Genomic DNA, 72,089 nt, shown 5'->3' with positions numbered 1-72,089 from the left:
ACCTCCTTTTTCTCCTTCTTTGCATCTATCACAAATGCCAAATGTGATGTACATCCTTTGGCCAAACACTTTCTGGCTTTGATTAGCGAAATGATTCCAGAATTTACTCCATGTTTGTCCCCTTACACCATAAATGACTCCTTCCCTAGTGGGTTTACTTTTACTATCTTCTTCTTGCACAATATCTCGGCGTCATTGGCGCTTAGCCAATCCATTCCCAGCATGGTGTCAAAACCATTTAGTTCTATAGGCAATAATTTCTCGTGGAAATTATTCCCATTCAAGTCTATGAAGATGTTTTTCATGCAATATCTAACAGGTACAAACTTGCCACTAGCAACTTCGACTAATAAAGCATTATCTAGTCTATCAACAGGCAAAGCTATCTTTCTACCAAATTAATGCGAAATAAAGGAGTAATTGGCTCCTGAGTCAAACAAAATTTGGGCAGGCAATTCGTTTACGAGAAAGGTACTTGAAGCGACATCAACTTCTTCTTTGGCAGCTTCCAGTGACATCTGGAAGGCTCTCACCTTCGGCTTTGGTTGAATGTTGGGTTTTGCTGCCTCCTTCTTTTTCGGACAATCCCTCGAGATGTGCCCCTCCTCACCACACCCATAACATACTTTCATGGTAAGGGTGTATTTGTTGGCATAGTGCCCTGGCTTTCGACATTTGAAGCATGTGACTTCCCCATCACATTTGTGATAACGCTTCTTCTTGCATTTGTCACACCATTTTCCTTCACCTCCTCCACCTGCTCTCGAACTAGACTTCGAGAATTTACCCTTTTTTCTGGACCCCGAGGGTCCATCGGACTTCCTCTTCTCACCAACCTCTGACCTCTCCAGACCCTTCTTCCTGATCTGGTTCTCAACATTTCTAGCAGCCCAGATGGCTACTTTCAATGTGGTTGCTTGCTTAACCATTAGGCCATAGTCCACTGGTAATCCATGAGCAAACTTGTTGACCTTATAGAGTTAAGTTGGAACTAAATATGGGATAAGCTTCATCTTTTCTGTGAAGCTAGTAGCATATTCAGTAACGCTCATTTTTCCCATCTTCAAATTCTAAAATTCATTATTGATTTCCAGAAGGTCCTGCTCGGAGCAGTATTGCAATTTGAGTTGCACCACAAAGTCTTCCCAAGACATCTTTCTTGCTTCTCCCTTGAGCATCGAGTCAGTTAACAACTTCCACCAACTCAACACTCCAGATTTTAACAGAGGGATCGCAAGAGCGGTCTTATGTTTGTTGCTGCATTCACAACTTTTAAACATTGTCTCCATTTCGGAGAACCAGTTTATCACTTCCACTGGCGTCAGGCTTCCGGATAGACATAGTGGTTTGGATGTCATGAAATCCTTGTACTCACACTAAGGCCCATCTTCCTCCATCCTAGTTGTTTTGTCTAACAATCGGTGGGTTGGCTTGACCAATAATCCCACTGAAGTTTCCCCCATCCGACTGCCCTTTATTCACTTCGGGCTGTTCAATTGTAATTGAAGGTTCTTCATGATTCTGTTGAAGCAGACGTCTAGTTTCTTCCATCTGATGATCCAACATCATCTGCATCATCGCTTGTACCCCAGCCATTGTCATTGGCCTAGGTGCTGCTGCTACAACATGTGCTTGCTCAATCACTGGTGGTTGATTCCTGTTTTCGTTCGTGTTTCCAACTCCGCTTCTTGTTCTTTGCATTTTCGATCTATACACCAAATAAGTTGAATTTAGATCCTTATTCAAGATAGATAATTAAATCATCCATATCACTCCAAAACATTTACATGCTAGTTCTAATATCATATTCATACGCTTAGAATCCTACACACATAAGGTTTCCAGATCCGGTCGGCAACAAATCATAGATTCGAACAAATAATATCATATATGGAAAACATATAACATTTAACACATAAAATCATTTTAGGCATTTTCCTAAAATAAACTAGTGCTCGTGTCTAAAATATAACAGACACTTATCTCACAATCTTCACTTAGCATTCTAAGTTTAAGTCTAGAAATCCTACAAATTCCTAGTTCGCTTAAACTAATTCTCTGATACCAACTATGACATCTCCAAAATCATGGCCAGAAAAGACCGATTTAGTTTATGCTTTTAAAATGATTTTCAGAGTAATCCTTTGATTTAAAAGAGTTGCGGAATTTGTTCCTTAAACAAAATATGATAAATAAAAGTTATCAAACCATTCATTAAAGAAATGTATTTTCATATATAACAAAACTCGGGATGTCATGTTCGGATACATACCAAAATTATAAACGACACATTATAAGCCTTACAATAGTTATATACAACTACTATCCTATAAACAAAATATCTTCACAAGTTGTCCAACTTATGCTCTCGCGCCACTACCTGTAATACAAATAAAATTGAGTGGGTCAAGCTTGGGAACCTGGTGAGCATATAGCGTTTTCAACCCACAATAAATAATTATATTTAATTTTCACCAACCAACAATAACCCAATTACCCATTCCCGTTATCCACACTTTACGTTCCTAAAACAACAACTATCACAAGGGACCTAATCTAGGATTTTCATCGGGACAAACATTACTGCAAAGGGGTTATCTCAATAATAGATGTCCTAAAGGCAACCATGAGGGGGATAGAGTACACCGGTGAACACATCATTCAAAACACCTACAGGTTATGAACCTGCCAGCGTTCCACTTGACTGTCTAGAAAGAGTCTGTGGTCGTCATCCATACTCCACTAGATGACTAGATCAACAACAACATCGAGGCCTTTCATCATTTTATTTCATCACACAACAACTGCTTACCCATGTTCTATCCAACATATTAGTAGATAAAAATATATACATTTATATATAGCTTAAAAATCTGTACAAATCATTCATTCAACAATTATTTCAAATAAGCAAGTAATATTCAAACACATAAAACGTACTTTGTAGAGAATACTTTGTATCTATGTGTTAGAAGAAAAAGAATATGCACTCACTTGATAAGATGATTATTAGATAGCACTACGGCTCTAAAAGTAGTATTCTTTGGTGAAACTGGGAGATCTTCACAAAAACCGGGCTTCTCACGGGCAGAGTTTCGGCTCGGGAATTTTGTTTCTCGGGATCTTCCGGACTTCGGGACTCACTTCGGGTCTCGGGATGATATTGGGGCTTCGGGGTTATAATTTGCATGTAAAACGAGGTAATATGGGGAGAGAGAAGAAATTGAGCAACCAAATTTGGTTAGAGTTGTTCTCAAATGCAGGGCATTCCCTGAACACTGGGAGTTCCCTTCGAATGCGGCGTATAGGAGCGGGGTTCCGATCCTATCCCTTATCCATTGGGTTAGCATTGACGTGGCAAATCTGGAGCCAAGCACTGAACGCGGGGCGTTCCCCAATTGAACGCGGGGTGTTCCCTCTTTGGGATGCGTGCCTCGAACTTTAGAAAATCATAACTCTTGCATACGATCTCCGTTTTTGACATTCTTTATATCTACGCGTAGGTGAGATTATGCTCTACAACTCTCGTTTAGACTTCGCTGGCTAATTTTGGCTTTATTTTTATTATATTATTTTTAGTAGGTCGGGAAAGGAAAACTCCGTTAGAAATTCATAACTTCTTCATCTGATGTCTGTTTTCATCTGTTTTTTTACTGTTGGACTACTATGTACGAGATCTTCGATTCTCGTTTAGATTGTTCCGGCTAGAAACCACTCGATCTTATATTTGAACTTTGGGCTGCATACTACTAAGTCGAAACTTCGAAAAATCATAACTTCCTCATACGAAGTCAAATTTCGACATTCTGTCTATGCATGCTCGCTGTTTAACGTATTCTACGAATTTCGTTTAGATCACTAAAGCTAAATATCGCTCTAACGTAATTCACTATTTACGTTGCGAAGTCTCGTACCGGTTCGGTCGCAAAACTTCGATAGATCATAACTTCTTCGTTATAACTCTGATTTCGGCATTTTTTATATATTCGGAATCCTTGTCATGACCACTACGTCTTCATGTATCGATATTGGTTTTATCTAACAATTTATTTTTACGCTTATTTTTTTTTCTTAATTCAATTGAGCCACACAATTAAGCATAAAACACATAATACTCAAATAATACATTCTTATTCTTTCAAAATGAGTTACAAAGGTTAACTTAGACTATTACATCGTCATTAATGCCTAGCCTAGAAACACGGACGTTACATATATTTTTGTAATAAACAAATATTAATAAATCAACGAGCATATATCATATTCATATATCAATAACTTATTCAAATATTATATGTTTCATTTCCCAGATAAAAAAAAAAACAAAAACACCAAAGAAAACAAAGCATCAAAGAAAAAAAAAGTCTATAAAAAAGGAAAACTCCTGAAAAACAACAACTACAAGACTCAAACTCTGATTTTGAAAGTAGTCGTCCATCAAAGAATGCAAAAAAGGAGTCACCAATCAAGAAAGAGAATTTTACCAGTGGTAAAGGAATTTTACTCTATGAAAGATGTCCACCAGAGTCATTACTATCTATAATCATTGGGTTGAGCAAAAAACAAAAAGAAAGTGTAAGATGTATGGGTTTTGGAAGTTTGCTAAAAATGAAAATCACAGATATACCACTGAAGCTGGGATTTTATATTCTTCAAAAAAATTGATTATGAGAGAATGGTGATAGATGTTGAAGGAAAAGAACTAAAAGTAACAGCACAGTCTGTTCATGACATGTTGGACATTCCAAAAGGTGGAACCATACTTACACAACTGGTTCAATGGCCTAAAGTGTAATGACCAAAAATTTCAACAAATTTTAACTTTTCAAAAACAATCCATTTTAATCATGTTATTACAAAAAGGTGTTCAATACATTCATTATCAGAGTATTCCCATAACCATATCATAAATCACAAACACAAGGAGCGGTACGATCACGCCTTTGCCTTGCCACGGTCTCCTGAAGAACCTGAAAAAAACTTAAACCACAACTGTAAGCCCGAAATCTTAGTGAGATACCCCCAGAATACCAACCACATATACCATACACATAACATGCTATATCATATCGAATCACAGAACAACCATGCATATCGGGTCTACTATGTGACTGGTCCGCCGTGTCGAGCCTTCAGTCCACCTAGTCCACCCTCCGAGTCTAGTCATGTCCCTCGAGTCTACAGTGTGGTTGGTCCACCCGCGCAGGGACTTCAACCCACCTGGTCCACTCTCTCAGTCTACAGTATGACTGGTCCGCCTGCATCGGGCCTTCAGTCGGCCTGGTCCACTCTCCGAGCCTTGGCACGTCTGGTCTGCCCTCGTGGGCCTATAGCCTATCCGGACCGCTCACTGGGCCTTCGAAATAACCGGTCCGCCCTGGGTATGTTGGCCTACAACACAAAGCAGGTCCCGCCTCAACCCAACCCCAGTCAAACAACCATGTGCACATAAACATACAATCATATAACAATTCACATTTAATCAAACCGATCTAGCAGATCACGTAACACAACATACTCTAAGCAAGATACCGAACTAACCAGTCACTAGCATAGCATCACCCTATATACCAGGATATCGACCTTAACCAGGTCTCTAACGAATACCATCCTAACTACCAGGATGCAAACATAGTAAAACAGCAACATAACAACAATACCCAGATTACAATCCGATAAAGGGTCGGCCTTGGTGCCTTAGACCCTGTTGATATAGTGAGGATAACTCACCTCGCAACTGCTAACTGGAAAGATAAGATCGAGATGATCCGACCACTGACACGATCTCCACCACTGTCTAGTACCAACACTGAACTCAAAGCAAAAGCCAACAATTATCAAAATGCCCTTAGAAGTCAACTGGTCAACTTTTGGTCAATGTCAAAGTCAAAGTCAACCTCCTGACTGACTCTACTCACCGAGTCAACCCAATGACTCGTCGAGTCCCCATGCCTACAGCTTCCCCAATCCGCGACTCAACTCGCCGAGTCACCCCGAGACTCGCCGAGTCTCGAAACTCTGAGTCCCCTCGCACTCAACTCACCGAGTCCTCCCTTGACTCGCTGATTCATGACTCAACCAGAAGAATATTAGGACCTCATGACCAGACTCGCCGAGTCCAAGAACAGACTCGCTGAGTCCGATGCTATCTTTAACCTACTCACTGAGTTGTTCTTCCAACTCGCTGAGTTCCAGTCCATCTTCAAGCAACTCGCCGAGTACACCTTTGTGACTCGCCAAGTGCCTCTAGATCTTAACCCATACAGAAGCCTTCCAGGACATGTAATTGATCCAAAACGTAGATCTACCCTTCTACAATCCTTCCATCACGTAAAGTGGCAAACTTTACGTGTATCCAAAGAGATCTAGGCATTTTACACTCTAGGGCTAGGGTTTGGGACAAGATGGCTTCACCAAACACTCAATAACAGGGATTTTAATGCACTCTAAACCTTCTCCATTCCAGATCCAAGGTAACAACCTCAGATCTAACCTTTAAACTCTAATTACCACAAGCTAAACTTCCCACACATCCCAAAAATGATGAATCTAGATGAATAGCAGCCAAAAACGAGATAATACCTCAAAAGGAACCCCCAATCAGCAAGGAAATCTGAATCTAAGCAAAGCCCCTTGCTCCAAGCCTCCTAACTCTCCAAGATCTTCCTCCAATTTTCTTCTCCAAGGCTCAAATGCACTCAAATCCTTCACAATCACGCTTCTAGGGTTTTCTGGACTTCAAGGGAAGGGAAGGAGGCTAGGGAGAGGGTATACTGTCCTTTATATAAGGCTCCTCCCCCGAAATTCGGGTTTTATTCACTCAGCGCCTACTCACTGAGTCCAGCCTTGGACTCGCCGAGTTGGCCACTTAACACGCGGCCTGAGTCGCGACCCTACTCGCCGAGTCCACCCATGGACTCGCCGAGTTGCCCTTCAAATTTACACTTTGAACCCCGAACTTGCACTCCTGGACTCTGGATGTTATAATTCTCCCCCACTTAAATTTGGCTTCATCCTCGAATCCTGCGGCAACACAACTCCAGAACTTCTCTCGCAATGCACCTCCTGGCATTAACCAGACCAGATTCCTCAAAACAAAGCCATCGAAACCCAAAACCCAACTTTCCCTCTTGCGGTGTCCTGACCACCGCTTCAAGCCGGCCACTGGCTTCATCCTTTGATAGCCACACCTAACCACCGAGTACCACTCCTTGATACCTAGCTCGCTCCAAGTCACAACACTCACTTGACTCATGCGAGCTAGAGATAATCCCTGAACCACCAGAATCCCGGTCTGAATTCAACTTTACCCACTCCATGCTGACTGGATGATACATCCCTTAATCTCATAGCAACTCTCATGAATTCCCCTCCGCAATCTCATACCCATGCTGAACTGGCTCTAGCACCCCCGGGTTGGAAAACCCAATACACTGACAATACCTCCAAACATCCCCCAGGATGAATTACCACTACATACACAGTTTTTCTTAGCCGAAATCGAGCTGGAAATCCAAGACTCCATCTCTGTATCCCTTACGAGCCTCCTGACTTTACACCCTCGGAATTTCCTTCCGTGACCTCGGCAGACATCCAAACCGGATGTGATTCCATAACACCGCCGCACACACTGCGCAATAACCATAATTGAAACACTTCAATCATAACTTTGCACTATTGATTTCACTTCCTTGACTTACATTCCCTCTCGGAGCTACATTCCCTTCCTTTTTCCTTACCAAGGAGATTCACTTGGCTGCCTTGACACTACCACCAGTACCACGGTGCTCACCTAATACTACACCATTTCCTTTTGGCATAACCGCTATCCCATGCACCACAGATACTCTGAATCCACTTGCGAAGACTCTCAAGTCCATGCTCGACTTCCCACCATGATCAATACCCGGGGCCAGACCTTCCAACGCTAACGTATCGCGACATACTCAAACCATTTCCTCGCACCGATCTAAAGACACATGCAGAGTCTTCAGCATGACTGGACCGCCTTACCAGGGCTTCAGCCAAACTGGACCACTCTCAAAACCATCAGCAGACCTAGACCGTCCTCCAGGGCCTTCAGTCTGGCTGGACTGTTTTCCGAGCCTTCGGCCTGACTGGTACACCGACCGACCATCAGTCTATCCAGACCACTCAACTAGCACTTCAACAATCCGAGTTATTCCTTCGGGAAACTCCTCCCATGCATACTGTTCTAGCCCTCTAGGGTTCCGAACTCTACCTCCATCCCATATACTCAGTCTCGGCCCGATCCTAGGCCTTCCACAATCAATCGCCCTTGGTCTGTATCCCGCCTCGCACGCCTGCCACTCACTCATACCAGCCTACACTTTTGACTAACCGAAACACTATCGAATCCCATGCAGCTAAACGACCTCCCAAACTCGTCGATCCTACGAAGAATTCTCCAATTCTCCCCCACTTAGAACACTGACTATCAACCACCGGTCGCCATCACCGACCTCCCTAAACAACCCTTCACGACACATACTCTTACACGCGAACCGATTCCCAATAACATGAGTAACCTTCACCAATCGCATAACAATACTGATCATACCGGCATGAAAGAAACTCGATCTTCAGCTAACCACTCCTCAGACTATAAATGCTACTCAATATATAGACTAAACACCCGATTCCTACTAATAACCCTCATGAATGATAATAAACGAAACTTCCAACACTAAACCCATAACCATGCCATAACCCTCAAAATCAATGAATACAATACCGAAATCCATGCAACGAGACTAGCAGATAAACAATACTCCACAATAATCATAACATAATAAGACATCAAGAAGAAACATACCCGCAGCTGCATCCGGCACTGCCCTGACCTCCTCCGATGTAAGTTGAAAAGAACGACCCTGAGCCCTTGGGGGCTCCGCTCCACCCTGACCTCCACCCGTGATCCTCAACGTGGCCGGTGCTGGAGCATGCACCGGTCCTGCAGCAAGCTGTGGACAGTTGACCCTCAAGTACCCAACCTGATGAAAATGATAACAGATCCTCAAATCCCGACCCGGGACTGCCTGCCGATAATCCCTCTCATAGTGCCACTCCTTTCCGCACTTGCGGCATGCACTACCGGACCGACAAACTCCGTTGTGACCCTTCCCACACTTCCCACAAGTGTGGCTGCTCTGATCTCCCAATCTAGAATCGACGGTCTTAGACCGTTTCGGCACCGGCTGCGACTGCACCGGAGCCTGCCTCTGCTTTCGTAACTGCAACTCAAGCTCCAACTCACGCCGCTTGGCGGCCTCCTGCAACTCTAGCAAGGTATCACAACTATGTGTAGACACGAAATATCTGATATCCCTCTTGAGCATACTCAGAAATCGGGACATCTAAGCCTGCTCCGAAGCAAACTCGGGGCAAAACATCGCCCTCTCAGTGAACATCCTGGTGACCTCCGTCACCGACTTTGAATCCTACTTCAGTTCAAGGAACTCCTGATCCAATCTCTCCCTCTCAACCTGCGGAGCATAACGAGTGCTAAACATCTCTCAGAACTGATCCCATGAAACCGCAGCCCTCTGAGCATACGAATATGACCTCGTGGTCAATCTCCACCAATCCTTCATCCCAAGCCTCAACAGGTTCAGAGCACACCTCACCCTCTGATAAGCAGGGCATGAACACGTGAAGAAACACCCTTCCACATCTGACAACCATCTCATAGCAACAATCGGGTCATAAACTCCATCAAAGGTAGTGGGATTCGTATTATCGAAGTCCCGATACTGGAAACCCCTACCAACTCCTCCCCCTACCGCTGCTACAGCCGTTGTAGCCGCCGCACCAGCCATCTCTGTGAGAGCCGCATAACGCTCATCAAAATACTCCACCATGGCGGTCTTGATCGACCCAAACAGTTCCGGCAGCTCGGCCTGGAACAACGCAGCAACTTCATCATGAAGGATCTCACGTATCCTAGCATCCAACTCGCCTGTGCTCATCTGACCAGCAACCTCGGGCGGTACAGACCCGCCCTGACCTCCCTCTCCTGCTCCCGATCCCGACCCGGATCCGCTCCCAGCATGCCTCGTGACCACCATACTGAAAAACATCACAAAATCTCAGATACTTCCCACTAACCCGGGAACCAACTCCCAACCCAACCCTAGAGGTCATGGTTTCCCAGATACGCATATGGGTCCTATGCATTAAGTAGTATGGGCCCATACTACCTTCCACACCTACCCATATTTGTATGAAGTACTACCACAACACCCTAGTGACAAATATACATAGCATGCGCTAAATCCTCACTCCTAGAGGAACACTGAAAATCCCATATAGAAGGAAACCCTAGGCTAACAGGCATCATAGAACAGGCAACATTATCATGAAATCATGAAGATCCCTAGCCTATTACTAGCATGTTGTTCTATCAAAGCTCGAAAACAAATATCATGCATGGTATTTTGGGGTTACTTACTAGCTCCGGCCGATCGTACCTCCGCGTCCTACTTTTACTTATTTTGAAAACCATCATAAATTCCCTTTTAAAAACTCTCCTTGATTTGAGACTGGATTCACACGAATGTTCCTCCAATTCACTCAAACCAAGACTCTGATACCAACTTATAACGACCAAAAAATTCAACAAATTTTAACTTTTAAAAAACAACCCATTTTAATCATGTTATTAAAAAAAGGTTTTCAGTACATTCATTATCAGAGTATTCCCATAAGCATATGATAAATCACAAACACGAGGAGCAGTACGATCACGCCTTTGCCTTGCCACGGTCTCCTGAAGAACCTGCAAAACATTAAACCACAACTGTAAGCCCGAAAGCTTAGTGAGATACCCCCAAAATACCAACCACATATACCATACACATAACATGCTATATCATATCGAATCACAGAACAGCCATGCATATCAGGTCTACTGTGTGACTGGTCCGCCGTGTCGGGCCTTCAGTCCACCTGGTCCATCCTCCGAGTCTAGTCATGTCCCTCGAGTTTGCAGTGTGGTTGGTCCGCCCGTGCAAGGACTTCAACCCACCTGGTCCACTCTCTCAGTCTACAGTATGACTGGTCCGCTTGCATCGGGCCTTCAATCGGCCTGGTCCACTCTCCAAGCCTCGGCACGTCTGGTCCGCCCTCGTGGGGCCTATAGCCTATCCGGACCGCTCGTTGGACCTTCGGAATAACCGGTCCACCCTGGGTATGTTGGCCTATAGCACAAAGCAAGTCTCGCCTCAACCCAACCCCAGTCAAACAACCATGTGCATATAAACATACAATCATATAACAATTCACATTCAATCAAACCGACCTAGCAGATCACGTAACACAACATACTCTAAGCAGGATACCGACCTAACCGGTCACTAGCATAGCATCACCCTATATACCAGGATACCGTCCTTAACCAGGTCTCTAATGAATACCATCCTAACTACCAGGATGCAAACATAGTAAAACAACAACATAACAACAATACCCGGATTACAATCCGATAAAGGGTCGGCCTTGGTGCCTTAGACCCTGTTGATATAGTGAGGATAACTCACCTCGCAACTGCTGACTGGAAAGATAAGATTGAGATGCTCCGACCACTGACACAATCTCCACCACTGGCTAGTACCAACATTGAACTCAAAGCAAAAGCCAACAATTACCAAAATGCCCTTAGAAGTCAACTGGTCAACTCTTGGTCAAAGTCAAAGTCAAAGTCAACCTCTTGACTGACTCTACTCGCCGAGTCAACCCAATGACTCGTCAAGTCCCCATGCCTAGAACTTCCCCAATCCGCGACTCAACTCGCCGAGTCACCCCGAGACTCGCCGAGTCTCGCAACTCTGAGTCCCCTCGCACTCAACTCACCGAGTCCTCCCTTGCCTCGCCGATTCATGACTCAACCAGAAGAATATTAGGACCTCACGACCAGACTCGCCGAGTCCAAGAACAGACTCGCCGAGTCCAAGAACAGACTCGCTGAGTCCGATGTTATCTTTAACCTACTCGCCGAGTTGTTCTTCCAACTCGCCGAGTTCCAGTCCATCTTCAAGCAACTCGTCGAGTACACCTTTGTGACTCGCCAAGTGCCTCTAGATCTTAACCCATACAAAAGCCTTCCAGGCCATGCAATCGATCCAAAACGTAGATCTACCCTTCTACAATCCTTCCATCACGTAAAGTGGTACACCGACCGGCCTTCAGTCTATCCGGACCACTCAACTAGCACTTCAACAATCTAAGTTATTCCTTCGGGAAAATCCTCCCATGCATACTATTCTAGCCCTCTAGGGTTCCGAACTCTACCTCCATCCCATATACTCAGTCCCGGCCCGATCCTAGGCCTTCCACAATCAATCGCCCTTGGTCTGTATCCCGCCCTGCACGCCTGCCACTCACTCATACCAGCCTACGCTTTTGACTGACCGAAACACTACTGAATCCAATGCAGCTAAAAGACCTCCCAAACTCGTCGATCCTACGAAGAATTCTCCAATTCTCCCCCACTTAGAACACTGACTATCAACCACCGGTCGCCATCACCGACCTCCCTAAACAACCCTTCACGACACATACTCTTACACGCGAACCGATTCCCACTAACATGAGTAACCTTCACCAATCGCATAACAATACTGATCATCCAGGCATGAAAGAAACTCGATCTTCAGCTAACCACTCCTCAGACTATAAATGCTACTTAATATACAGACCAAACACCCGATTCCTACTAATAACCCTCATGAATGATAACAAACGAAACTTCCAACACTAAACCCATAACCATGCCATAACCCTCAAAATCAATGAATACAATACCGAAATCCACGCAACGAGACTAGCAGATAAACAATACTCCACAATAATCATAACATAATAAGACATCAAGAAGAAACATACCCGCAGCTGCATCCAGCACTGCCCTGACCTCCTCCGCTGTAAGCTGAAAAGAACGACCCTGAGCCCTTGGGGGCTCCACTCCACCCTGACCTCCACCCGTGATCCTCAACGTGGCCGGTGTTGGAGCATGTGACCCTCAAGTGCCCAACCTGATGACAATGATAACAGATCCTCAAATCCCGACCCGGGACTGCCTGTCGATAATCCCTCGCATAGTGCCACTCCTTTCCGCACTTGCGGCATGCACCACCGGACCGACAAACTCCGGTGTGACCCTTCCCACACTTCCCACAAGTGTGGCTGCTCTGATCTCCCAATCTAGAATCGACGGTCTTAGACCGTTTCGGTACCGGCTGCGATTGCACCGGAGCCTGCCTCTGCTCTCGTAACTGCAACTCAAGCTCCAACTCACGCCGCCTGGCAGCCTCCTGCAACTCTAACAAGGTATCACACCTCTGTGTAGACACGAAATATCTGATATCCCTCTTGAGCATACTCAGATATCGGGACATCTAAGTCTGCTCCGAAGCAAACTCGGGGCAAAACATCGCCTTCTCAGTGAACATCCTGGTGATCTCCGTCACCGTCTTCGAATCCTGCTTCAGCTCAAGGAACTCCTGACCCAATCTCTCCCTCTCAACCCGCGGAGCATAACGAGTGCTAAACATCTCTCGGAACTGATCCCATGAAACCGCAGCCCTATGAGCATACGAATATGACCCCGTGGTAAATCTCCACCAATCCTTCACCCCAAGCCTCAACAGGTTCAGAGCACACCTCACCCTCTGATAAGCAGGCCATGAACACGTGAAGAAACACCCTTCCACGTCTGACAACAATCTCATAGCAACAATCGGGTCCTGAACTCCATCAAAGTTAGGGGGCTTCGTATTATCGAAGTCCCAATACTGGAAACCTCTACCAACTCCTCCCCCTACCGCTGCTACAGCCGCTGTAGCTGCCGCGCCAGCCATCTCTATGAGAGCCGCATAACGCTCATCAAAATACTCCATCATGGCGGTATTGATCGAGCCAAACAGTTCCGGCAGCTGGGCCTGAAACAATGTAGCAACCTCATCATGCAGGATCTCACGTATCCTAGCATCCAACTCGCCTGTGCTCATCTGACCAGCAAACTCGGGCGGTACAGACCCACCCTGACCTCCCTCTCCTGCTCCCGATCCCGACCCGGATCCGCTCCCAGCATGCCTCGTGACCACCATACTGTAAAACATCACAAAATCTTAGATACTTCCCACTAACCCGGGAATCAACTCCCAACCCAACCCTAGAGGTCATGGTTTCCCTGATACGCGTATGGGTCCTATGCTTTTAGTAGTATGAGCCCATACTACCTTCCACACCTACCCGTATTTGTATAAAGTACTACCACAACACCCTAGTGACAAATATACATAAAATGCGCTCAATCCTCACTCCTAGAGGAACACTGAAAATCCCATATAGAAGGAAACCCTAGGCTAGCAGGCATCATAAAACATGCAACATTATCATGAAATCCTGAAGATCCCTAGCCTAGTACTAGCATGTTGTTCTATCAAAGCTCGAAAACAAATATCATGCATCGTATTTTGGGGTAACTTATTGCCTCCGGCTGATCGTACCTCCGCGTCCTACTTTTACTTATTTTGAAAACCATCATAAATCCCCTTTTAAAAACTCTCCTTGATTTGAGACTGGATTCACACGAATGTTCCTCCAATTCACTCAAACCAAGAGTCTGATACCAACTTGTAACGACCAAAAATTTCAACAAATTTTAACTTTTCAAAATCAACCCATTTTAATCATGTTATTACAAAAAGGTTTTCAGTACATTCATTATCAGAGTATTCCCATAACCATATCATAAATCACAAACATGATCTAGATTGACCAAGAACTATTTCTTGGACCTTCAAGTTTCTTGGTGGTAAGTTATTATAATGTTTATACTCAATTTTTAATAATATTAATTATTCATAACTGAATAGCACAAATTTATATATGAATAAGTAAAATGCAGTTGTTCACATGTAATGCATTACATTACTTATTCATATATGAATAAGTAAAAGATAATATTACTTGCTCAAATATATATATATATATATATATATATATATATATATATATATATATATATATATATATATATATATATATATATATATATATATATATATGAATAAGTAATGGTTTGAACTACTTATTCATATATGAATAATAATTAGCTGTCATTTATGAAGGAATAAAGAATGTTGGAGTTAATAATAAAAAAGAAGGTGAAATTGAAGTAAAAGAGAAAGATGGAAAGAACAATGAAAATGATAATGATGAAGAGAGAAAAGACAATGATGTTGAAGAAAAAAATAAGCATAAAGAGACTATTCAACAAATTGAAAATGAAAATGTTTTGGATAAAGTTGTTGACAACATTGTGGATAATGTCATTGGAATTGGATTTTCAAGTTTAAATAGTAAAGAAGATGAAATCTGGAATGACCCTGAAATGAAAACTATTTTGGATAATATTGATATATGTAAATTTTGACTTAGTTTTATTTTATAAAAATATTAATACACAATAGCAATTTTGTTTATGAAATTTTGACGAGGGTCACCTATGACGACAAGTAAAACTAATATTGTGATCAATCAAGTTAGTCAAGGTATGTTACTATCAACATATTATTTATTCACTAATTCATTAATTAATTATATTTAATATATAATATTAAATGGATCTTGCAAAAAAATGGAAAATCAGAAGTTGTACATAAACAAGGAAAGGAAGTTGAAAAAACAAATGAAGATGTACATGTAAATGAATGATTTAATATATATATATATATATATATATATATATATATATATATATATATATATATATATATTACAATACTTATATTGATTTTTTTTAATAACATTGTTTATTCATAAGTGAGTAATACACTATATAAATGAGTAAAAGTTTATAAAATATTCATATATGATGTATATGTTTCAGGCAAAGAAAACTTTGAACATGGAAATAAAGGAGGAGCAGAATCTATGAACATGAAAGATGGAGGTGCAGATAAACAAACATAAATTGAGAAAGGAAATGCAGGAGATAGAGGGAAATGGACAAATAGTTGATCCACTAATAAATGAATATAATAAGTTTGATTATTCACAAACGAATAACAAAATATACGAATAAATAAAATATATAGTATTGTTTATTCATAAATAATGATATGCATTACTTATTCATAACTGAATACATTACTTATTCACAAATGAATTACTTAATCAAAGATTAACATATTTATATATGTTCTTTATCTTTCAGGAAAGAAAAAAGTCTGAAAATGAAAACAAAAAAGGAGAAGAAGATGACAAGACAAAAGGAAATGAAGTAGGTAACAGTTTGAAAAACATTATTATAATTAACATACAACTATTTATATGATAAATCTTCTGGCATGCAGATACTCATCCAAGCTTTAGTCTAGGTCTCAGCCAAAATTCAGATCAAACTTCAAGTAAAAAAATCTAACAGATCTTCACCAAAAAAAACCACTTACAAAGAAACAAATCAAAAATGACCATCAGAGGGTTGTGATCATATTAGCAAACAAAAATCTTTTTAATCCAAATCCAATCTCTGTAGCAATTCCTACTGAAGTAGGACCATCAAAGCATGATCTAGATGGACCAAGAGAGAAAAAGCTTGTCAATGCTTTAAAATCACCTTTCAAATGTAGAATAATAAACACAAAACCTAAGTTGACACATCATGAGAGCATTGTCTGTGAGTGGTTGTTCAACTTGTAAGGGAATACATCATAAGTAACTTTATTTTATATACATTCATATATGATTATTATATAGAAAATAATGTATGACATTTTTATTATTTATTTGCAAAGATGTGGTTGGCCAGATATAATATGGTCTAACAGAAAGAGCAATCATGGAAAGTCTATATGCAAGCACATAGATTTTTGGAGAAGTTTTAGATACTTGGGCTGATTTACTTAACCACCAAGAACCAGAAAGTGTGACATCCCCATTTTTCTCGGCCAGAAAAGACCGATTAATTTATGCTTTTTAAAATAAAATCAGAGAAATCTTTTTGAAAGATGTTGTGGAATTGGTCCCCAAACAAAATATGATAAAAGTTTATCAAAACCTTCTTTAAGAAATATATAGTTTCATTTCATCTCAAAACCTCGGGATGTCATGTTCTGATACAGATCAAAAGCATAAACAAGACATTATAAGCCTTTCAACAGTTATTTACAACTACTGGCCTATAATCCAAAAAAATCTCTCATCGTCCTCCAACTATGCTCGGGGTCCACTACCTGTAATCATAAAACTGAGTGGGTCAGGCTTGGGAGCCTGGTGAGCATATAGGGTTTTCAACCCACAATAATAATATACTTATTAAGTTCACCAATTAACAATAACCCTGATTACCCATTCCCATTGTCCTCACTTTACGTCCCTAAACACCTATCACAAGGGACTTAGCCTAAGGAATATCATCGGGATGGACACTACTGCTAAGGGGTTTCCTCAGCCATACATGTCCTTAAGGCAACCATGAGGGGGATGAAGTACGCCAATGAACATTTAATTCATCAACACCTACAAGTTGCGAACCTGCTAGTGTTCCACTGGACTATCTAGAAAGCCCGTGGTCGTCATCTATACTTCACTAGATGACTACAACAACAACAACAACAACATCGAGGCCTCTCACCATTTTAACACACATCAACTATTTCATCTACCCTTGTTCTACCCAACATATTTTGTAGATCAAAAGCATATACAGTTTAAAACTTGTATAAAACATCAATTCAACATTTACCTCAAATAAACAATTAGCATATTTACACATAGCACGTACTTCGAGGTAAATACTTCATATCTATGTGTAAATTGAAAGTAACTACACACTCGCGTATTTTGGTGAAAATCGGGCAGCAATTCGTTTCCTAAAACGATCGTTTCTAATAAAACCAGGAGTTTTATTGAGAAACCGGGCTCTACGAAAGGTCAGGCTTCGAAACCGAAAAGATAAATTTTTCGGGCTTCTCGGGCACTTCGTAGGGTATTCTGGGCTTTACAATCGATACCGGGGATTTGCGGGATGTTAAAATGAAGAAAATATGGGTTTAGGGGTTAAAAGTGACAAAATTCCAAAATTACCCAGGAGGTCTCGCACCCTTCTATTTATAGGGGCGAGGCTTCTGGTCGGATGGTCAGGAGGGAGACACGCATCGCAGATCCGAAGGGCTCGCAGCACCTGCTCGCACGTGTGCTCGCACGTGGGCTCGCACATGGCTGCGCATGCGAAGGGCTCGCTGGAGGCTCCTGATTGGACCGCAGCTTACTGGTGCACCTGCGAGGCTCGGAGTTAGGTGCGAGGCTTGGAGCTAGGCTGTGCGAGGCTCGGACGTAGAGCTGGCAGCTTCGGATTGGGCCTTCTTCTCGGTCGAATCAGAAGAGGACACGCAGGTACTGTTCACGCGAGGAGTCATCGGCTTGGTCTCCGAATCGGACACGTGGCTCGCATGACTCACCAGAATTTCGGACACGTGGCTCGTTCTCAGCGAAGGTGACGTGGCCGAAGCGACATATGCGAATTTTCACGATTTTTGTGCAAAAACTTCTAAAATCTATAACTTTCGAATACGAGCTCCGTTTTTGACGTTCTTTATATGTACGCGTAGCTAAAATTATGCTCTACAACTTCCATTTAGACTTCGTCGGCTAATTTTGACTTTAAATTTTATATTATTATTTTTAACAGATCGGGACAGGAAATCCGTTAAAAATTCATAAATTCTTCATACGACGTCCGTTTTCGTCAGACTTTTTACCGTTGTGCTCCTAATGACGAGGCCTTCAATTCTACTTTAGGTTGTGTCGGCTAAAAATCGCTCGATCTAAAATTCGAGTTTTTAGTAATCTACTGCTACGCTGAAACTTCGAAAAATCATAACTTCCTCATACGAAGTCAGATTTGGGCGTTCTTTTGATCGAACTTCTCGGTTTAACGAATACTACGACTTTCGTTTAGATTACTAAGGCTAAGAAGTAGTTTATCAAAAACTAACTTTTTACGACATTCAGCACCGTGCCGGTTTTGTCACAAAACTTCGACATGTCATAACTTCTTCGTTATAACTCAGATTTTGGTATTCTTTATATCCCCGAAATCCTTTTTTTGACCACTACAACGTTATGTAAAGATATCGAGCTTCTCTCACACTTTAATTTTGATGCTTATTTTTATTCTTAATTAATTAAGCCCTAATAATTAAACATAAAACACATAATTCACAAAATATTCACATAATTCGTTTTCAATGCTTCAAAAGGAGTTACAAAGGTTAACCTAGACTGTCAACTCAATATAAATGCCTAGGCTAGAAACACGAGTGTTACAATTCTCTCCCCCTTAGGATGATTCCGTCCCCGGAATCACATATCACCAAACAACTACGGGTAGCGATTCATCATGTCACTCTCCGTTTCCCAAGTGAGATTTGGTCCATTCGTATGTTTCCAATGCACAAGCACTAAATCGACCATCTTGCGTCGCAACTTCATAGTCTTACGGTCAACGATTGCCTTAGGTTCTTCGATCAACCTCTTGTTTTCATCCAGCCTTAACTCAGAAATCGGAATTATGTCGGGCACATCTCCCGTGAACTTTCTCAAGTAACACACATGAAAGGTGTTATGAATACCCTCCAGTTCTTTCGGTAACTCTAGCTTGTAAGCTTGATTCCCGATCTTCTGAAGAACTTTGAACGGTCCAATAAACCTTGGACTCAACTTTCCTCGTTTCCCAAATCTTAAAAGTCCCTTCCACGGCGAGACTTTAAGTAAAACTAAATCTCCAACTTCAAAGGTTATCAGTTGTCTTTTCTTGTCAGCATAACTCTTTTGTCGATCTTGAGCAGCTAACATCATTTCCCTTATCACTTTCAACTTTTCGGTAGTCTGATGGACTATTTCAGGTCCCATAAACTGCATTTCCCCAGCTTCCAGCCAACATGATGGCGTTCGACACGTTTCCCCATACAAAGCGTGATAAGGTGCCATCTTAATGCTTGAGTGGAAACTATTATTATAGGAGAATTCTACTAGAGGTAAGTGTTCATCCCAGTTACCTTGGAATTCTAGGGTACATCCTCTCAGCATATCCTCCAATGTTTGAATCGTTCGTTCGCTCTGACCATTGGTTTGCGGATGGTAAGCTGTACTCAAACACAACTTAGTACCCAATTCCTCTTGTAGACTCCTCCAAAACCTTGAGGTAAAACGACTATCACGATCGGATACAATCATTAGCGGAACGCCGTGAAGCCTCACAATTTCCTTCACATAAGAATTCGCAAGTTTATCCATAGACCATTTCTCTTTGGCTGCTATGAAATGCGCACTATTAGTGAAGCGATCAACGACCACCCAAATCATGTCGTGACCGTTCCTTGTTCTGGGCAGTTTAGTCACAAAATCCATGGTGACGTCTTCCCATTTACCCATGGGTATGGGTAAAGGTTCTAAACTCCCATACAGTTTCTGATGTTGTGCCTTAACCCTAGCACAAGTTACACACTCGGCCACATACTTAGCAACATCGAGCTTCATCGTCGGCCACCAATAATGGGGTTTTAAATCCCTATACATTTTTGTACTGCCGGGATGAATCGAGTACATGGTCTTGTGAGCTTCTTCCATCAGAAGATCTCTTACTCCGCCCGTCTTAGGTACCCAAATTCTATCTTCAAATACCTTCAACCCTTGGGTGTTTGTACCGAACACTAACGTTTTGCCCAAACGTTCTTCCTTTCGGTCATTTTTCTCTAAAGCTTCCTCTTGAGCTTTCTTTATACTTTCCACAATTGTCGAGACAACTTCAATTCTCAACGCTCTTGGCCTTTTCTTTTCAAGGTTTACCTTCCGACTGAGAGCATCAGCAACCACATTTGCTTTACCAGGGTGGTAAAGTATTTCACAGTCGTAGTCCTTGAGTAACTATAGCCAGCATCGTTGCCTCATGTTCAATTCCTTCTAATTAAAGAGATATTGAAGACTCTTATGATCAGTGAAAAGTTTACACTTAGTCCCATAAAGATAATGCCTCTATATCTTCAAGGCAAATACTACCGCTGCCAACTCCAGATCATCAGTGGGGTAGTTCTTTTCATGTTCCTTCAGTTGCCTCGATGCATACGCGATCACTTTATCCCTTTGGGTCAGAACATAGCCTAACCCGACTCCAGATGCATCGCTATAAACTGCAAAGTCATCAACTCCTTCAGGCAACGAAAGAATCGGTGCTTCACACAATCTCTTCTTCAACTTCTCAAAGGCTTCCTTATGCTTCTCATTCCAAGCATAAGTAGCTCCTTTGTGGGTCAAAGCTGTTAATGGAGTAGCATTCGAAGAAAAGCCTTGGATAAACCTTCGGTAATATCCAGCTAATCCTAAAAAGCTTCGAATCTCCGTAGGACTTTTTGGTTGTTCCCACTTCATTACAGCTTCAATCTTTGCTAGGTCAACCATTATTCCTTCTTGGTTAACCACATGACCTAAAAATTGGACTTCTTGAATCCAAAATTCACACTTGGAGAACTTTGCATACAACTTCTCCTTTTTCAGGACTTCTAGCACTTCACGCAGATGCTTTTCATGCTCTTGCTTTCTTTTCGAATAAATCAAGATATCGTCTATGAACACTATCACGGATTTATCTAGGAATGGTTTACAAACCCTATTCATCAAATCCATGAAAGCTATTGGGGCATTGGTTAGTACGAACGACATAACCAAAAATTCATAGTGTCCATATCTCGTTCTAAATGCAGTCTTTTCGATATCCTGCTCTCTCACCTTTAGTTGATGGTATCCTGACCTAAGATCGATCTTTGAGAAATAGCTCGAACCCTGCAACTGGTCGAACAAGTCATCGATCCTTGGAAACGGGTACTTATTCTTTATCGTCACTTTGTTCAGCTCTCTGTAATCGATGCACATTCTCATGCTTCCGTCTTTCTTCTTTACAAATAACATAGGGGCTCCCCACGGTGATGAACTAGGTCGAATGAAACCTTTGTCCAATAACTCCTAGAGTTGTGTCATAAGTTCTTTCAATTCGGTTGGTGCTAATCGATAAGGCGCTTTTGCTATCGGCTTCGTTCCTGGTAACAAGTCGATACGAAATTGTACTTGTCGATCAGGGGGCAATCTGGGAAGATCTTCGGGAAAGACTTCCGGATACTCACACACCACCGGAATATTCTGTACCTCCTTCTTTTCCATCTTTGCATTGATCACAAACACTAGATATGATGTACATCCCTTGGCTAAACACTTTCTAGCTTTCATTAGGGAAATGATTCCAGAATTTACTCTGCGTTTGTCTCCATACACCATAAACGACTCTTTCCCTGGCGGGTTTACTTTTACTATCTTCTTTCTACACAATATTTCTGCATCGTTGGCGCTAAGCCAATCCATTCCTAAAACTATGTCGAATCCATTTAACTCGATAGGCAATAATTCCTCTTGGAATTTATTCCCATCCAAGTCAATGAGGATGTTTTTCATACGATGGCTAACAGGTACAAACTTTCCACTAGCAATCTCGACTATTATAGCATTAACTAGCATATCTACAGGCAAAGCTAGCTTTCTATCAAATTCATGGGATATAAAGGAGTAGTTGGCTCCAGAATCAAACAAAATTTGGGCAGGTAATTCGTTTACGAGAAAGGTACCTGAAGCAACATCGACTTCTTCTTTTGCAGCTTCGATTATCATCTGAAAGGCTCTCGCCTTCGGCTTTGGTGGTAGATTGGGTTTTGCTGCGTCCTTCTTCTTCGGGCAGTCCCTCAAAATATGCCCTTCTTCATTTCACCCAAAACATACGTTCTTATTGAAGGTGCATTCATTGGCATAATGCCCTGGCTTTCCACATTTGTAACAAGTGACTTCCACGCTACACTTCCCAGCATGTTTCTTCTTACACTTGTCACACCACTTGGCTTCGCTTCCTCCTCCAAACTTTCTCGAACCAGTCTTCGAGAACTTGTTCTTTTTATTGGAACCTGAAGTTCCTTCAAACTTTCTCTTTTCGCCAACTTCAACCTTGCTGGCGGCTCTCCGTTTTATCATATCTTCAACAGACTTGGCAGCCCAGATAACTGCCTCCAAAGTAAGTGCCTGATGTACTGGCACCACGTACTCCCATGGAAGTCCCTTTGCGTACCTATCTATCTTTGCCAACTCATCTGGGACAATACGTAAAGCAAACTTCATTTTGTCTGTGAAGTTATTCGTTTATTCGTCAACGGCCATACTCCCCTTCTGCAACGTTAGAAATTGGTTTTCTAACTCAAGTACGTTTTGGGCCGAGCAGTACTTGCGCTTGAAGTGCACTAAGAACTTTGCCCATGTTAATTGCAGTGGCACATTAGGGCTTAGGGTTTTCCCCAAAGTGCTCCACCAACGAGCAGCACTACCCCTAAACTGATGTACTGCAAAGGTAGTTTGTAACTTGCCTTGGCAATCACAAGTCATGAAAGCCAACTCCATTTCCGAGATCCAGTCCATTACTCCGACAGGATCTTCTTTTCCATTGAAGGTTGATGGCTTGCAAGTCACAAAGTCCTTATACATGCACCCATTTCTCTCCACTCTACCCTCGTGGTTATTTCTCCCAACCGCAAGTGGTTCAGTATGACTAACCGATCTGCTATTGTTCCCTTCTTCGGATCGATCGTCATTTAGTTCACGTTGTTCAATAGGAACTGAAGGTTCATCCCTATCGTTCAGAAATATTTGCCTCAATTCCTCCCTCTGTTCAGCCAACATGGTCTAAATCATAGTTCGTACTCCAGCCATGGTGATGGGTTCGGGTGCAGCTCCAACTATAGGCACCTGTTCCACCACTTGAGGTTGAGGTTGTTGGTTTCTGTTTGCATTTCCAGCTCCACTTTGAGTTCTTGCCATTACAATCTATATACCGAATAAGGTGAATTTAGGTCTTTATTCTTGTTAGACATGTCAATTCCCTTATCACTCCGAAACGTTTACATGTTAGTTCTATTCTCGTAATCATACGCTTAGAATCCTACACACATAAAGTTTCCAGATCCGGTCGGCAACAGACCATAGATCCGAACAAATAATGGCACACATGGCAAACACATAGCATTTAGCACATAAGGGCATTTTAGGTGTCTTCCCTTAAATAAACTAGTGCTCGTGTCTAAAATATGGTAGACACTCATCTCACAATCATCACTTAGCATTCTAAGTTCAAGTCTAGAAATTTTACAATTTCTTAGCTTGCTTAAACTAATGCTCTGATACCAACTGTGACATCCCCATTTTTCTCGGCCAGAAAAGACTGATTTAATTTATGCTTTTTAAAATAAAATCAGAGAAATCTTTTTAAAAGATGTTGCGGAATTGGTCCCCAAACAAAATATGATAAAAGTTTATCAAAACCTTCTTTAAGAAATGTATAGCTTCATTTCATATCAAAACCTCGGGATGTCATGTTCCGATACAAATCAAAAGCATAAACAAGACATTATAAGCCTTTCAACAATTATTTACAACTACTGGCTTATAATCCAAAAAAATCTCTCATCGTCCTCCAACTATGCTCGGGGTCCACTACCTGTAATCATAAAACTAAGTGGGTCAGGCTTGGGAGCCTGGTGAGCATATAGGGTTTTCAACCCACAATAATAATATACTTATTAAGTTCACGAATCAACAATAACCCTAATTACCCATTCCCGTTGTCCTCAGTTTACGTCCCTAAACACCAATCACAAGGGACCTAGCCTAAGGAATATCATCGGGATGGACACTACTGCTAAGGGGTTTCCTCAGCCATACATGTCCTTAAGGCAACCATGAGGGGGATGAAGTACGCCAATGAACATTTAATTCATCAACACCTACAAGTTGCGAACTTGCTAGTGTTCCACTGGACTATCTAGAAAGTTCGTGGTCGTCATCTATACTTCGCTAGATGAGTACAACAACAACAACAACAACATCGAGGCCTCTCACCATTTTAAAACACATCAACTATTTCATCTACACATGTTTTACCCAACATATTTTGTAGATCAAAAGCATATACAGTTTAAAACTTGTAAAAACATCAATTCAACAGTTACCTCAAATAAACAATTAGCATATTTACACATAACACGTATTTCGAGATAAATACTTCATATCTATGTGTAAATTGAAAGTAACTACACACTCATGTATTTTGGTGAAAATCGGGCAGCAATTCGTTTCCTAAAACGATCGTTTCTAATAAAACCGGGAGCTTTATTGAGAAACCGGGCTCTGCGAAAGGTCGGGCTTCGAAACGGAAAGGATAAATTTTTCGGGCTTCTCGGGCACTTCGTAGGGTATTCCGGGCTTTACAATCGATACCGGGGCTTTGCAGGATGTTAAAATGAAGAAAATATGGGTTTAGGGGTTAAAAGTGACAAAATTCCAAAATTACCCGGGAGGTCTCGCACCCTTATATTTATAGGGGCGAGGCTTCTGATCAGATGGTCAGGAGGGAGACACGCGTCGCAGATCCGAAGGTCTCGCAGCACCTGCTCGCACGTGGGCTCGCACATGGCTGCGCATGCGAAGGGCTCGCTGGAGGCTCCTGATTGGACCGCGGCTTAGTGGTGCACCTACGAGGTTCGGAGTTAGGTGCGAGGCTTGGAGCTAGTCTGTGCGAGGCTCGGACGGAGAGCTAGCAGCTTCGGATTGGGCCTCCTTCTCGGTCGAATCAGAAGAGGACACGCAGGTACTGTTCACGCGAGGAGTCATCGGCTTGGTCTCCGGCTCGGACACGTGGCTCGCATGACTCACCAAAATTTCAGACACGTGGCTCATTCTCAGCGAAGGTGACGTGGCCGAAGCCACATATGCGAATTTTCTCGGTTTTTGTGCAAAAACTTCTAAAATCCATAACTTTCGCATACGAGCTCTGTTTTTGACGTTCTTTATATGTACGTGTAGCTAAAATTACGCTCTACAACTTCCGTTTAGACTTCGTCGGCTAATTTTGACTTTAAATTTTATATTATTATTTTTAACAGATCGGGACAGGAAATCCGTTAAAAATTCATAACTTCTTCATACGACATCCGTTTTCATCAGACTTTTTACCGTTGTGCTCCTAATGACGAGACCTTCAATTCTCGTTTAGGTTGTGTCGGCTAAAAATCGCTCGATCTAAAATTTGAGTTTTTAGTTGTCTACTGCTACGCTGAAACTTCGAAAAATCATAACTTCCTTATACAAAGTCAGATTTTGGCGTTCTTTTTATCGAACTTCTCGGTTTAATGAATACTACGACTTTCGTTTAGATTACTAAGGCTAAAAAGTAGTTTATCGAAAACTCACTTTTTACGACATTCAGCACCGTGCCGGTTTTGTCGCGAAACTTCGACAGGTCATAACTTCTTCGTTATAACTCGGATTTTGGTATTCTTTATATCCCCGAAATCCTTGTTTTGACCACAACAGCTTTATGTAAAGATATCGAGCTTATATCACACTTTAATTTTGATGCTTATTTTTATTCTTAATTAATTAAGCCCTAATAATTAAACATAAAACGCATAATTCACAAAATATTCACATAATTCCTTTTCATTGCTTCAAAATGAGTTACAAAGATTAACCTAGACTATCAACTCAATATAAATGCCTAGGCTAGAAACATGAGTGTTACAATTGGGATTTTGGAAATTCACTATACAGATTCTTTTTGAAAGTTGGAGTTTCTATAAGTTTATGTTCTAACCTTAATTTCTTATTTATTGATAAATGACTACACCAATATGATGTGTTCATTTATGAATATTATATTTTTTACAACTGAAATTCACATATGATTATACCAATATGATGTATTCTTTAAGATAATTATGTATATTCAACTGAAATTCACATATGATTATGTATTCATCTTTGAATATAAAAATAAAAAATAAATATCTTTAGTATATACTTATGATTATTATACCAATATGATGTATTGATCATTTATGATTAACAACTTACTAATCTTTTAAAATTATATTTGTTACAAACTGCTTATGTATCTTCAATATTGTCTGATGAAAAAAAGTACGAAAAATTTAAGGAGAACTTTCATGACAATACCGACGGGTACAAAAAAATCTTGAACATAAAAGATATTGACATGGTATGTTAATTAAACTTGTTTTTTATATATATTTTATCAACAAAATACTTACCATTATATACATAAAAACAGGTATTCTTTCCAGTTGTTAGAAGTGCTCCCACTTATGTGATTTTCTTCAACTTAAAGAAACCATCAAATGAAATTCTGGACAAAAGTGTAGTTGAGGGGGATTATGAAGGAAAATACAGAGTACTATTGAAACCTTTGGTATGTACCCAATTCACAACAACATATAAGAATCAATTTATTACATATCTAACTTTTATTTTATTTAATGATTAGTGAGATACTTTAAAGAAATAAACCATCCAAGAGCTAATGTCATCTCAAAAGAAAGTATTGTTGGATTAGATGTCTAATCCCATAACTATTATTGGTATGTACTCAACCCGAGAGTAGCATGGTCCATTTGGGTTGTATATCATCAGGACAATTTGTTAGGATTGACTTTTGAGAAGAGGTTATATATGATTTATTAATATATTATAAGTTCTAATATATTAATATGAAATTATATGATTTAATTAGTTTTGATCAAGAATTAGTTTGGAATTAATGTAGTGATCAAAAGAGACTAATTAAATCTATGAGGAATAATTATGGTAATTGGTTATATTTATATGTGTTGGGCTTATGATCCATATTGGACTAAGTTTATGTATGGATACATAAAGAGTTGGGCCACATGAACCATGGATCATAAACCCATGGGTATGGATTTGGGTTATACCCATGACCCTTGGAATCCTGCATATAAATATATGCTCAATAACCTAAAAACGCTGACTTCCAGTTCTTGGAGTTCATGGAGGTGTTTTAGTGCATGGAAATTCTCTCTCTCAAGAGTCACCTTTGTCCTAGGTGTGTTGTGAGCCATTTGAGGCATTTATACTTTTGGTGTTAAGCTCTTAAGGCCAAATACTAAAAGGTTTCAAGCTACAACAAAAGGTATGTCATCCTAACTAGTATTTTATATTGTTTATGTCAATTGCATGCTAGTTATAGGCCTAATGCTTTGGATAAACTATTACATGTATAATTAGAGAAAACATAGATCCAAGGCATTTAGGTTTATATGTGCACCATGAGATGTTGTAGTATACAAAACCCAACAAGTATGACACCCCAACGATTTGAAATGCCATGGAGAACAGTTAAAAACAAATTTGATTGTGGGGTCTTTACAATAAGACACATGGAAACCTATATGGGACAACCAATCTCAAAGTGGAAACCATGTCTTCATAAAGAAAGTGCAATTCAACAAACTACTTTAGAAAAGCTCAGGCAAAGGTATGCACACCAAATGCTAACTTCTGAAATTAACATGTTGAAGGCTAAGGTGTTGGATCTTGTTGAAAAATATCAAAAGGTTGAATTTAAAGTGTGTACTACTCATGCATACAAGGCTATGCAAACAATTTAAAAATGTTAAAAGAATATTGATGATTGCTTGTGATGAAGTGTGATGGTATAGAACAGTTTGTGTTGAAGATGAATGAATTTAAAGTAAATGTAAGATGATTATGTGAAACAAGTTGTAGATGGTTTGTTAAGTGTTATTGAACATTGTTTAAATAGTTTGTGAAATGCTTATGAACAGGTTTTTTAATCTTGTGTTGAATGATTATGTAATAGAAACTAGTTTGCTTATTTCTGTCAGTTTTTTATATTCAAATATTTTCAAAGTTTATTTTTGTTTATTCATAAATGAATGTGAATATGATATATTCATTTATGATTAAGTTAGGAGTAATATGTCAGTATAACAAAGTTCAGATATGAATATAGCAAAATTTCAGATATGAATATAACTTATTAGTAGAAACAAGTTTGCTTATTTCTAGCATTTTTTTATATTCAAATATTTTCAAAGTTTATTTTTGTTTATTCATAAATGAATATAAATATGTATATTCATTTATGATTATGTTAGGAGTAATATGTTAGTATAAAAACGTTCATATATGAATATAACAAAGTCCAGATATAAATATAACCTATTTATTAGTATAACAAAGTTCACATATTTGTATTCATTTATGGTAGTTCTCAATTTTTTTTAAGTTTATTCATAATTAAATACCAACATTATATATTCATTTACCTTTAATATGTAAATAATAACATCTTTAATGATAAATGAATCCACATATTATGTATTCATTTATGAATAATTTACAAATAATATGTGTATTTCACATATAAATTTACCATATCAATATAACTTATTTAATAGTAAAATAAAAAGCATGCATGATATATTCATTTAAAATAAAATATATTTCACATATCAATTTACCATATCAATATAAGTGTGTATTATTCATAAATGAATAAAACCAAAAAACATGAAAAAAACCCTAAATGTCTTTTGTTGATTGAGCAGCTGCGATTCTTACTGGACATGTACGTAAATTGTGAGGAACTCATTTTCCACATTCTAAACACATTCTATGTTTTTTTTAGAATTTTCATATACTACTTCACCTGCACTTGGAATTCTTTTCTTGATTCTAGAACCTTTATTCATTTGAACTTGAGGAACATGAATATTAATCTCTTTTGGAATAGGAATAGAAACACCCATAAACTTGCATACGATTTCACCATCCGTCTTGCTTTTCAATCTAGTAGATGTATAATCACTCTCACTCTCAAATTCATACAACAACATCTATTGTTTCTCAACAAACACAACCAATTTCTTTTTGTCATCTCTTACAATATCCAAACATGATTCAAAATTATAATATGAATCATTTACTATCTTCACATTCTCACAATCTCCTGAATCAGATTGAAGATAACTAAATCAATAATTTCTTGATATCACATCCTTTCTCCATCTTTTTAGAATGTACCTTTCAGAAATTTCTTTAACACCACATCTCATCATTATTGTAAGCATGTCTGCATAAAACACCCATACGCTTGAAATGTTCACAACCGCAATTTATTTATTTCTCTTCAGCTTTTATTTCAACCTGATACAAAAACATAATTAAAAAAATTAAAAAAACAATTTAAACAAATATTACACATTTACATTCATATATGAATGCTTATATATGAACAATCATATATAAGTATTCATATATTAATATTACATTCTAACCATATACAATAATACATATTCATATATGAATAATAATAAATAAATATTCTTATATGAACATGTTCTAATTTTAAAATGATAAGAATATTCATTTATATGAATATTCTCATATTCATATATAAACATTACATTTTTCATAAAAAAAAATAAATAAATAAAAAAATAAAAACTATTAAATTACCTTAAATTCATTTTTAAATTCGTTTTTACTGTTGTTGTGTTGCACAATGTAAAATTTTCATGCATCTTCAATACCAACATACGAGTATGTGTAGAAAAAACTTGATTTATATATTTCTTTTTGGACCTCAAAAAATAATGTACTTGTATAAACCTTTGATGCTTGTAGTTCTATTTATAGGTGTTTGCATTTTATATGATGCTTTCTTTAATGCCTTATCAAGCTCTCGTTGAGTAAGCCTTTTCTTTTAAATGGCAGTGTCGTAATTCATCATGAAATGCAAAAGTAAATTACCACTTTCTGAGTAGGTGTTAAAGAATGAATTCATACTCTTTGACCTGGACGTAGTCTTCATCAACCCACACATTGCAATATCATTAATATCCAGGTATCCATGAATCACGTTTTGTAAACATTTCTTTAAACCATCTCGTGTCTTCCAGATTGAACTCCTTCATAAGCAAACCCCACTTCATCTCAAATACATCAGGTTTCATATTAATGTCCCAAACAAGCTTCGAGAATCTTTTTCTAAAGTCTGTGTTCGTAAATAAATAATCTAACATCTGTACTAAAACAAAAATAAAATAAACTTCTATATTTATTCATGAATGAATAAATATTATTAAGTAAAATAATAATAAATATTCATAAATGAATATACTAATATTTGCAAAAATTACTATATTCATCTATGAATAACTAAATACTATCATACATATTTGAAATATATTAAAATAATACCTTTTTTTACTATCATACATATTTGAAATATATTAAAATAATACCTTGTTTTTTAACTTTTTCATTATATGCCATATACATAATCAGTGCTTTGAATTAGGAAAAAACATTCTCAATGGCTTGTTTTATTGCAACATATTGATCGGTTAAAACAAGTGTTGGTTCTTTCCCATGAGTTTTAAGAAACGCTTTAAGCAACCAAGAGTAGGACTCAATGCTTTCATTGGTTAGCAAACCGGCTCCAACAGTAACTAATTTTTTATGATGGTTAATAGCAGTGAATGGAACAAAAACCATTCGATACCTAACACACACACACACACAAAAAAGTGTTCATTCAAGTCAATTTTTTATGTAATCATAAGTAAATATAAATATATTCATGTATGAATACAGTTACAATATATTATTAGAATAATTTCAACAATAAAAACTGAACATTAAACATAAAAGTTAAAATATTCATTGATGAATAAGCAATAAAAAAGTAGATAGAATAACTTACTTGTTTGTTCGGAAAGTCGCATCAAACGAGATAACATCACCAAATTCAGCATAATATGCCTTCTCCATTTCATACCCAAAACATAGAGTCCAAAACATCATATTGACAATTAAACTCAAATGAGTAATTTGGATAGTGAGCTCGACGACCATTCATTGTGTTTATTATCATTTGGACATCTATATAACTTATAACCTTGTTGATATCTCTCCTTAAATTTTTATAGTCAACTACTTTGGGCATTACAAACTCATACCCACCTCTCTGACTTGCCCTTAACTTATGAGCCATACTTGTGCCTATTTTTGATGTGGAAGCATGCACTATAAACTCTTTTTCTGAGTATGACATTTTCCTTGCTTTTTTTAAATCACTTATCTTCTCAAGTGGATGGTTGTGAAGTTCATTAAACTAAAAAACTTTATAATCTGGAGTTCCATACACAGATTCAAATATAATCTTTGCTTGACAACCAATAACTCTTGAATTTGAATTTCTTTTCCTCCTAACACCACTTGTACCCAATGTGTCACAATATTTCTTTTTCTGTTTGCCACCACGATTACATATAACATGTTTCTTCTTTATAATCTTGTTATCAAACCTTGACTACGTGCTCAGTCTCACATCAAAACCACCAATTTCAGCATACTCATAATACATTTTGATGGCCAACTTTAATGATTTGAATATTAAACATTTAAATGGAATGAGTTGAACATGTACATCTGGTTTATAGACATGTTCTCCAATTATATCACCATAATATTGCGCATCATCTACTAAACTCGAATATTCAATAGCTAAAAAATTATGAATATAAATCAATATAATAATGCATGAATAAAACAATCATATATGACTACATGAAATTCATATGAATAAAACAAAAAACAATGTTTATTAATGGATTAATAAAATAATCATATATGAATACATAAAATTTATGAGGATTCAAAATATATAAAATAAACATAACTTATTCATATATGAATAAAACGAAAATAATAATAAATTCGAAATTACAATTATCACACGTTTATTCATATATGAATAAGACAACAATTTATTCATATAAACATATTCATATGTCAATAAATGATAATCAACAAAATTAAACACAACAAAATAATTCAATAACTGATACCTTCAAAAAATGAATTCTCAACATCTTATTCTTCACTTTCACACATAGAAGAATACAAATCACCATCAATAAAACTAGAATTTGATATAATAAACCAAAATGCTCTGTATAAATAAACAAAAAAATCTTAATATCGAATATATCTCACAAAAAAAGTCGTAAATATGAAAATCTGGTTAATTTCGAATATATCTCACCTCAACGTACAAAATATCTGAAAGAAACTTAAATCTACTCAATCAGATGATGCAATTAAGCAATTTCTCTCAGTTTAGAACGTAAAAACTACCGTGATATATCCGATTGAAAATTAAATCAACTCCGATTTGAAATGGAGATCTCAAACTACATAACAAAAATTCGATGAAACAACTCCAATACATATTCGAAACCTCAGGATAACCGGAAACAATACATGTAATTCCTAACAAATTATATAAAACAATAATCTTGATAATGAACTTCGATATATCTTATTCAAATGATATACATACCTGATCAAATCGGAAACTGAATACGAAGAAGAAAACTAAAATGCATATGCAAAACTTCACGATTAATGGAAAAAATACGTATATTGCGATGAGTTATATAAAGAAAAGAATCTTAATAATGAATTCCTCATATCCGATTCAAACGAGCTAAAAATATCATCAAATCGGAAATTGATTACAACGAACAGGTAAATTCAATATAAAAAAATGGCTAATTTACAAAGATACCTTTAATGAAAAATGACACGCATATTTTTTTAAGGTCTACATGTTAGATAAATGATTGGTTGAGAACGGTTCCCCCATTCTTAACCTTTTTTATTTTCTTAATTGAACTTACATTTCTCTCTCTCTCTCTCTCTCTCTCTCTGTATATATATATATATATATATATATATATATATATATATATATATATATATATATATATATGTTCATTTGAGACCATTCTAATTATATGAGACCGTGAGACCAAATCTAAAAATAATTTTAAAATGCAAAATAAATGGAAAAATCCAAAAATTCTTTTTTTAAATATTATTTTCGGAACTTGAATTAACTAAAAAAAATAATAAAAAAAAATCCCGTTTTTTTTTTTTTTTTTGAAAAATACGTGAAATATTCTAATGGAATATTACACTAACATATTCTAAAAAATAATTTTAATATGCAAAATAAATGGAAAAATCTAAAAATTCTTTTTTAAATATTATTTTCGGAACTTGAATTAACTAAAAAAAATTAAAAAATAAAAAAAAATCCATTTTTTTTGAAAAATACGTGAAATATTCTAATAAAATATTACATTGTACATATTCTAAAAAATAATTTTAAAATGCAAAATAAATGGAAAAATCCAAAAATTCTTTTTTTAAGTATTATTTTTGGAACTTTAAATTAACTAAGAAAAATAAAAAAAAATGCGTCTCACGGTCTCACAAAATTAGGCCGTCTCACATGAACCTAACCCCATATATATATATATATATATATATATATATATATATATATATATATATATATATATATATATATATATATATATATATAATTGACATATGTAATTCAGTTACTTGGAATATTTTTATTTCATCACGATTAAAAATATTTAAATTTATCACAATGAATAACTATAAATAAGTAAATTGTAAAGAAGTGGAAGAATATCCAAAGAGGAAGGGAAAATTATGAACTTACGTAGACACGAGGCAAGTTTAACGTGCAAAAGAGAAGCAATGTGCAAAGATTCCTTGCCTTCCTTTCCCTACAAGTAATTTGAGTTCATAATTACAATCCATTTTTTTTTTAAATCTATTGATGTTTTAGAAAGTTTTAGACTACAAAACCATTGGGTGCCGTGCACTTGATTTATATTTTTAAACTTTCATGTTTTTCAAATGATTTTTTTTTGCAAATTTGGTATACCTTATTTTATTTAAACTTTGATTTACAAATTTTATTAAAAAAAAATTATAGTTTCCACGATTTTTTATAACTTGATTTTTTGAAAAAGAAAAAGTTTGATTTTTAAATTTTGTTTTACTATTTCTATTAATAATATTTTCAGTTTTGATTGTATATTTTTTAACATGTGTAATTCTTTTACGAACTTTACAGATACTGTTTGCAATATTTTCTTAATTTTTTTTATTATTTTATTTTTTATATTTTTAAAATTAGTTTTTTTCTAGAATAAAATTGATAGCTTCTTTTACATTGTTTAGATTTTTTAGATATTTTATACTTTTGTTTTTCAACATATTCTTTTTAGTATTTTTTTCAATGTTTTAAGACTAGAATTAATAAAATTTTGCTGTTGAAAACTATTTTCAGTTTATAAAATTAGTTTATTTAAATTTTAGTTTACTGCAGGAGTCTGCACATGTTAAAAAACAAATATGCTTCTTATTACAGGCTGCAACCGTTTGGTCCACATTTTCTACTATAGAGGGTTGGAAAGGTGATCCACAGACTTCATAAATTTTCAATTCGAAAAAACAAACAACACCTTATTGTACTATATAAAGTTTATTTGATTTTTTAAGAGGTACAAATAAATAAACATTACTATTTCATGTATTAAAGAGAAATAGATGATAACCCGTCACCTACCACTTATAGGCGAACGTAGAAATTCATACCAGGTGTTGCCGAGTTGAAGTAGGTGTTGTTTTGGTGCATGAAAAAAAGGTAAAAAAAAATTGAAAATTTGAAATTTTTTCCACTAAATACAGGAAAAATAGGTGTTGTCGATGCAACACCTGACACTACTATAGATCCGCTAATGTTACCACTATTCATGACCACCCACTCTTATAACCTCCTATTTTTGATAAACCACCCATCCCTTACCTTTTACTTTCTTGGTGTTAGTGTAACCACCCACTTCCCTAACCTTCCATTTTCAGTAAACCACTCCCCCCCCCCCCCCCAACCTGGCCACCTGCCACGATCAATCACCACCCTCCCTCACTTCCCACTTTCAATATTCATGGTTACTGTATGTGAACACTTGATCGGTAATGGCTCATATTCTCCCTATATCCCATGATCGGTAATGGCTCGATTTAGGTAAACGTCGCATCATCGTTAGGAGTTGAGGAGCTCTTTATTTTTAGTAGAGTTAAATCCATATCAGCTTGGACTGGTCTAGAGTTTTCATGTGGACTAACTTCGTGGATAAGCTCCTGAAATCTTCTAAAAGCTTCCAATAAACAACACTCCATCCCAAGTTTTTAGCTAGTCAAACAAGTGATATGTGGCAAGACTTGATAGGGATGCATACGCCTAGTTATGACCCTGGACGCCAGTTTTACGAAATGACACGATTTAGGTGTATGACGCATAGTCGACGAGACCCGAGGAGCTATTTATTTTTAGCAAGGTTTGTGTTTGTTCAATTTAGACTGACCGAGACATAGTTGATCATATGGGTTGAATTCATGGATATGTTCATAGAATTCTAGAAGCTTCCAGAAAACGATGCCCCATCCTAGGTTTTTACGATGTCAAATGCACGACATATTACAATATAATAAGGTTTCCAACGTTATAGTTCTATGTTTTGGGAGCTTCCTAGGGTTTCTAAAAGTTTAATACGATATATTTAGAGTCATATGCTACATACATGAATTCAAAGCCTCTTGTTCTCTTATCTCTCTCCTTTTACAAATTTGCAAGCATGTAATTCTAGAAGTTTTTGTTCTTCTAATTTTTTAAGTATTCATTATGCATTTAGCAGCTCTTCCATAGTTTTTTTTTTGGAAAGAATGATACATTACTAAATCTTGGGGTTTATGTTGAAGCTCACACTCATTGAGTGCATAAAAACCTTTAAAGAGAAGAGTTCTTCCATGCAGTTACCAATAAAGAGTTTGTGATCTTCATGTCAGTTTTCTTTTTCCTGTTATATCCTTTAATTTGTCCATTAATAGGATAGTCTCTTTCTACATTTTTTATAATCATTTTTATTGCCAAGGATCAATATGATTTCTCGAAGAAACTTAGTAATCATAATAATAATATAATCTAAATGTGAATCTGCATGTTTATTGTTTATAACGATGGGATACTTAATCGTTAATATTAATTACCTACTCATTTGTTTTTATAATGCTAACGGTTCGATAATTAGTTCATAACACTAATACTCATATTTTTTTAATCGCTAAGTCTAAATTAAAAGAAAAAACTTAACGGTTTTTAGTTGATTAATATTCATGTAAATACACACTGAAATTTTGCCAACTTCCTACTCATGAATCAGGAGTTCGTCAAATTGGACTGATTTGATGCCAAAAAGTACATTCTCTAGCCAACAAGGTTATGTTTGTTGTGTTCAAGTTGTTTTATGTCTTGGACTTTAAATTTTACCTTATACCAGCTGATCATGTCCTGGAAGTGGGAAAGGAACATATAAGAACGCAATTTTTCAACTAGAGAAGTTGAGGTTCCACTATAGAGAGACAAATGACTTATGTCTTGTCCACATGAAGAATTCCTTATCTAACTCCGTCTTTGATGTGAACGCTTCGGTCATATATCCTAGAGGCATCTTGAAAGCCTTAGAGAATAAATACAAGACACATAAGGAAGGTACTAACAAGTACCTTGTATGTTAAGTACTTTGAATTCCATATTGTAAACGAAAAACGCATCTTGGATCAGGTGTATGAGCTATATGTCTTAGTCAACAAGCTAACAATATATTATATATCTCTATTAGAGCTCTTCTAGTGGGTGCAATTAACGTAAATATGATCACTAAAGCAAAACTGTCACCGACCACCGTTAGAAATTGACATAGACAAATAAGTGTAATAGGACAACAATGTAATATTTTGATATATTAATAAATATATTCAATTACATCCTTACCAAATAAGAGTATTTCAACTAATAGGCTAACAAATAAGTACACGAAATTCGTGTCATCTTATGAGCAGGTTAACGCATTCCAAATGTATGTGTCAATGTGAGTCCAAAAATATAAACTTCGTGAAAATTCGACCTAGCATGCGGAGATATGATTTTCATAATATATAAAAATCAACTGCACATAAAAATTTACGACGTCAAAATTTACGAAGAGAACGAATGACTTCTAGCTAAAGTCAACAAAATAAAATTCGTAGCACCCCTAAAATTAGGAATTTTGAGACTAAGAACGCCAAAAACGGAACCCGTATCATAGAGTTATGATTTTTGCAAAATCATCGCGTGTATAAAAATGTAGGCTAAAAATGAAAGTTAGAATGAGCCAAAACAACCAAAAGGAAAGTTGTAGTACATGTTAATACCTACATGAGGATATAAGAGTCGTCGAAAATAGAGCTCGAATGTGGGAGACACGGAATTTAGAAAACTGTTTTTTCGTCACGCGTGCACGCCCATGCGACACATGTTTCTAATATCGAGATCTATTAGGTTACGTGGCAAAATGTGGGGATGACATGTGGAAGTCCCCCCCCCCCCCCCCCCCCCTAATGGAGCCACACGCACAACACACGATGTGCGCTCCAAAACCTCCTATAAATAAAAGGGTGCAACAACCGGTTTCTGCACCATCAAGTCACTTACTCTCTCAAATCTTGAGCCTTTCTTACCTTCTGAGAGGTCCTCAAGCATGTACATGCTTGTATACAATACACACACACACACACTCTCTCTCTCTCTCTCTCTCTAAATCTAAACTACTCATCTAAACCCAATAAGAAATATCTCAACCTACAAAGAATACTAAACTAGTATTTATACACTAGCTTAACCCTTAAGGCCTTCTACATGAGAAGCCTTCCATATCGAATAGAGAGAAGCCCTCTAAGTCATCATCAAATGGAGAGCTTTGCACCCCCCCCCCCCAACATATATAATTATACTATAAAACATGATTATGTAATAATTGGACAAAAGAATACCTTAGCTCGCTCAATAGCTTGTATCAACATCAATCTTTTAGTCTAACACCTTAGGAACAACCCCTCAAACTCTCTCTTAAATTCTATATGAGTTTGTGTGAGAAAATGATCGAACTCAACTATATATACACATTGCATTTATCGAGGATACATATTGTGTCACCTCCATTTGTACTACCCAAGCCTCACCACATATCGTTCTCTTCCTGCCATGTATCTCACCCCCATTATATACGTAAAACACCTGTACACATCGACACTCTGCGTCAAACAACACTTTTTGAATGACTTTTATTTGAAATTGATTTTGACCATACATGTCATGATATTCATCTAGGCGTGTCGCATTTACAAAGTATGTTTCCCTTCCACACTTAGAGTATTTTTAAAAACTTATCAACCCATTTCCTTTGGCAATGCATCTCTTAGCATCTCACTTGTACTATCAACGATTACATATATCTTAATAGTATATGTTATAAATAACAGATGTTACATCATCTCAATATGATTTTAAAAACCCAAAATGTCTAATAAGTAAAATAATTATCCTAATTAAAACAAATCAAAAATGTCTTGTAAGATTTAGAGTTTTTCTAGTTTTGTAGTTGTAGAATCAAAACACTTATGCAACCAGGAAAAGAGACAAACATAAGCATAGCTGAAAAATATGCCCTTTGACATTTGAGGCTTTAACATGGAAAATGTGGTTGTAGTGGTTTCTTCTTCTTGATTCAAGACATTTATATGTGAATTAAAACTATAACAAAATAAGTATATGATGAATACTTTTGAAAAAACCCAATAATTCAAGGGATAGGTTTATAGAGCAGAGGAGATGTATTGGTTTTATGGGATCAAATCAAGAAGGCAAAACTGAAATTGAAATAAGTTTTTGGTGAAGGGGGTTGTATATACCTAGGGCTCATAAGGAAAAAGATTATGTAATTTCATGATGCTTGAAAACCCGAAATGAACAAATCTGCAATAAAAATAATTTTTATTAGATTTCGGTTTGATTTATGGTTAGAAGGATAGATTAAACCAAATCATTAAGCAACGAAACCCATGATAACTTTTTTTTTTTGTGTGAACTAAATAGTAAAAAAACAGTTTATACAAAACTCACCTATTGTTTATAAGAATCATGATTTTGATTTAAGCACACGATGAAAATAACAATAAAAGATGTTTAGTTGTATAACTCTGAGATTCCTGCCAAAAAGAAATATTAAGAAAGTTTACAGTTTGATATGATTGAATTGGGGAAAGGATTGAAATGACTGATTCTTAGCAATCCTTCTTAGAATCCTGCAAATGAGCACACCCCCAAATTCAAATTCAAATTCAAATATATAGTAAGAAGTAAAGACTAAAAAACAAAAAGGTCGCGACGATGTCATAAATAATAACAATGTATGATTGTTACAAAATAAAGACCAACCTAGAATCAATTTTCTGTTTCAACATTTGTTCACTCTCTGATATTCCAATGGTAGCAGAATTTCGACGTTGATGAGTGCTAAGTTCTGAAACTTCAGTTTTTCATCTTCAATTCAGAAAATCAAAAGTACGTCAAAGTTACATAACCAATCTTCAAATCGTTTAAAACATATATAACTAATTTTCTCATTATTATTATTACCAACAATTTTGAACAAACCATAAGTTAAATTATAGAAGCATATTGACGAACAACAAATTTTATGTCAAATCCTTGAATTCAGGAGAAAGAGGAAGACCGATTACATAGCAAGACAAATAGACACCCCGAAAACATTACCTGAAAGAAGTCGTCAGAGGCGCAACAGTCGAAGCTGGAGGTGGAGACGTTGTCGACGACAATGACTGGGAAGAAGAAAGCTTCAACATATCATGATATAGGATTTGCGTGTGTGACAATCCCACACCTAAACTGTTAACTACAGGTAGACCGGCAGGTCTGGGGTAACAAATGTTGTACCATTCTGACACCTGAAGAACATCTTAACATGCCATCAGTCATCTAGTATGGTTATAATAACTCACAATCGGGTATTAACAATACATTTGGTTTACAAATACAAACATATTTGCACTAGTTTTATTTAAAATAATAAGACTAAAGAACATTATTTTTTCGAGTACAATACAATTTACATTCCTGAAAACGTACATATACAAGGTTTTACACCGATACAATTACAGAACATTATTTTCCAGTATAATACAATTTATATTTATAGAAACATACAGTTATAGGCAGGGCCGGTCCTAAGGATTTAAATGCCCAGGCCGAGCCGGAATAAAAAGGCCCTCTTTTTCATTCAATTTTGTATTCTTTGGGTTGAGAGTTAACCCAGGTGAATGGACATGTTTCACCAACAACACCTTATATCACTTATCCATTTACTAAATTTGATATCTATAAAACCATACCTTAAAGATGGTTCCTTAACCTCTTATTACCCAACAAAATATATCTAATTCTTCATTAAACACTCAATTTTCATTATTTGGTTTTTTTACAAAACCCTCAAAAACATCATTGTATTCTCCTGAATCTTTTCATCCGGATCTATCACCATACATACACCATCTATAGAGTGTACATCTTCAACTTCTTGAAAACCTCCAACTTTTAAGGATTTCAAAAATATGAATTTGTCATGATTCTTGAAACTGTAGTAGTACCAAGATCTTTTCAACTTGGTGACAGTTATTCTATGTTTCAATATGGAGAGTATCATCCATAGTTATAACACTCAATCTAATATGCCCCTTTTAACTTTGCAACATAGGTTCTTACCATTTTGTTGGTATTAATCCTTAAAAGAAGAAAAACACAGGAACATTTTCTGCAGGTCTTGAGTGTGCAAGAAACTTTCTTTACACAGAAGCACCCATTAATTGATTAACTCCACATAAGTTACAACTTACGTGAGTTGATTTATGGGGCTTCAAACCATGTGTATGCATTCTCTTGCCTAAAATCCTACCTTACTACCTAGATGTTATTTACTAAACCGGGAATGGCTGAACCTTGATATTCTGTTCACAGGTACTAAAAAAACTCAATGATTTGGGTTAGGAAAGCTAGGTGTAACTTGGAGTCGTATGAAATTAAAACTTACATAAATCATGTTGATTTATTGATAGTTTATCAATAGTAGTCGACAATCTGATTTCTAATAAACATTAAACAGTCAACATAACATCATAGTCTGATAAAATGATAATCTGATAATCTGATTTGACAATTCTGATTCAAGGCTTGAAACAAAAAGAAAAGGAGAAACCTTTTACTTGAAAATCGCTACACGCTGCTGAATCGATGGACGATTTCACAGAGGTGGTCGACTGGTTGTGCAATTTCGAATATCGACTTCGTCACTTCACTTCTGTCTTCTGGTGGTGTGTGGTCGATGAGCGACTGCTGACCTTCAACCTTAGTACGTATCTTTGACTATCATGTATATAATATATAATATAAAAAATTTTGGGCCCCTAAAATAAATGGGCCCTGTGCGGCTGCACTGTTTGCCCATGCCCTAATCCGGGCTTGGTTATAGGGTTTTACAAAGATACAACTACAAAATATCATGTTTTGGGAACATGCATTCCAGTGGTTTTATATAAGTATAAAATCACACATTACTATTTTAAGTATGGAAAAATACTTGTACACTACGGTCTTGGAACATTAAGACTACACTATATACAAAAGAAAATATTGGATTTTCTGGAAGAACACACTACTATTTTCAAGGAACAAAGACATATATTTCTCATATAAAATGCTTATGAACTCACAAACCTAATTGTTGATACTCTTTTCAAAACTACTTGTATTCTTAGGAAATCAGTAGAAAGGTACCCACACAGGTTTGGTGAAGACGAAGCTTAGTATTACTATGTCTTCTATTTTTGTTGTATGCTTTTGGAGTCAAACAAAGATTCAAATACAATGTAAATATTAAATTATCAATACAATGTTTGTAATGGTTTGATCTCTATTATTCAATTGCTATGATACTGTACATGACGTCATCCACACTCGGACGTTTCCACCGATTCATCGGTTCGGGGGTGTAACAATTCCACTCTCGAATCCTTCAGATCTTCGCTCCATATCAGCTTAATGACCCTTCGGCCGCCTTCTAGACCCTCAAAATGGCTTCTCTGAGGTTTATAATCATTGGGAACGAATTAGGGTTGAAGATGTATGATTAAGGGTAATTTTCGGCTCAATTTATATCTTTTAATTGGTCACGACATCGTGGTCCTCATCGAAATCTCATATTCTCAACATCAGCATGATGGTCGCAAACATTCTAATCACCACGTCGTGTTAGATATCACTATTTTGTGGTGAGTGAGAATTAGCATTTTTTAAAACATGAAAGTCGTCTGAAATTGTGTCTAGTTTTCAGAACATTTTGAATTTATTCAATCGGAGTTACGAGTCATGAGATATGATCAAAACACCAACGAGGGGTCAAGCTGTCCAACAACATCTTTTTTGTGTCTTTTTAGCACCTTTCTCTTCCTTTTGCATCCCAACTCTCATTTTAACCATAATTGAACATTTCAAAGCATATTAAGTATCTTTTTAGTTCTAAATAACATAAGAAATAGCATAAAATAATAAGAAAACGTCATAAATATATGAATAAAATAGGCATTATCAACTTTTTAGCTCCAGTTATGCTCTAAGCTTCGAAGCTGCATCCATACACCTTTAAAATCCTACTCCACATCAATTACCTTGAAAAATACATATAAATATGAGTAATACGAGCATTCTTATGAATAACACAAATGGTCCAATTAGCACTACAAAATGCAGGTACCAATGTAGAAAATGTTATGCAAAAATGGAACTAAAATGAACAAAAAGAACGCATAAAAATGCACCTAATATTAAAAAATGATTAATATTATGCTAATTATATTTATTTCTAACATGAAAACATTTCATCAAAACTAAGATTCTTGAAATGCTTCATTTAATTGCAAACTAAGCCAACATAAGAAAGATACTTGATGGTTACCTCTACTCCTTTGATTGTTTAACAAAAAGTGTTTTAATATTCCCTTGATTCATTTTTCAAATACCTTTACAAAAACTAGATACACCTTAATCACCCACACAAGTCTCTCCAATCTTCTCCGGGTGACAAGTGACCAAAATGGAACAAAAAGGGATTGAAATGGTGGTCAATAGGGGACAAATGATAATGGTCGGCATGTTTTACGTATCAAATTTTCAGAGAATGAGCCCCATTCATCCGGAAATGCGACTAGTTGACTAGATCCGAGTCAAATCTGACTCAATTGTGTAACAATCTATTTTGAGATTATTTTTCTTTAAATTTGAACTAATTCGAACTTCTTATCTAATTGTTTTTGCTTTTTTTTTTTTTTTTTTTTTTTTTTTTTTTTTTTTTTGTTTGTAGAAATGGTTATCCATTGGTATATTCCAATCGAACTTAGACATCAGGATGTAAGAATTTTTAGGCTTCAAAGTAACTACTTGGTGATTTTAGGTACTTGTCCAAACTTCGCCAGGTTTCATTCTATTTCGTCAGCTCATGCAACATTTTTCCTTAACTTCAAACGCCTATAAATCTCTCATATGAACTCAGATTGAGTTGATTGTTTTCTATGAGTTCTTTGTTGTATTGGCTACAACCTTGAATCAAGAAACTATTATTCAACTAAACTTAAGCCTAAGTCCTACCACCTCAAACATAGGCATATGTTGTTCAACATAAAATCTTAAAAAATCTACAACAAATAATCTTCAACATTTCATAAATCTTTTATTTTAGCTTAAGTTGTCTTGAATGTTTTTTTATGATCTTCCCAACTGCACATTATATGCTTTAACCCACAAATATTACTCCTTAAAGTCTAAATTCCATACTCTTAAAATAGAGCACTTGCCATATTGTTTTACTTATTTTCTTACATATACTTCTTGATTTCCATTATAGGCATTCTAAATCTACTTATTTACACTAAGAACTTCATAAATAACGTTTCTTAAAATCAACATTAACAATAAATTTTATATTTCTTGACCAAAGGTGTCCTATTTCATACTTTACAAAAATAAATAAATAAATAAATAAATAAAAAAACTTAAATTATTTTCTAGCAACATTTTTCAATGTTCAACTTTATTTTATTTAATTATTCTAACATCTTAAATCTTTAAATTTTAAGATGTTATAGGTTTGTAAAATGGCACAATTTTAACGCATTTCACATACACACCGCATCGTCGCTAGGAGCTCAAGATGTAACGCCCCAAAATTTACCGGTTAAAAATTTCATTTTTAATTTAGATGAAAACGTAAAATATCATTATAAACATTCATGATAAAAATCCATGTCTGAAAAACCGGTGACATCATAATCAGAATTCAAAGTACATCCCAGAAAATCTGTAATGCGGAAACAAAAGGCGTATGTGTGATATGTTGCTACCGCGCCGGCTCCTTTCCCCTAGCTGAAGAGGTACCTGAAATCAAACTGCAAACTGTAAGGACAAAACTTAGTGAGTTCCCCCACAATACCCCATACCATGCAAGCATATAACAAACAACATTCAACTATGAGATACGGGCCCTACCCACACTCGTGAAGATACGGGCCCTGCCCAAACTTCGCTATCTCGGAGATACGAGCCACGCTCACACTCATGGAGATACGAGCCCTTCCCACACTTCACTATCTGGGAGATACGGGCCTAGCCCACACTCCACTCTCGGAGAGATACGGGCCTAGCCCACACTCAACCGCCAACTCATATCATACAAGTATCACACAGACAACAAGTATAGACAGCTCTATCATACTAGCATATATCGTAATCACTCAATTAAGAGATACGAGCTCGGCCCACACTCTAATACTAACGTCTCGTCTATACGGGCCGGCCTTGGTGCCTTAGACCCGTTACTACTGAAAGGAAACTCACCTCGAAATGGCTGCTAGTGTGTGTGGGAACCGACTGTCTGCTGCTGCTGTTACTCCGGGAATCCTCCGACTGTAATTCCCACACATACTCAATCAATCACTATTTACTGCCTTTTTGGGTGAAATGACCCTCCCCCCCCCCCCCCCCCGACCATGCCCTAAGTCAAAGTCAGAGTCAACTTCCAGTTGACCCGACTCGCCGAGTTGGCTATCCAACTCGTCGAGTCCATGTCCAAACGACTATCCAGGGTTCTATTCCTACTCGTCGAGTTACCTACTCGTCGAGTTAGGCGTTGACTCGACGAGTTCTCCATCCAAACTGATGTTCAAGTCCTTCATTCTACTCGCCGAGTTGTATGAACAACTCGTCGAGTTCATCTTCATCCGACGAACACTCATGCTTAGACTCGCCGAGTTGTATGAACAACTTGCCGAGTCTATTCTTGATCTATGAAGATTGCCTTGGACTCGCTGAGCTAGGCCATGACTCGCCGAGTCCTACCATGGGTGAGTTCAGCTTCCAACTCACCGAGTCACACCCTGTGACTCACTGCTCAAACTCGATACAGCAAAAAGGGGACAACTCGAAGACTCGCGAGCAGACTCGCCGAGTCACATGAACGACTCGCCGAGTCGTTGCCATGCACCCATTAATTACACCAATTTGTTCGATCCCAGTCCATGCCATTCACAGATCTGGGCTTCTAGGACACGAATCACACGTAAAGTTTCCAACTTTACGTGTAGATATTCACCAATATGGATTTTAGGGTTCAAAATGCCTCAAAAGGGTAGATCTAGGGTGAACAAGCCACATGGGTCCATAAAGCTAACAGATCTGAGCTCCTGGAGCTCAATCTTGCCTAGATCTAGAGGCCAAACAACTTATTACGAAACATTATGCACATACTAGCTTGGGGAATGGCTCAAGAATGTCTTAAATGAAACCTTAAGCATAGAAACAGGGGGAAATAGGGTATACCTCAATGAAACTACTGAAAGAACACAATGATGCTTGGATGGCTCTCCTTCCTCTTGATCTACTTCTCCTTCTTGCTTCAAAGCCTTCAAGAACACACACAATAGCCTCAAACTCTTAAGGAACAAGCTTAGAACGAGGGTTGGGAGCTCTGGGGGTGAATGGGGGCTGGCAAGGGGCGGATATGAGGTTTAAATAGGGTGCAAACCCCTGAAACTTAGGGTTTCATCCAACAACGGTGACTCCCCGAGTCCAGGATATGGACTCGCCGAGTCGCCAACTTAAACGTGTCCCGGGTCTCGTCCCTACTCGGCGAGTCGGACCTATGACTCGCCTAGTCCAAGGCTTAAAAAAGAAAAATACTCAATTAAGATTTACATACCAGGAACTAGGCGCTACACAAGAGTTCTTTATTTTAGCAAGGTTCCAGTTAGATTGGCCTATTAGAGTTAGCCATATGGGTTGGCTACTTAGCTTCATGGATAAAATCTTGGAATCTTTTAGAAGCTTCCAAAAATAACATATCATCCTAATTTCTACTTAGGCAAATGCGTGTCACATAACAAGCACGCAATAGGATTGCCAACATCATAGTTCCATGTTTTCTAAAGCTTCCTAGCGTTTCTGTTAGTGATGTAAAAATCCCGAATAGGTCCAGATTAATCTCAGATTAATCCCTAGATGCTACTCGACCGACTAGCGGGCGCATAGCGATTAATCTCTGCATACACAATTAGTGAAACAGTAGGAAAACGATAACATTTTAACACTTTTAAGAATTTTTATCCCAATAGAGACTATTTGATGAATGATAAGTGTTATATTAATCATATTAATCTATTTTGTTATGATTTAGTGATATTTATGAGCTTTGTTATGATATTAGTCATATTTAATTTTTTAAAATTCAATACATTAGCAATTAATGGTCATCGATTAATCTCAACCTACCCGATTAATCCATTAACCACAGTCCACCGACTAGCTAACAACGCGTGTTTTTTATAACCTTGGTTTATGTAAATATAAATAAGACCTCTTAAAACCATATTCTACACTCAAATCTGAATCCTTACTTGATTTCCTCTCTTGTTATGTAAAATTGTAATATATATGACCTTTTAAATTAGACAAAATTATATAAATTGACCATATTGTTTACCGAAAGTCACAAAACTCAATCAATGCTAATTTTTTTAACGAAAATGGTCCACATGATTTGCAAACTTACATGGAAGGTCCTTTTTACTCACTCGTTCCATTTTCAACCGTTACGACATATCAAGTGTTAGGTATGTTAGCATATTTTTGTCTTTTTTAAGTATATCAGGGACTTAATTCATGATATTTGGTAACCCACATTGTAATTTGTCTTGAAATAAAAATGTACACGAAACTGAAACGAGGAGGGTTTAAACTTGGGACCTCCTCCTCTGTAACAGCCAGAATTTTGTTCACACGATATACAAAATACACATAAACTCTTTCCAATATCATCCATCAAAATTTTGGATATAGTAAAACTTAAGTAATATACACAATACATTCTAAAGCCACACCCAATATCTTTTTGGTATTACAATGTTTTATACAAAAGATAATAATCATTTATAAGCAAACAACTATTTTTGCATTGCTATCTTTCATTTTCCTTGGTTAACATTATCTATTTAACACAAATCATACTCATAAAACAAGCATAAGCTTAGTGAATAGTTTATTTACAAAATTTAGCATATAATCATATTTGTTATTTCGAAGGTTTTATATTGTTTTTCATAATACCAACTTATAACTCAATAGACTTATGACTTTATAAAAGAACTTATCATGAAAACTCATATATTACTCCACCAATATAATACTCTTCTCTTGGTATATTCTTAACATAATAGAATTATATTATCTATAAGTCTTATTGAAATACTGATATTACTATCTCCAAAGAAATCATCTTTTAACAACATAACTCTAAATCACCTTGTTGAGGTCGATTAGAACTTGTTCCAATCCCATGAAATCTCGACCTAACTCTTGCTTCACCAAAACCTAATCAAAGGTATAATTCTTTAGTGTTATGACTTATTCAAAATCAATAACACCATATATATCTCCATAATACTCAATTATATGTAACACAAGTTTCAAATGCTAAATTCATTCATATACATCATATAAACCATCTATGTATTCATATTAGACATATTATAAACTCAATTCACCAAAATCATCAATTTAAAGTTTTAGGGTTCATAACAATTCATCCCCAAATTCACAAAATTGATTGTTATTATCACTCCATATACTTACAATCATGTAATTACTACTTCTACTTGGTATTACTCATCCGAACTCCATAAAAGAAATCGATTGTTATGATTGGGGTAATTAAAACCTAAACTCGAGTTTGCCCTAATTTACATATTTAACTCATATATAGAGCTTACTGTTGATTATAGAATTAGAAACCTATACATTGATAGCTCATTCTTAATCTCTTCTTCTTTCTCCCTTAAAATATGACCATAATACCTTAACCTTCATGTTTTTCTATTTTGGAACGAATATAAGGAAAATAAGAGAAGAAAAGGAACTCTCATCCCTTTTATATGATTTTATTTATCGCATCGTCACATCGTGACAATACTTTTATCACATTGTGAAATAATTAGCTCACTACATCGTCATTTTCTTTTTATTTATGATACGTTTGTTTCGTTGCTAAAAGTTTTTGTCATAAAAGAAGATGTTATTCTACTTTCTCACATCGTGGCTTATCTTCACCACGTTGCGACTATTACAAAGTACATTACCCTCACTATTCACCTTACATCAACCGGATTACTGCTTTGGCTTCACGTCATAGCACCGCTTCCGTTAATATTGGAATTCAACAACTCTTCATAATTTTTTTCGTTTTATTTCATTCATTTTATTCCACTCTCATTGTATTAATTCCTTTCCATTAAGAACTTATTTATACTTTAGAATCATATCATTTCTTTATCGCTGAATAAAAACTCCACTCAAATTCACAATTAGACCGAAATACCATTTTTTGGTCTAATTACTTCTATCGATATTTTTTATCTAACTTTTAATACACATACTTATACATTTTATACCACTACTTCATTACAAACGCCATATTTATTATATCAACAAAGATTTCACAAATATCTTTAATTTTATCATTTACTCAAAATATCTAAACTTTTCTATTACAAATTCTCACGTTAAAATACTCACATACAACATTTTACTCTATTAATGAGTCATAATTTATAATTCATTCAAAGGAAACAAGTGTCACATCCTCCTCTCCCTAGTTAGCCAACACTCTAACGAATAAGGTGAACTTGGTTTATACTTTTAAAACTAATTAATATTATGTAAAATCCAACAATATAAATATAAAAATAAATTATAATTTTTTTTACATAATTTTTTTAATAAAACAAATATTTTTACGTATTGTAACAAAATATTTTTACAAACAATTTAAATGTTTTTTTAAATGCTTATTTTATATAAAATATGTTTTATGTATTTTAAAAATACGTTTTCGTATAATATTTTATTATTTTGTTATAATCCTAAAATATGATTTTATTTTATATTAACGTCTTTAATTGATTTAAACTTGAAAGGCTAGTATACATAAAATTATAGACATTTTCGAGACGTCTTTAGTTTATTTATACCAAAACGGTAAGTATACGTAAAATAAGTATATGTAAAATAAGCATGGTTCTAAAAAGCGCGCCATGGTGCGCCTTAGGGCGTGCCATTACGCGAGATGTGGTGTAGTCGTTACGAAAACATCCAAGGCGGGTTTGTGAAGCGTGGCGCCCAAACAACGTGTCAAGGTGCGCCTTATCGCATTATGACGTGAGTTTTTTTGTTTTTGTTTTTTTTATCGGGCCTAAAATAAATGAGCTTTTGTTAACTTTTTTCTATTAGATATTAATATAACACTTCTAAAAACTTTATATATTTGATAAAATTCAATAATTATAAGATTTATATCTTTTAATGTATATAATATAGTCACACTTTGAAAAACGTCATGATTCGTCAATGCTTGTTATAGCTTAACTTCTACATTGCCGCCAAGTCACGATTTACGTTATTTAGAACATTGAAAATAAGTATATGTAAAATAAACTAAAAATATATGTTTTTAATGTATTAAAAAATAGTTTTTGTATAATATATTATCACATTATTAGAGTAAATTACACGAATGGTCCCTACGGTTTGGGGTAATTTGCACGCTTGGTCCCTAACTTATTTTTTTAACTCGTAAAGTCTCTACTATTTTTTTTTGTTACACACTTGGTCCCTATTGTTTGTTTTTGTTACGCATTTGCTCCTTATCTTAAGTAAAAAGACAATTATTTATGTAACGCCCCAAAAATACGAGCCAAAAATTTCATTTTATATATACTTAGCAAACATTCGAATTGAAACGTTTACTGATCATAACATTTTATAAAGATATCACATGTCTGGATAACATTTCATAAAACATAATAATGTCAGAGTAAAAATTCCCAGGAAGATCTCATAATGTGGAATACGAAACATGTGTGTGATGGGCCGCTACCGCGCCAGCTCCTTCCCCTTCAAAGAAGAGGTACCTGAAACCAAAACTGAAAACTGTAAGCACGAAGCTTAGTGGGTTCCCCTATCATACCGCATACCATACAATCACATATCATACATATTGCCAAGCATTTCTGGGGTGCCCGACCTACCCGGTACAGCCATTCTGGGGTGCCGACCTACCCGTGTCAAGCCATTCTAGGGTGCTGACTACCCATGTCAAGCCATTCTGGGGTGCTGACTACCCTTCGGTCCTGACGACCGAACCTCGGGGACTATTTCACCCCTACTGCTACTATCACATATATCATAACATATTATCAGACATATCTGGGGTGCCTGAACTACCCTTTGGTCCTAGCAACCGGACTCGGGGATTGGTCCCCTCCTACTACCTCTATCGCATATAACATAACAAGCCAGCATGCAAACATATAATCACATACTGTCAGACGTATCTGGGGTGTCTGGCTACCCTTCGGTTCTAACAACCGAACTCTACTACTATCACATATAACATATCATGCTAGCATATAACATATCAGGTAGTAGCAAACCAAAATGATATCACAAATACAATCATCTATCATACATCTCCTACTGGTGGGCCGATATTGTGGCCTTAGACCCACCGCTACTGGAAGGTAACTCACCTCGTAAGTAGCTGCTGAAATATGCTTGCTGAGTGTCTAACTGATGGATCGCAAATCCTCCGGCTATAAACCATAAACATAGGTTAGACACCCATAAATACCATTAGGTCAAAAGACTGACCCTCCCTTGGCCCAAGGTCAACCCCTTAGTCAAAGTCAATGCCCGCTTGACTAGACTCGCCGAGTCATGGCTTGGACTCGTCGAGTCCTTTTCCTAGTAACCCGGTCCTACTCGACCAGTCCTTCTTCCCTCCCACTGAATCACTCTTCATTCATGACTTGGGACGATTGAACTAACTCGTGACCCGACTCGCCGAGTTTGAAGAACAACTCGCTGAGTTCCAGGCAATCTTCATAGGACTCGCCTAGTTGTTCATCCAACTCGCCGAGTCTAAGGCCATCTTCATGGAACTCGCCGAGTCCCTATGACCCATTTCCCATATAGGCCAAAACTGAGACATGCAACGCTTCAAAACCACAAATCTATGGTCCTAGGGCATGTTTACCACGTAAAGTTGCAAACTTTACGTGCATGCATGGCCCAATGCGCTCAAACATGCAATTCCAAGCTCTTTAAGAGGTCCTACACTCAATAGGGACCTCAATCACCTCAACCACCGAGACTTTATGCTACTAGGATGTCTTAAAGGTCCAAATCCGAAGTCCTTGCAGAACATTAACCATAAACACATAGAGATTTTGGTTCTTAGGGCTTAAAACCTCTTTTTAGGGACAAAAAAGGGGGTTCAATGAAATAAAGGTCAAGGTAGGAACTTTTCTACCTGAATAGAAGCCCTTCACAGAGTATATTCCGGATCTTCTTCCCTTCTTGCACTCTTCAACCTTCTCCTTCTTCTCCCAAGCTCCAAACCACCTTCAAAATGCTAAAAATCACCCACAAGGACACAAAGGGGCTAGGGTTTCGTTCTATAGATCTCTGGGAGTGCTAAGGGTAGTGGAGGCTGGGTTAGATCGTTTAAATAGGGTGCAAACACCCGGGTTAGGATTTTAGTCCACACAGGGTCTACTCGCCGAGTCCCACGACCCTACTCGCCGACTAGCCAGAGCTGAACCCGAGTCTAGACCTGCTTCTACTCGGCGAGTTAGTCCTTCAACTCGCCGAGTCTAAGGTTAAAATGCAATACATAAGGAGAGTTAATAATCAATAATACATACCAGAAACCAGGTGCTACAATTTAAATAGGGAAAAAGGGTAGGATATGTATGGTAAAGTGACGGGGTGGGGTTGGGGGTGTGTTTATTTAAATAAATTAAAAAATCAAGGGAAAAATAGAATTTTTATGTAAGACATGGACCAAACGTGTAACAAAAACAAACAGCAGGGACCTTCCGAGTTAGAAAAATAAGTTAGGGACCAAACACGCTAGTTATCATAAACTATAGGGACCATTCGTGTAATTTACCCACATTATTATGATCCTAAACATATTTTCACGTTTTCATAAATAAAATAAGTTTTTTATTTTTTATTTTTTTATATCTTTTATTTTTTAACGTATTTACTAAAGATATTTTAGGATTATAACAACGTAACAACATATTATGAAAACTTGTTTTTTAAATGCATCAAAACATATTTTTTTAGTTTATTTTATTTATATTTTTCGTTTTGCTTCAAATCAATTAAAGACGTCTTGAAAACGTCAGTAATTTTATATATAATTGTCTTTTTAGTTTAAATCAACTAAAATGTTAACGTAAAATAAAGTATAATTTATGATTATAACAACGTAATACCATATTATATGAAAAAATATATATTTAAAATAAATAAAAAAAATCATTTTATACAAAATAAATACATAAGAAAACATATAAATTGTTTGTAATTTTTTTTAGTATATTTTGTGTTATTAAAAAATATTTTATGTAAAAGTATACTTTTGTTTTCTTTATATATATATTTTTTTGGTTTTACATAATATTAGTTAGTTTTTGGAAGTATAAACCAAGTTTGTCTCTAGTCCAATTAGTTAAGGTGTTGATTGATGAGCTAGAGAGATAAACCAAGTTTGGCTCTAGCCTAATTTGTTAGAGTGTTGATTAACAGGGGAGTGGGGAGGAGTTATGAGGTTTGAATCTTCCTCCCTTTAGTTTCATGTATTTCTTTATTTCAAAACAAATTACAAAAATGGTTCATACGGTTTACCAAATATCACAAATTCAATCCTCCCATGCCTAACATGAGATATGTGCTAATGGCTGAAAATTATGAAAATTACGAATTCAGTCTCTGTGATACGTGAAAAACACCAAAATACCCCCCACATGTCTAAATAATTCGGTCTCTGTTATATATGAAAAGACCAAAATACATTCACATGCTTAGCACGTGATATGCGCTAACAGATGAAAATTACCAAATATCACGAATACAGTCCATGTTATAATTGAAAAGATCAAAATACCCTCATATGCTTAGTATATTATATCTAAAAAGACCAAAATACTCTCACATGTCTAACATGTGATATACTCTAATGGTTGAAATGGACAATGTTAGTAAAAATGACATATATATATATATATATATATATATATATATATATATATATATATATATATATATATATATATATATACTAGCCGTCTACCCGCGCAAAGCGGCGGGGCACGTGAGTTCTTTCGGTGATATGTTTCCATTACAAAATTGTTATGTTAAAAAAAAGTACATGTTGAAGACAATATAATCAAACTATGGTGTTATTTGTTACATCATGCATCAAATAACCAATAAAAAGCAACCAGTCAAGACGACACAAAATGTTAATCGTGCAATACTTCTTTATACACCACATTTGCTGTATAAACCCCATCACCTTTTGAATTTTCGTTAGGCTGTACTAATACTTTTGTATTGCAACGTGAAACCCCTCTGGACAATGCAACATAAAGTTGTCCATGCGAGAATACTGGTTCTGGAAGATAGATACCTACATATGGAATTGTTTGTCCCTGAGCTTTATTGATTGTCATTGCAAAGCACAATCGAATAGGAAACTGTTTCCTCTTTAGCTTGAATGGGAACATATCATCATCAGATGGACATAAAGGAATCTTAGGCAAAAATATCCTTGTTCCTGCATGTTGACCAACAGCTATTTCTGCATCAATAACATTTTGCTGAAAGCTTCTACATATCAATCGGGTGCCATTACACAACCCATTTGCTGGGTCAATATTCCGTAACAGTATTATCGGACATCCAACTTTTAATCGAAGGTAATGCGGAGGTAAACCACTAACACTGATCGAGTTTAAGAATTCCAACGGATAGAAGCCATTTTTATCATCTATGGCTTCATCGACACTATAGTAAATTCTCTCTTCTCCTTGAAATCGATCGATCATGTAATCGTTAATCGCATCGACACTATCATTTTTTGTAGATAATATTGCCCGCGATATGATATAATCTGATTCAGACCTATTAAATTCCAATGAGGGAAACACTGCATCAATCAAAGAATCTAATGATTTTTCTTTATCAGTGTATGGAATGACCATATCATCAGGGATGCGAATAAAACTTCCGTCCACTGTTTCTTCAACTCCATCACCAACCCGTAATAGAAAGTTTGAGAACCATGGATCAGTAAGTGCTCTCATATTTATTGTTAACCGCAACTTTATAATCGAAGACCAAAGAGGCGACATTCGTAGGCTAGAGTCTACAATTTGTGCTCGTGTCCCACGTCTTACGACTGGCAATACTTGTCTAAAATCGCCTCCCAGAACCATTATCTTTCCACCAAAAGGGAGTGCCACCCCAGTGATATCTTGCATTGTCCGATCAAACGCCTCCACCACCTGTCGCTTTGCCATCGATGCCTCATCCCATATGATTATTTTTGCAAGCCGAAGTAGTTGAGCGGTACCGCTTTGTTTTTGGATTCTACAGAATGAGTTATTATCTGGAGTTAGAGGAAGTTTGAAATGCGAGTGAGCTGTTCTCCCCCGAGGCATGTTATTAGCCGCAACACCCGATGAAGCTGTGGCGGGTGCAATATGACCAAGTTTGCGTATATTAGCAAGTAAAGCTTTGTACAGATATGTTTTTCCTGTTCCGCCAGGACCATCTATGAAGAACACTCCTGTACAATCAGTACACACATGCCTCATGATCTCATCATATGCATATTTTTGTTCAGGATTGAGAAACTCTTTGGCACACAAATGGTCATCTTCCACAATTATAGAGCATTCTTCTTGTACCTCTCGAAAAACTCCAGACTGAAAATTCAAATCGGTGTTTACAGTCGGGAGATCAAAGTTATCAAGCTTGTTACCCATAGACTGTAGGAATACGCTTATGTCTGTAAGGACCATATTTTGTACTCGATTGACATTATCGTATTGTCTACTATAATCTTCGGAGAGAGAATTGTAGTGGGAATTCCATATCTTGCGAACATCTCCAGGATCACAAAAAACTAATATCGTTGCAAACAACCTTCTGAGAGCATTTGGAAACTGAAACAAGGAGGCCTCTACAAGACACTGCGATAAACTATCATCTGTCTCTATTAACCCTCTTTCAAGAGCCGCTTTTCGAAATGTGGGATGTCTTACGTTATTGACTGTGTACAGATCTTCAAAACATGTAGGACCCCTAACATGACATAATAACACACGTAGATAGTATCGCTCACCTTCAGCAGGATTTGCAGAAACCAAACGACCAACTGCTCGTGATACTTTTCGAGGATTCCATAGACGCGATTCTTTATTCCATGTGAAGTGTTTGGGAAAATCTTTGTATAAATATTCTCTTGCATTAACGTTATCTTTATTCATCTTGAAAAATGCAGTCAACATTGATCTCTTATCTTTCTCCCTCTCAACAACTGATTTCATTGCATCATCATCAGTGAACCTAACCAACTGTTGGTTTGGAAGATGCAATTGCAAAGTGATCACATTAGGGTGGATTTGATTAAGAGAAAAGCTAAAAATTCGCCATACTGCTTCTGGAGCGGAGACGTATCGTGCATCCTGAAAACGTTTTATCTCATTGATAACAACAGGTTGTGCATCTGGATCAATATGGATAACTTGCTTGTCATGACCCTTGTAAATATACTTAAAGATGTATTTCACTGATGTTATACTCGAGCAAACCTCAACATTTAGATGGCAGTTGAACATCATCAACAACTTTGGGTTATATGGGACAACCCATCTATTATCCATCATAATACCTTGTTTATTCACAGCAATTCCATTATCTCTCCTTCGATAAACCGGATATGTGTCCTTTCCTTGTGTTGTGGCTTCGTTGAATTGTCGAGGGTATCTAAAACGACAGGTTGGTGGATCACCTTGCATACAAGAACATTTTTTGTTTAATGTACCACAAGGACCATGTATCATGTGTGATTTGACCAGATCGTGTAGTATAGGATACTTTGTCGGGTTTGGAATTTCGGCACACACATACTTGTCATAATGGTCTGTATTGGTGAGCTTCCATTCAGGTTTCATTATTAAGAGAAAATGAGCATGTGGTAAACCACGTTTCTGGAACTCTATTACATAAACATATGCACTCACCACACCAAGGACGTGCCTCTTCAAGAGTTGTTCCTTAAGGTCATGTAACTTAGCACGAAAAACTCTTGCAACCAGATCTGGTCTATCTTGTGCTGTTTGAAAATGAAGTAACTCATTTTGGATTTCAGGCCAATTCGGATTGCACGTTATTGTAAGGAATATATCAGGTTTCCCTCCATCTTGAACTAAAGCCATAGCATCGAGAAATCGTCGTCGCATGTCACGAGGACCTCCGATGAAACTTGCTGGCAAAACAACACGTTGCCCAATCATACTTGCTTGTACCTCACCGGCATTGACACAATCCACAACACCTTGGTATAACTCCGCTCTTATTGTAGATTGGTTTTTTCTACAAAATTCCAAACGCGAAGTCTCAATCTTGATGTAGATATCTACCACAAATTGTTGTAATAATCTCCCTCCTAACATAATTACGTTCAAGTTTGATCGAATCTGCAACTTGTAACAGTAGTACTCCCGCATAGTTACAGTTTTCCTACCCGTTCTTATATCAGTCTCTACATAATGATTAAATTGAATAAATTATATCAATTTTTACATTTGTAAAATTTAACAATATTAAAATTGTGGCTATGCGTACCTTCTAGATCTTCATCGAAGATTTGGTCGTCATTAACCATCTCATTGAATGAAACCCCTTGCCTTAGTATGTTAGAATGCCATCCAGGCTCACCATTTGGAAAGAATAAAGGATAACACAATGGGTCATAACATCCCCAATAAGATTGAATTGTTTTTGGTTTGTCGGACCTTCCATATACTATAATACTTCTTTTATATGCGGTTATGTTGTCATTGCCTTCAATCCAAATACCAGCAACCTGTGAAATTATACAATAGAAAAAATATGATTAAAACTGGTACGTAATTTGCATAGTTATATTTAATACATGAAACATCTTTTTTCTCAAAAACATATGTACATAATTAATTTCAAACCTCGGATGTGGTTGGCCGGTTGTACACCCTTTGGTCTAGTTCTACTGATGCATTTAAAGTGACTCTGTAATTGTCGAGCGGTCCTAGATCAGCAAGGCTACGAAATATTGCAACGTATGGGTTTGTAGCAAGAACGCGAGTCAAAATTTCAACAATTGGTTTAGCAAGATTCTTCCATTCGAGTCTATTTGACATCTCAGCTTCAACATCGTAAAAATACAATTGTAAGAACTTAGGTTCATCCTTTTTCCTTGGAACTAACTGATCGATTCTATGGTATATCCCTCCATTCACACAAAAAGTGTATACCCCAAATGTCATATTGGCCATCGATTCATCCACTTCTACGCCCATTGATGCAAATGAATAGTTGGTGTTGTATGCACGTATATTCTTTCTAAACAATTTGCCTAATTTTGTTTCTGAGGTGAAAAGATTGTGTAATTCGTCAGGAATAGATGAGTCTGCCAACTTTGTCTTTCCACTCATGCAACAAAAGCCAGCAGATTCAAATTGTAGTCGTTTTGCCCCACAATAACTACATATATCATTGAACTTCACCACACGATGTTTTTTACGGATACCGGCGAAAACAAAACTATATGGATCATCCGAGATGCTACCATTTTGTACTGATGGAGTGACATTGCCATGGATACAACCTTGTGGATCTGTAGACATTTTATTCATTAGTTAAATGTAATATAAATAAAATTAAAATAATTACACATAATTATTAGCCAATATATATGATATTTTTCGGTAAAAATCAAATACTGACCTATTGATGTTGAAATTTGAGTTATCAATTCATCGCGTGGAGGTAGTATTACGTCAGGCTGACTTTGAATACCTACGTATAAACAAAAATTTCTCATTAAGAATGTAAATTATGAAAGATTATGGTTAAATGTAATGTTGTACTACTTAGATTGTAATATGATAACTTCAGACATAGTTACCTGGTTTTGTTATGGTTGGTTCCGTCTGACGTTGATAAGGGTTTCTATTATAAATCAACTTTTTTTGACCAAAATCCATTACACATGTAGGAGATGCATTGGTAATATCCACCAGATTCCTATTTACTGTTGGCACATTTGACAAAAATGTTGCGTTTTGACTATTTCCTTCCCCATTAGCTATTCGTCTCATTTTGTTTTTCTCCTTTCGTCGTTCGTAACATGCCTTATTATATGCTTTTCGTTTTTCTGCAACATTTTTTTAAATGAAAATGTATAACGATGATATACTAATAATGATTGTAAATATGTGATATACCTTTTGTATTTTCTGCATCAATTTGGATAACATTATTATGTTTATTTTCTTTACCGTCAAACCTCATTGCAAACTGTAAAACACACAAAAAAATGTATACTTTATTTTATACATAACAAATCAAAAAGTATGATTATTCTAATACGAAATTTATTACCATTTGTTTTTGTTATAATAGTTTAGATCAAAACCAGATTTTATTTATGTGTTTCTGGTAATGTGAATGGTCTATAAGGAGATGATGCTTGAGTTGCCGACATATATTGGTTTGATGATACTTCTTTTCTTAGGTGAAGCTAATTACTTTGAAACACGTTGCATCTAACTAAAAAAATACTATAAATAGTAGACTTTTTCATCATATAGTACTTGAATAAGAGATAATTTAAAGTTAAATACACATACCTGTTTGATTTTGATGAATCCGATAGAGCAGATGGTTTTTGTGAAGCCGATAGAATATATGTAGTTTATGCATGTACAAAGGAACACAAAGTGAGTGTGAATGGTGTATAATCGAGAAAGTAAAAATCGTAAATAGTAAACATACGCAGTAGCAGACTGTAGAACCGATGAAGCCTTCTTATATGTTAAATTATAATTATAGAATATGTTTGCAATTGGCGCCTATGGTTCATCTACTACGCAAATATCTCTCTCTCTCTCTCTCTCTCTATATATATATATATATATATATATATATATATATATATATATATATATATATATATATATATATAGGTTAAAAGTTTGTTATGAAAGGATTACATATAGTTCATACTTATGTGTATATTTATAATAAAATTTGAAAATTCGTAATCCATTTTGATTTACTTTTATCTTATTAGTTGAAAAGTATTCAAAATTATACCGGGAAACAAAATAAGATTTTTTGTTTTGAATTGGTTTTACATGTAATTCAATTTTAATTATTATTTTTGTAGATTCTTAAAAAAAAAAATAGGAATTGCATGAAAAAACGTATAAAATTCTCTTACTTTTTCCTTGTTTTTTAATACAGGTCTAATAATTTAATCAGAGTTGGAAGTGGATACAGTTTGATGGACGAAAACCAGTTATCACTGAAAAACGATGAAGTAGCATATAGCTTTAATTATGGGTATGAATTTTTTATTTTTATTTTAGTAACCTATTTGGTTTTTTAGCATTTATTTATTTTTTTAAAATTTTAGTATGAATATAGGTTAATCCAGTTGGAAGTGGATGCAGTTTCATGGGGATAAACACTTATTACTGAAAAACGATGAGGTAGTTGATCGAGAAAGGATAGAGGTGAATATCGATGGATGTGGATTCGCATATGAAATCAATTGTGTTCGCATCTATGAAATCAGTTCGCATATGACATCAATTGAGTTCGCATTTGGTTTTGTGGGTCAAAACAGTTCGCATAAGAAGTTCACGATTTGTTGTTTGAGGTTAATTGATTTTGATTTCGCAAGCTTGGAGTCGGAGATCTGGATTGTGTTCGCATCTATAGAATGCGAGGAGAATTTAATGGTGATATTCAGTTCGCATTTGGTGACACAAGTACGTGGTTGATGATTTTTGGTTGGTTCGCATTTGAAATCAGTTGGTTTCGCATTTGGGTTCGTATCTGGGTTTCTCAAACAACTGAAATGCGAATATGAGACAACTGATTAATTTCTCAGTTAATGCGATGAAATGCGAATGAACTCAAAGACGGATGGATGCAAGATGCGAAGAACTTGAATGAAAATGCGAAGTTTTTAATGTATAAATGCGAATTGGGGAAGAAAGCTAAGAGTTTCGCATTTGGCCCCTGATCTTTTCAAGAAATAATATAAGTGGTCCAACTTCGCAAAATGGGGTCATAAAAAGACAAAAGTGCAGAATTTTCATTTCGCATCCCTGTAGTCTTCGCAAAATGGAAAATTTTACCCAGTTCCACCTTATAAACCCTGCTATAAATCTCACTGCCATGAAGTATTTCCCTTATATATATATATATATATATATATATATATATATATATATATATATATATATATATATATATATATATATATATATATATATAGTAAGTCAAAAAGAAAATAAAAACACCACATTCACGAATGAAAAGTTAACAAATTAACAAAACCAATAATAAAACTTAAAACTGATAAAAGATATAATGTGGTAAAACCATACGTGTTAAAAGTTCCACAACTGAATTGAAAACACGGGAATTAAAAAAGTTTTCAAGAAAATCTTTTTCTAATACTCTCATCAATATCTAGCTCTAATCCTATCAGCTTCATACATTTGTGGTTCAACATCAAAGTCGGTTAAAACAGTAGAAACCAATAAATTACCTGCAAAAACATGAAACATGTGGCATAAAATTTAATAATATGTATTTACAATTTGGAATATGTTGATATTAATATAAATTATATACTGATCATATTTTTTAACTGACCCAAATTGTTGTGGACCAGCTTCATGCAAGAAACATAGAGTATGGATTTGTTATATGTTGCAACAATAACCTTAATCATAAGGTTTGCTGGTACGTTATACAACAATAACTTTGTTACGTTCCCCCTATTAAAAGGTAATGCTGTTTAAACTCTTATAATGAATGATAATAAATTTAATAAAAAACTATGTTGTTTTAAGTGTTTTTTGAATACATATATACTTACGTCTCATCTTGGAGAATTAACTCAAATGATCGCAGCTGTCTGATTCGATTTCCCCATACTATTCTTCCAACCACATCTAAAAAACATATTTTCTTGTTAAATTTATAGTAGATGATATAAAAATGATTAAAGAAAAGATATAAATATACCAACAAGCCTTCTTTTATTTGTATGATCTTGTGCAACAGTTGTGACAGTAGACACAATTGGATAAAGTGGATATCCACTGGCAAAATCGCTTGCTAACCGAGTAAAAGTTGTGGCATGGTTTATCATTATCGCCTTATCACTGGTGCAGATTTTGTACTGTTGGTACATTGGATTGTCCAAATGGTATTCATCAACTTGGAAATGTTGCACAGAGAATACATTTCCTTTCAGATTCATGTTTCGATATCCGGGCACTAAATGGCGAGGTATGATTGCTAATATTTTTTCTCTCTGGTGTAAATAACAAAATGGTAATGGTATTATTTACAAAATTAAACTTTTAATAGAAGTTGAATATTTTAATTGGAAAAAAACCTTACCTGGCGATCTATCATCCACAAGAGCATCCTGTTGTTTTCCATGTCCTCCCAAACATACAATACTCTAACACTTGTAATGTTCCACCATTCATATATTTACCCCAAAGCAGAAAATTCATTAACAGTAGTATGATAAATATCCATTTCAACTGAAAAACACTTCAGTTAATAATTGCTATACTTGATGGTTTTTCTAATACATATTGCTTGTACTATGAAATAAAGTAAAAGTTCAATACCTGTTTGATTCTGATATAGCATATAGAACAGATGGTTTTATGAAATCAATGGAACAAATGGTTTGATGGTAAAGTATGGAAGCAAGATTCGTAATCTTAAATACGTATATATGTACAGATTACAAAACATGTTTGTTATTAATGGATGAGATAGATTTAATGTATATCATCAGTTTTTTTTTTAAATGACAATTTAAAAAATCCTAATCAGTTTGGATAGAATTTGAAGTGCTTATCTGATAAGCACTATGATAATTTCGAAGTTAGTGTTATCTTTTTCTAATTAATAATGATATAAACTGTAAAGATAATTTCGAAATTAATATGTTGACTAACATTGATCCTTAAAATTTGGGATATGAATGGTTTTGAGCGGGAAAATATTGACACCTGGGTAACCCTCTACAATAAATACCTATGTTTGCTTCTCTGAAATTCGATAATGACTTGATTCTTCCACCTGGGAAGAAGGTATGTTCACATATTTTTTGTTTTCTCTTTTGATTTAATTGTTACGTTGTAACTAATACTACTTTTGACATAGAAAAACGGCCATAATGTCGAACTCAAGTAGCATTGTAAATAAGCAGGAATGTGATCAAATCATCCTTCAACTTTGTATGCATGAGAAACATGAGAAAGAAAAGAAAAGGGAATGGGCATTGCTAAATTGGAATTGGGATGAGGTTATTGATATTCTAAGTTCTGAAGATGAAAAGCTGGATGATGAAGCTGTGGAAAAGTCTGACACATTAGATTCAACAAAACCAAAAACTTTGTCACCACCACTGAAGAGACCCCGTGTCAAAGTTCAAAGCCGAAACAGATGTTATAGGCTTCGTGATGAAGAAGATGGTGAATTTCCTGTTGATGTCGGGTAAGATCATTTGTACTTTGTTTTACAAACGATCATGAAAAACTGTTTTTTTTTATATATTTCAAGGATCAAGAAACTTATGAATGCCTTAAATTTTATTTTTTTGTCAGGAGTGGTTTGATTACTGTTGCAGCTGAAAACCAGCCATCTCAGGATGATGAAGATGCAGTTGTTAACACCTAAGTTTTTTTAGTAGATTTATTTGATGTTGGAATTTTTATGGTTGTCTTTTTTTTGGATTGTTTCAAATAAGTAACATGTTTTTATGGTGTTGTTTTTCCTTTGCTATTACATTATTATTTTCTGGGGTATAAATGCATGCCTTGTTTTTATGTCTTTTAAAAGGCAACCAATGTCACACAATCCATAGGTATTTATTGTAGAGGGTTACCCAGGTGTCAATATTTTCCCGCTCAAAACCATTCATATCCCAAATTTTAAGGATCAATGTTAGTCAACATATTAATTTCGAAATTATCTTTACAGTTTATATCATTATTAATTAGAAAAAGATAACACTAACTTCGAAATTATCATAGTGCTTATCAGATAAGCACTTCAAATTCTATCCAAACTGATTAGGATTTTTTAAATTGTCATTTAAAAAAAAAACTGATGATATACATTAAATCTATCTCATCCATTAATAACAAACATGTTTTGTAATCTGATTAAATGTCACACATATGACATTTAATCAGAAAATCGATCATTCTTCAAATATGACATTTAATCAGAAAATCGATCTAAAAATGAGACATTTGGTGTTTATCGATTTTTCAGGGTCGACGGGTTGTATGAAAAGCGAAGGCTGAGTAATTGAAAATTAGAGGATCGATGGTTGCTACTAATTGCTTGTAACTGGTATTGGTTTCATATCGATGGATGTGGATTCGCATATGAAATCAATTGTGTTCGCATATATGAAATCAGTTCACATATGACATCAATTGAGTTCGCATTTGGTTTTGTGGGTCAAAACAGTTCGCATAAGAAGTTCACGATTTGTTTGAGGTTAATTGATTTTGATTTCGCAAGCTTGGAGTCGGAGATCTGGATTGTGTTCGCATCTATAGAATGCGAGGAGAATTTAATGGTGATATTCAGTTCGCATTTGGTGACACAAGTACGTGGTTGATGATTTTTGGTTGGTTCGCATTTGAAATCAGTGGGTTTTGCATTTGGGTTCGTATCTGGGTTTCTCAAACAACTGAAATGCGAATATGAGACAACTGATTAATTTCTCAGTTAATGCGATGAAATGCGAATGAACTCAAAGACGGATGGATGCAAGATGCGAAGAATTTGAATGAAAATGCGAAGTTTTTAATGTATAAATGCGAATGAACTCAAAGACGGAAGAAAGTTTTTAATCTTAAATGAAATCATAGTTTCCTAATAAATTAATTAACAAAATACTTAACCCGAAAACAAAATCGAAAACCAAAATATAACCACATAACGTGAACCCACCAAACCAATTACGAATGTCAAAGAAAGACACATGAGAATTAACAAAAAAAAAAAAAAACTTTCATTCACAAATGGTATAATGCATAAATAAAGCTTATTTTTTTCATTTACATAGAAAATATTAAGAACAAAACACTCCCATGTTCTTGTACATGATACATACAAAACAAAGAAGAAACTATTATTCATATGGTACCTTCAAATATAAGAATGATACAATAGTCAAATATGTATATGATAAAATTTGAAACAAATCAATCCAAATTCACAAAATTTTGTCAGTTAAATTTTTTTTGTTGTCTGACAATAAATGAAACCAAAAACTTATGCATTGCAATTTTCAAAAACAAAACTTACAAATGGGTTTACCCCAAACAATAACAAAAACTTACATATTGCAACTTTAAAGAAAAAACTAAACATTCAACTACAAGAGCTCTAAAAACCCAACAAGAAGATCATATTCAGATCTTAAGAAGCTTACCCACGATTTCTTTGAGATGTTGGTTTATATCAATCCATTTCAAGTCCTGTAAACACACATAAACACAAAGTTAGACATACGCATAGATACAGGACGATGGTCAGCAGCACCGGAATTTTAGAAGGATGCATAGAGGAAACTAATATGTGGAAGCTATGAGGTAGCTTTTTGATAGAGAGACAGAAAGGGGAAGTGCAAAGAACGATAACAAAGGTGGTGGGTTTAGCAAGCAAAGATAGCCATGGAAGGAGAAAAAAGGTAGTGTCTCGCAACAACAATGATCTAGGAATTTTTATAAACAACTAATTGACTCTTGGTGATTTGCAAGATAAACATAGACTCATACAAACACACACAACCAAATTGAGAAACGATAAGGAAAGAAAGTAATACCTTGAACTAAACAAATTAACAAGCTCTCTAGTTGCTTATTTCTTTAAGAACATCAAACTAACTATGAAATTTTCAAATATAATAAGAACCTCTATTATCAATTGCAAAGAATACAATATAAAAAAACGATGATATAGTCATAAAGAGAGTAACAACTATCTGACATTTGTGTTAATTTTCTAGTTCTAATGCAATTTCATCTACCGGAAGGACTTAAATGAGAGAACTTGAAACCAACATTTCATGATCAGCTACAATGAGATCAAAATCTACAAAACTAACATCTGACCTGCAAATCCCACACCAATATCCGATATTCAAATGATGGAGTAAAAACTCCAAACCCAATCCCCAAGAAAAAACAAACAATATCTTACCTTCAAACACAGATTCAGATTAACCCATCTGCAATTTTTTGGGTTTAATTAAGAATCAGTTCTAAATGAAAACTAAAATCGGAAACTATTAAAGAAAACCTACATGGCTTCGAATGATCTGCCGAATCTTTGAGTAGTCCACATCGGTTTCAAGGTTGAAGCGGCGATGCATATATCCTTAGGTTTCCAATGAGTGATGGAGATATGAATGAGGTGATGGTAGTAATGAAGTAGTGAAGACGAATGTGTTGATATGTGTAGGGTTTTAGAGATAGGTCTTAATAAGGTGTAGAAGTGGTAGAGGTGCGTTGGGGATGGGTAACAGTAGATATTGGTGAACAGAGAAACGTAGGCGAAGGAGGGTAGAGGCGAAAAATTATTGGGTGGCGGTGATAGACGGAAAGAGGCAGAGTGCCTACATTGGTGGTCAGACTGTGCGTGGTTAACGTTAATTTTAGAGAAGTAGGTAGGTGGCAGAGAAGGTGAAGCATGCGTGACTGTGGGTGGAGATTATAGAGGTGACAGAGTTGTGCGGTTGTGTGGCTGGTGAATTCCAACAGCTAGGGTTTTTCCATTGAATGAAGGAGATAATGTATAAAGAGATTGAAAAGCCGGTTATGGTTGTTGACCGATTAAACTGGCTGAAAGAAGGCCAGATCGGCTTCCTTGAGATAAATAAGGATTTTAACTTGGGGATTAAATAGCTTAGTCAAAATTCATGCATAGGTGATTGTACACTAAGTTTAAAAATTTAGACGATTTCAAATTTAATATTATTTTATTAATGGTTGTTTGTAATATTAGCTTAATCGTTTGTACGTCTTAAAAAAATAATATTATTATATTCAATCTATTTATAGAAATAGTTAGATTTCTTTTATAAGTAGTAAAGATAGATATATATATATATATATATATATATATATATATATATATATATATATATATATATATATATATATATATATAACCTTTTAACTTACTTTACTTAAAAATCACTTGGGTTATATACTTGGTAACACATCTAAAAGATATGATGGATAACCTATTGAACTATATTTAAATCCTGACACCATTCATCATTTGTGGTAATAGAGGTTTGCCTACAGTGACTCTAGGGTATAAGACAAAACCTTATATTTGCAGTGAGGATTAGTCGGTGTACGAATGCCGGCTTGAAAACCCTCGTTAAAAAAGTTCCCCCTCATAAAAAAAAACAACTTTACTTAAAAATATTTCTAAATAATATAATGTGTATGATTATCAATTAATTAAAAAAACAACCAAAACACCACAAAAACGAGAAAATAATGCGCGACAAGTGACCTAAATTAGGAGAAGATAATTACATGACGGTTAAAAATAAAGTAGAAAAAGTTGATACGATGGGAAGACTATCGCCCCCTTCGCGACCTTTCTTCTCCTCTCATGTCCGACATCACCCTCCCTCTTTCTCTTTCTCTTTCTCTTTCTTCTTATCTATAGAGCTCTCTCACTCTCTTTTTCAAGTATACAAAAGCTACGTTATCTTTGATAATCCTTTTGTTATTTAAACTCAAACCCCTTTAAATGGACGCTGCCATCGGAGCTGCTGAAGGAGAGATTAGGGTTTATTATTTCATTCCCAGATTGATCTCCGGCGCTATCTCCGGCGCCCTTACTGGTCTCTTCGCATTCGGTAATTTACTACTTCGTTTTCCCAATTCAGATTTTTGCCATATACTTTGATTCCTTTGATTAATTGTTATAAACTTAGTGAAGTGTTGAGTCACTACTCTGTGTATAGCGACGTTTCCTTCTGACCCTTCTGTAACAAATTCCAAAATCTTTTCAACCTTATAATCCACCGAAAACTCACAAACCCTAATAATCTAAATCCTACCAATCATATCCAAACTCCAAAGTTATCAAAACTTTTTGAAACGTATACACAATAAATTCCACAAAAAGTTAATTCGTCTAAATCCCTAAAAATTAGAAGAACCCTACGCTCCTGCTCCCTTTATATGTTGCACTTCAAATCAAACCTTGATTTATATTCATTTACTTAGCTTGACTTACTCTTTTAATGTTATTTCATTTTATCATTCTGTTAATTATTACATAATTATTTGTACTATGTGTGAAATTTATTTTCGAATGTTTTGTTAATCTTATAAAATTTTAGGATTATAAATTTAATTATTTTTTTTGGGTTGTTAATCATAAGTGTTTATTACATGTTTTTTGTGCAACATTGTGAAAACGCGACAATGAACATATAATATATGTAGCAATAGCATTGACTTTGTGTTGACTTGTGTTGCAGGTGGGGCCTTCACGGGTGCCATCACGGGTGCTGTGGCGGGTAGAGCTTCTGATTGTGGGGCCCTCCGTGGAGCTGGACTCGGTGCTCTTGCTGGAGCTGTTCTTTCTGTTGAGGTTCTAGAAGCTTCACGTGCTTATTGGTCTCAAGAACTCTCCTCCAATAGAAACTCATCAATGGTAATTAATAATCACTAATCATTTAAATAATATTTTCCCAAAACATATATAAATAAAACATACTCTTGGTTATTATAGGCAGATTTTATGGAGGAGCTTCTTCGTGGAAGGTTTTCAGAGGAACGTTTTCCACCTGAACTTTTAACAGCGTATCATTTTCAGGTCAAAATTTACAACAAACAAAAATCCAATTACAAAACATTAAAACAAAAAAAAAAATAATCCTATATTTTCTACATTATCAAACGTTTGTAGCAGGTGAGCATGAGTCCTGTTGATGTACTTGATTTTAATGATGACGTGGCACACAAAGGGTTGTCAGATGATTCATTGAGACGCTTACCATGGCACAAGATTTCAGATGAAAGTAAACTGAATCAAACCATTTGTTGCACAATATGTTTACAGGTTTATCATGTTCTCAACTAAAACTATATATTTTTTTTAATGATGTATGTTTGAGTTGACCGATATCAAGTATTTGGTTGACCATGGCAGGATGTTAAGGTAGGTGAAATTGCTCGAAGTTTGCCTCATTGTCAACACATGTTTCACCAGATTTGTGTGGATAAGTGGTTATCTAGACATGGATCATGCCCTATATGTCGACAACATGTGTAAGTTTTTGTTATATGATTATGTATAAAATTATTGGTGTATATATGTATGTATGTATGTATGTATGTATGTATACATGTGTGTGTGTGTGTGTTGATTGTTGTAAGATGATGATGTCATTGGGATGTGTATAGCTTCTTTGTAAGATGGGTTGTTGTGTTTTGTTACAAATTTAATTTTTTTTAGGATATGTATATGGAGACTGTTTTGAAATAAATGTGTTATTGTATGACTTGATTGAGTTAATAATAAATAAAAGGTTGATGTTGCATGTATTTATTTGTGGTTATGATGAAGCTGCAAAGGGAAATGGACAACAGGAATATGAATAGGGTTGGGGATGATTATAAGTTATATTATTACGGTTTTTATTGACAAAAACCACTAATCGCAAATGTGGTTGTTTCATTTTTAAAACCGATTGATGTGGTTATTTATGTGGTGTGATTTTATTTATTTATTTGTGGTTAGGTTATTAACTGTATGAATTTGGTGTGGTTATTTTGTGGGTTTTAACAATAGTTAAACATTTTAGATTTTTTATGACTCGTTTGGATGATTTGGACAAATGAGGTTTTTTTATAACGGTTTTAAGAGTTTAAATATATTGTAAATGCGACGGAGGATTGGGGATATCCTGCTCAAATTTTCACAGCTATTCCAATATGTTTAATAAATAAGATATTAATAATTAACTAAATAAATTTGAAATATTGTATATAATAGGTGCACTTTGGTTTTAGTTTTGGTTTGAGTAAAGTTATTATATTGGGTGTGCTTAGGTTATTTTTTGTTTTCAAAAAACAGAAAGTACACTGCAGCTAAAAGTTCTGTTTTTGAATAACTTTAAAGCACATTTTTTGTTTTTGTTTGGCTTTTGGTTTATTGGTTTAGGTTAATGTGGTTTTTTTGATTTTTTTAATTACGGTTTGGTTTTTGCTTGTCTTGATGCAATGGAGTGAATGCTGCTCGTGTGTGGACATCTACCGGATGACTTACCCCAATAGTAATGATGCCATTTTTGTAATCTATGTTAATGTTGAGATGACAACATTTGTTGATGCAAACATTGCAAAACATAAAAACTTTATTTTATTAGCAATGACGATGAACTATGTTATGTATAAGCCTATCATCATAAAAACTCAATGATGAGAAAATTTTAAAATGTAAAAGAAATTGCCATATGTCATTCATTTGATTGATTGCCAAATCATATTCTTGACCCTTGATATCCAAAGATTACATTGTCCTACTCTTTATATGATGCATTCAATTACTTTCAGTTATCGATGATTGTTGGTGTGGTTTCAAGTGAAAATTCCATATCAAATCGTATATGAGGTTTGAGATTTTTGGAAACTGAAAAACACAGTAAATGTCATAAGGTAGCTTTTCCGAGTGATATGCATAAGTACTTATTGTTAGCCTAATGTTTAAAGTGATCAAGTATTTATGCTTATATATGCCGACGAGTGGAGGGCTGATGGGGGACTCTTTATTTAATAATGATAACTAATAGGGTATATGTGTTATCCATTGAACTTTTTGAAATTGGTTTAAATAGTCACAAAAGTTATTTTCTAGCTTTACTTTTTCTAACTTTATGAGTATATAGTAGGTGTAAACATGTCTTTTTAGTCATATTCACCTAAAACATGTTAACTGTTCCACCTCTACACTTGAACCACAACCGGCTCCATAGTCAGCAATGATGTGGCGATTATTTAATAAGTGACTGCCTAAGCAGAGATCATTTTCTTGACATCTTTTTCAACTGCAACAATCAATACTTGTCACCATTGGTAACCACCTGTCACTGCGGTGACACCTTCTTTCGCATCCAACTAAGACATGAAACCTGTTAAATCTGTAAATGAGCTCAAACCCATCAAACCTGTTAAAATCAAACTCACAAACAAAAAAAGGAGATCAAACCCCTATATACTGGATATGTGTTTTCCCTTTATTTCGCTATCTCCACCCTCATTATCGACCTAATATTGAAATGGAATGAGATGGATATCATAGGAAAGAATATTGAAGACTCTAACAGTACCGCTTTGTGAGTCTTATAAGAGATCAGAAAATTTGTCGTTTGGATATGAAATTCATCTTGAATTCTACACCAAAACCCCTCTCC

General features: G+C 35.9%; 3 protein-coding genes and 2 long non-coding RNA genes across 7 annotated transcripts; 2 read left to right on the top strand and 3 right to left on the bottom strand.

Annotated features, from left to right (window-relative positions):
* Positions 1–29,433: 29,433 nt before the first annotated feature.
* LOC145038926 (uncharacterized) lies at positions 29,434–30,586 on the bottom strand. The gene is made up of 2 exons (XR_013679641.1): positions 30,469–30,586; positions 29,434–30,156 (listed from the first exon to the last, which is right to left on the bottom strand). It is a non-coding gene; the product is annotated as an uncharacterized LOC145038926 (long non-coding RNA).
* Positions 30,587–32,128: 1,542 nt separating this feature from the next.
* Positions 32,129–59,959, bottom strand: LOC145040338 (uncharacterized). The gene is made up of 12 exons (XM_078988279.1): positions 59,945–59,959; positions 59,800–59,872; positions 59,481–59,729; positions 59,300–59,371; positions 58,519–59,189; positions 58,160–58,400; positions 55,004–58,076; positions 34,556–34,622; positions 33,359–33,393; positions 32,901–32,968; positions 32,345–32,520; positions 32,129–32,263 (listed from the first exon to the last, which is right to left on the bottom strand). The coding sequence occupies exons 1-12, from the start codon at positions 59,957–59,959 to the stop codon at positions 32,129–32,131; spliced, it is 4,875 nt and encodes a 1,624-aa protein (XP_078844405.1).
* A 3,156-nt stretch (positions 59,960–63,115) lies between these two features.
* On the top strand, positions 63,116–64,555 carry LOC145038925 (uncharacterized). Of its 2 annotated transcripts, none has more exons than XM_078987130.1 (3): positions 63,116–63,711; positions 63,831–64,117; positions 64,228–64,555. In XM_078987130.1, exons 1-3 carry the CDS (start codon positions 63,658–63,660, stop codon positions 64,298–64,300), a joined length of 414 nt encoding a protein of 137 aa, XP_078843256.1. In that variant the 5' UTR covers positions 63,116–63,657; the 3' UTR covers positions 64,301–64,555. The 2 variants fall into 2 exon arrangements, with proteins under 2 accessions (XP_078843256.1, XP_078843257.1); XM_078987131.1 differs by having other exon boundaries at positions 63,785–64,117; positions 64,228–64,551.
* Positions 64,556–65,901: 1,346 nt separating this feature from the next.
* Positions 65,902–67,034, bottom strand: LOC145038924 (uncharacterized). Its single transcript, XR_013679640.1, has 2 exons — positions 66,948–67,034; positions 65,902–66,120 (listed from the first exon to the last, which is right to left on the bottom strand). It is a non-coding gene; the product is annotated as an uncharacterized LOC145038924 (long non-coding RNA).
* Positions 67,035–68,249: 1,215 nt separating this feature from the next.
* On the top strand, positions 68,250–70,178 carry LOC145043069 (RING/U-box superfamily protein). Of its 2 annotated transcripts, none has more exons than XM_078991608.1 (5): positions 68,250–68,522; positions 69,153–69,328; positions 69,407–69,490; positions 69,584–69,736; positions 69,827–70,178. In XM_078991608.1, exons 1-5 carry the CDS (start codon positions 68,414–68,416, stop codon positions 69,947–69,949), a joined length of 645 nt encoding a protein of 214 aa, XP_078847734.1. In that variant the 5' UTR covers positions 68,250–68,413; the 3' UTR covers positions 69,950–70,178. The 2 variants fall into 2 exon arrangements, with proteins under 2 accessions (XP_078847734.1, XP_078847735.1); XM_078991609.1 differs by having other exon boundaries at positions 68,276–68,522; positions 69,587–69,736.
* Positions 70,179–72,089: the final 1,911 nt, after the last annotated feature.

This window comes from Lactuca saligna, chromosome 4, assembly GCF_052625555.1.
Source record: "Lactuca saligna cultivar CGN05327 chromosome 4, ASM5262555v1, whole genome shotgun sequence".
Lineage (NCBI taxonomy): Eukaryota > Viridiplantae > Streptophyta > Magnoliopsida > Asterales > Asteraceae > Lactuca > Lactuca saligna.
Note: the sequence above shows the minus strand (reverse complement) of the source record. Positions and strands in the feature narration are given on the sequence as shown.

Excerpts from the sequence above, each read along its gene's own strand:
- LOC145040338 (XM_078988279.1), bottom strand. Across the intron at positions 58,077-58,159 it reads CTTCGATGAAGATCTAGAAG|AGACTGATATAAGAACGGGT; the intron begins GTACGCATAGCC and ends ATCATTATGTAG. Across the intron at positions 32,521-32,900 it reads GTATTCTTCTATGTGTGAAA|CTATTGAATATTCGAGTTTA; the intron begins GTGAAGAATAAG and ends ATAATTTTTTAG.
- LOC145038925 (XM_078987130.1), top strand. The coding sequence starts at position 63,658 with ATGTTTGCTTCTCTGAAATTCGATAATGACTTGATTCTTCCACCTGGG. Across the intron at positions 63,712-63,830 it reads TTCTTCCACCTGGGAAGAAG|GAATGTGATCAAATCATCCT; the intron begins GTATGTTCACAT and ends GTAAATAAGCAG. Across the intron at positions 64,118-64,227 it reads GAATTTCCTGTTGATGTCGG|GAGTGGTTTGATTACTGTTG; the intron begins GTAAGATCATTT and ends TTTTTTTGTCAG.
- LOC145043069 (XM_078991608.1), top strand. The coding sequence starts at position 68,414 with ATGGACGCTGCCATCGGAGCTGCTGAAGGAGAGATTAGGGTTTATTAT. Across the intron at positions 68,523-69,152 it reads TACTGGTCTCTTCGCATTCG|GTGGGGCCTTCACGGGTGCC; the intron begins GTAATTTACTAC and ends CTTGTGTTGCAG. Across the intron at positions 69,737-69,826 it reads GTTGCACAATATGTTTACAG|GATGTTAAGGTAGGTGAAAT; the intron begins GTTTATCATGTT and ends TGACCATGGCAG.